The sequence below is a fragment of the Sorex araneus genome, chromosome 9, assembly GCF_027595985.1.
Source record: "Sorex araneus isolate mSorAra2 chromosome 9, mSorAra2.pri, whole genome shotgun sequence".
NCBI classification, from domain to species: Eukaryota; Metazoa; Chordata; class Mammalia; order Eulipotyphla; family Soricidae; genus Sorex; species Sorex araneus.
The window spans coordinates 48960914-49033002 of NC_073310.1; the positions used below are offsets into that span (position 1 = coordinate 48960914).

The 72089-nt window shown below is 39.1% G+C and overlaps 1 non-coding gene across 1 annotated transcript; it reads left to right on the plus strand.

Annotated features, from left to right (window-relative positions):
* The first annotated feature begins 35017 nt into the window (after positions 1-35017).
* Positions 35018-35181, plus strand: LOC129398936 (U1 spliceosomal RNA). The gene has a single exon (XR_008626802.1). It is a non-coding gene; the product is annotated as a U1 spliceosomal RNA (small nuclear RNA).
* The last annotated feature ends 36908 nt before the right edge of the window (positions 35182-72089 follow it).

Below are 72089 nucleotides of genomic sequence, written 5' to 3' on the forward strand. Positions count from 1 at the left end.
AGCTTACCAGGCTCTGCCTTGCAAGCAGGATGCTCTCTGTAGCTTGCCGGGCTCTCCAAGAAGGACAGAGGAATCGAACCCAGGTCAGCCGCATGCAAATGCCCTCCCTGCTGTGCTATCACTCCAGTCCAGCAAAACAAGTTACATACAAAAAATAAAACAGTGGTGCTGGGTAGAAATTAAGGGGTCAAGGCATTTGTCTTGCATGCAGCTGACCCTGTTTCTATCCTCTGCACAGCTTGTGGTACATCACCAGGAGTGAATTTAGACTTCAGAACCATGAACAATCCTTTAGCTCAAACTTCTGCCTCAATAAAGTTAAAATAATAACTAGAAAAGTACAACTAAATATAACTAAAAAGATATCATGTGAAGATAGCATAAAAGATATTTTCTTAGCAATGATTAGATGCTTAATCTTTAAACAAAGAAATACCACTTGCTGTATGTACTTTTGGCTGTGCCCCCCCCCACACACACAGCAAATTCTTTAAAAACTACTTATTATTCACTGAAGAACACCAATTTAGGAAATGTCAGAATAAAAATCACCCAATTTAGTATTTAGGACTAAACAGAGGGATAAAAATACAGGTTGTATAGGAATTAAAAGTAGTTTGGGAATATCAAAATAACATTCAATTACTAAACTTATATGCATTCATGCAAATTCCTAGAAAAGCACTAAACATTACATAATAAAATTCTAAAACTAAATATCTCTTTATTTATTAAATCTCTAGTTTAAAACCTTAACACAGATAACTTTGAATTCAAATTATTTAACTGATAATTTTTCCAAGTGTGGAATGAAGAAACAATGCCAAATTCAAACAAATATCTACAGAGATTAGAAGACTAAATACATTCCAAAATTTTTATTAGCCCAGTGTAACTTTGACATTTCAACCTAACAGGAAAAGAGCTGTATAAAGAAAGTAATCAGTGAATATCCCTCATAAATATAGATGCAAAAAAAACCCCATGCAAATAGAATCAAGCAATTTATAATATATATTATAAGATTTATTTGAAGAATACAGGTTGATTTGCTAATGGAAAATAAAGCACCATTGAATACATTGATAGTATATAGAAAATTTTCTTATCTGATAAAGATTTTATATAAAAGAAACAATTCCTGCAGCTAATGTCATACTTATTGGTGAAGTAATGAATTCATTCTCCCTGACTTAGTGGATCAGATAAGGGTGTCTACTATCATCACTTTAATTCAATACTGTACTGAATGTCCTGGTGAGCACAGCAAGACAAGAAAAAAATAAATAAAACTCCTAAAGATTGTAAAGGAAGGAATAACATTGTTATTCTATAAAACTGACATTTTGTATCTGAAAATTCTGAAACAATTCCAACTGATAACAGCATTTAGCACACCACTAGCTATACTGTCAACATGAAAAATCAATTGTGTTTCTATACACTAGCAATAAACAATTTAAAAACCTGTTCTAAATCTTATAAAAGAGCATATATAAGTCCCATCAAATATCTAGAAATAAATGTGACCAAGTGCTAGATTTCTTACTACAAACGTTGCTGTGAAGAATTAAAAACAAAGTTATATTCAAAGATTTATCATGTTAGTGAATTTGAAGACTATTTATAAGATGTTATTTCTTCTGAAAGGATCTTAAGATTCAGGATTAGAGAAAGATGTAACCCGGTGGCATAGCGGGAGGATATTTCCTAGGGGCCAGCAAGCTGGAGCCTGTTTGGGACACAGAATCTACCAATGGCAGCTACACAGCCTTAATGCCTGGCTACTCCCACAGGTTGGTGTGGTTTTTCAGAGTGGGAAGTCGCCAGTTAATTTTGCCCACCATATCTTATTTCTGGAAAAAAAGAGACCACCACCCACAAAGCTCCCCCAACCCCAAATCCCTCCCAGACAGTGGGTGGGGGGTCACTGATAGTGTATTAGAAAGAACCACCTCCAGAGTACTATAGGCAGCATGGGGAAACCGTGCAGAAACCCACTATGAGGAGTGAATGAAGTTAGGAGCACTGAAGTCTCAACAAAGAGTGTCCACATACATAATCTCTCTGATAAAGAATTTAGAGACAAATAGGATGTTTAATGAGCTCAAAGGAACAGTGGAATGGACAGCCAATAAAATATAGGAGGATATGAAATAAGCAGTGGGACATACAGCTGATAAAATACAGGAGGAAATGAGAGCAGAAATAAGAAAATTACAAACAGAAATGGCACTAATTAAAAATTCAGTAGATGAAATGAAAAACTCAGTGGTTGCCTTTAACAATAGAGTAACAACAGCTGAAGACTGAATCTATGAGCTTGAGGATGAGATGCAGAAAAGCTCCAGGGAACAGCAAAAAGTGGAGAAAGTCCTCAAAATAATTCAAGACCAGAAGGGAGAACTATAGGATGAATTCAAGAGGAATAACATAAGAAGTCTCAGAGGGCCAGGGAGGCAACCCAAATAAGATAGTATCAGTTAAAGATATCATTGCTAAAAAATTCCAGAGCTGGAGAACACAGACATCCTGATCCAAGAAGCCTAAAGGGTACCAGCTAGAAGATACTAATAAAAAGACTTCAAGACATATTCTAATCAGAAAAATGAGCACCATAGATAGAGATACAAGACTGCAAGCTGCAAGATCAAAGGCAGAAATTACACACAAAGAAACATTCCTTAGATTTACAGCTGACCTATTGAATGAAACTCTCCAGGCCTGAGGACAATGGTGGGATATAGTTTAAAAACTTAACGAAATGGAGGCATCACCAAGAATACTCTACCCAGCTATATTCTCATTCAGATTTGAAGGAATGATATGCAAATTTATGGATAAACAACTGCTCAGACACTTCATAGACTCAAAACCAATCTTTAAAGAGAAACTCATGGGGCTATTACTGTGGGGCAAGACATACCCCACAAACACAACAATCCTCTAAAGAAAGATGGCACAAAACCCTATGACAATAATTTCTCTCCGTGTCAGTGGTCTAAATGCATCAATGAAAGGACAAAGGGTGGCAAAATAGATTAAAATATTGAATCCAACATTCTGCTACCTACAAGAAACACATTTGAATAGTCAAGCAAACACAGACTCCACATGAAAGCTTGGAAAATAATTCTTCAAGTAAACAACTCCCTCAAATGAGCCAGGGTGGCCATACTAGTATCCATCCGCATAGATTTTAAGCTGAAAAATAAGTTACAAGAGGCAATGAAGGTCATAATGAAGGGATACATATATCCAGAAGAAATTTCACTCCTAACTGTATACGAACCTAATGATGGACCAGCAAAATACTTAAAACAACTGCTAATGGACTTCAAAGAGTACACTGGTAGGAATACAGTAGTAGTTGGAGACTTCGACACTGTCTTGTCATCTCTTGATAGATCACATAGTCAAAACTCAGCAAGAAAATACTGGCTTTGAAGAATGAAATGGAAGAGAGGTAGCTAGTAGATATATACAGGGCTTTTCATCCCCCCAAAGCTAAATATACGTTTTTCTCCAGTGCACAGGGGACATTCTCCAAGATAGACCACATGCTGGGTCACAAAACATACCTCCATAAAATTAAAAGGATAGAAATTGTATTGACTATCTTTTCAGACTGTGAGGCACTGAAAATAGAAGTTAATCACACACAGAAACAGAGAATCAAATCAAGCACCTGGAAATTGAACAACACACTACTGAACAACCAGTGGGTAGAGAGAAAATCAAAGAGGAAATCAAAAGATTCCTGGAAAAAAATGAGACTGAGGACATGAGCTACCAGAGCATGTGGGACACAGCAAAAGCAGTGCTAAGAGGAAATTTAATAGCATTGCAAGCATACATCAGGAAGGAAGGGCCCACATAAATAACTTGAGTTCACAGCTTAAGATCTTAGAAAATGACCAACCAAAGGAGCCCAAACCAGGCAGAAGGAAGAAAATTAAAAAACTTAGAGCAGAAATTAATGAGCTGGAATCACAAAAAGCAATCCAAATGATCAATGAAACTAAGAGCGATTTCTTTGAAAAAAATAAACAAGATTGATAAATCACTAGCAAGACTCACGAAGAAAGAGAAGAAAGAACCCTAATAAACCGAATCAGAAATGAAAGAGGGGACCGCACAACAGAACTACAGAAATTCAAAGGATCATTAGAGATCATGTTGAGAGCCTTTATACCAGGAAGCAAGAGAACCTCAAAAACATGGATAAATTCCTGGATTTCTATAACCTACCAAGGCTGAACAAAGATTTGAAATAGCTGAACATGGGGGGAGAGGGAGAGAGAAGAGAGAGAGAGAGAGAGAGAGAGAGAGAGAGAGAGAGAGAGAGAGAGAGAGAGAGAGAGAGAGAGAGAAGAAGAAGAAAGAAGAAGAAAGGTATCTGCTGCAAAGGCAGACGGAGTGGGGATAGGAGGGAAATTGGGGACATTGGTGGTGAGAAATATACACTGGTGAAGGGATGGTTGTGTTGGAGAAAATTTATTTATTTATTTATTTATTTATTTATTTATTTATTTGCTTTTTGGGTCACACCCGGCGATGCACAAGGGTCACTTCTGGATCATGCACTCAGGAAACACCCCTGGAGGTGCTCAGGGGACCAAAATGGATGCTGGGATTCCAACCCGGGTCGGCCATGTGAAAGGCAAACAACCTACCCGCTGTGCTATCACTCCAGCCCCCATTTTTTTGTGTGTTGGGAGAAAATTTTTAAAGAAAATAAATAAATCACGATCACAATCACAAAATCCCATTAATCAAAAATTTCTCGAGCGGGCTCAGTAAGCTCTCATTTTGTTCTTTCTCTGAGATCTTAGAAGTCTATCTCAACTCAGCCCTCCCAACAATGTCACATTGGGGGCTCTTTCAGGTACAGGGGAATGAGATCCAGCTTGTTACTGGATTTAGCATATGAATACACCATGCAAAGCTTGCAAGGCTGTCACATGTGGGCAGGAAACTCTCAGAAGCTTGCCAGTTTCTCCCAGAGGAAGAAGTAGGCTGCAAGATATCTGTGGCCGCAGAGCAGCTGCGCGCTTCTGAGAGCTTGCTTTTGTCTCTCTCTGGATGTTGGCTGTTGATGGGATTATACACACCTGGGTTCCTCTGTCTGTACCTTCATGGTACCTTCATGCATGAGGCCCGTCCGGACGTGTGGAGAGGGGCCTCCAGCATGGCTGTAGCTAGGTTCTGGTGGTCCTTGGCCGCTGGGAGCTCTGTTCAGGGTGAGAGGGAAGCTGGAGCCCATCCCCTCTGAGGGGCCCTGGGGAAGACAGCCAGGCGTGCTGGTGAGAGACTCTCTCTCTTATTTATTTATTCTGAAATAAATAAATAAAATGAATTATCTAGCTCACCCCGCAAAACCCCTGCAAACAAACATGTTTTAAGATTCAGTGGTATCCAAATAAAAACCCTTAATGTTAGTAATTGAAAAGATTATTCTAAATTTTATATAAAATGCAAAAACACAACCTTGAAAAGAAAAAGATTTGCACTGCTAAGTTTATTAATCACTATAAAATTACAATAAATAATATATGGCATGGCACAAAGATATATACAAGCAGTAATAGGACAGCATTAGAGTCCAGAAACATACCCATTCCTATACTGTTACCTGATTCATTATCATAGCACCGCTGCAGTTCTGTGAGGAAAAGAAAAATGGTCTTTTTCAATAAGTAAGAATTTTAATCCCTACCCCATACCATACCCAGCCACGGCCATGCTCAGGGCCACTTTCCACATGTTCGACGAGTCTCATGCATGGAGGAGCTGGTGGAGGAACCCAGGTGTGCGAGACCTGGCGCTGAGATCTCCAAGGCTGCTCAGATTGGGACTGGGCCTCTTCCACCCAGATCCCCCATTTTCCAGTAGCTTGACAGTCACACCCAGAGATTGCCCCCGGCACGCTGTGTAATCCCATCAATAGCTAATATCCAGAGACTTAAAACCAAGGTCCCGAAAACCAAGCTCCAAGTATTGCGGCCTTGCAACATCTAATAGCCTAGTTCTCCCTGTTGGAGAACCTGACAAGCTACTAAGAGTCTATTGCCCACTTGGGAGAACCTGGCAAGCTCCCCATGGAGTATTCATATCCAAAATACAGTAACAGATATATACATCTTCTTGGAGAGCCTGGCAAGCTACCCGTGATGTATTCATATGCCAAAAACAGTAACAATAGGTCTTATTCCCCTGACCCTGAAAGAGCCTCCAATCATTGGGAAAGATGAGTAAGGAGAGGCTGCAAAAACCTCAGGGCTGAGTGTAATAGAGACATTACTGGTACCTGCTCGAGTAAATTGACAAACAACAGGATGACAGTGATGCAGTGATAGCCCATACCACACACATATATGAATTAGAGTTGAATTACAGACACATATTGACAATTAAATAATGAGTTGTATAAAAAATGATAGAGTATTACCCTGTTTTAAATGGTCAAAAAATTAAAATAGAAGTCAAAATAAATAAATGGAAATTGGTAACTGTACTTTGTTCAAAAGTAAGAACCACTGTTTACCAAATAATATTAGAGAAGTGAAAAAGCAAACCCCTGAGTAGACTAAGATGCGCAACAAAATAAGTGTGACTATAACATGTAGAGAACTTCTAATTATAAAACAGAGATTGCAACAAAATGTTTAAAATGAGCAAAAGATTGAATAGGTACTGCACAACAGACTATCCAAATGAGAAATAAACATATGTATTTAAAATCAGCAAACATCCGGAAACTGTAAAATTGAACCATACCAAAATAATATCACATCCATGTCAGACTGGCTTAAATTAAAAAACTAACAATGCTGAACATGAAGAGAATGTGAAAATCTCATATATTTGGTTGGTCATAATGTAAGTTGATATGATTACTTTGGAGAAACTGACAGTTCCTAGGAAAAATACAGCTCCCCTTACACACAAAAACACATACACACATACTTTTATTAGAATAGATCTGTAAATATCTTCTCCCTTTATCTACCTATCTACCCAATCTATCCTTTAACCTAATAATCTAGTATCCTCAATTATAATCCTGGACATATATCAAATAGCAATGTATGTCTATATTTATTCAAATACATGCACCACAACCTTTCTAAAAATGCTGTTTTAATACCCAAACAAAGCATCCATCAGTAGAATTAGTAAAGAAATGATAAATTTATCACAGTGTAATATTATGAAGCCTTTCCTTACTAGTCCTTTTCCAATGGTGCCACATAGGAGAGGCTTCTAGAATCTCAGGGCTAGGACAAATGGAGACATTACTGAGACCACTTGAGAAATTCGACGATCAACGGGATGATGATGATGATGATGATGAAAAACAAAGAGAGAAAATTACTTCTAAATAAAATAAGGTGGGTATATCTTCATGATAATATAGAGTGAGGGAATACAAACAAGAGACTAGACACTGTAAGGCTTGCATTTGTATAGTTATAAAATTAAATATAGATAATCTGTGGTAATAGAAATAATAGCAGTATTTTGAGTGTGATAGAACACCAGCTCAGTGCTATGTGATGTTCTGTGTTAGGATATAGATGTATGTAAATGTAAATATTCACCAAGCCATAATCCTAAGAATATGTGTTATACATAATAAATTAAAATGGGTGCTGGAGCGATTGCACAGTGGGGAGGGCATTTGCTTTGCACGCACCCGACCCAGGTTTAATCCACAGCATCCCACATGGTTCCCTGAGCACCACCAGGGGTAATTCCTGAGTGCAGTAACTCCTGAGCTTTGCTGGGCATGACCCCAAAATTAAATAAATAAATAAATAAATAATAAATTAAAATGTTATCAGATGATTGTATGAATTAAATCATTAGCTGTTGTAACTTTTCATATGAAAATGCATAGCCAAGTCTTCATGGATTGACCAGTAAATATTCAGTAAGTGGATTTTTGATTGAGTCAGTTTTTAATACATAAAAGAACAAAGAGCAGTAGAAGGAAACAACTTGATTCACGAAATACCCTCTTGATGAAGAGCCAAATCTAGAACATGGCTAAGTGGGATTCTATTTTGGAGTCAACGTTTTTCAATATTCTTCAATTATTCCAGGAGGACAAGAAAAGAAGCCTCATGCCTCATCAGAATATTGGAGGTAATGAAAAACTGTTTCTTATCAGCCACACGCTGGAATAAAGAAAAGAGACAGAGATGGGATAGAGAGGAGGTAGCCTCAAAGAGCTTCCCACAGGCCTCTATGTTTGGGGAGACTTAATATTCTCAATCATATTAGCTCTGGTTTAAGCCTTTACCTTAAAGGCTTAAACCAGATCTATGAGTTATATGTGATCTATGAGTTATATGTGTGAATTGCCAAGTACCATGTGCAGCCATACTTACAAGATTTAAGATTGTCTATTCAGATTTCTACCTGAAATCTCTATAGGGGACTCTATGGATACCTCAAATTCAACATGTTTGGAACTGTACTAATCACCAAGTACCAAAACTAAACCTCCCCATCATTCCCAACTGTCAAATCTAAAAATTAGGTGTAAAGCTTAATGTAACACCTACGTTTGCTTTCAACCCACTCTTCCTGCAGGTATCTAAAAATGGCCAAGCTCTTTTTCAGTTGTGAAAACCAGTAACACTGGTCACTCTCTTTTATCTCTACATCCCACACAAATAATTAAATCCTTTGGAGTTAGCCTTCTTAAATATCTTGTGTATACATTCAACTATCTTCCTTTTGATTCCCAACAAATTGACTTCCTTTCTACCATGTTCCTTTTCTTCTGAACTTTCTGTATTCTCTCACTTCTAACTGAAAGGAACTTCCCTCGTAATACAACTCCTTCATATTCTATCTCAAGTGACTTATCAAGGAAATCTTCTGTACTTCTCAAATGATGCCAAATTTCTAATTATAGATTCGTGTACGTACTTAGCAATAGTCTCTCATAGAACACATTTTATATCCCCTGTGCTGCATTTGGTGAGACTCAGTTTTAGGAAAGCACAGAATGTGATGTTTTTACCACATCGCTTTCTCAATGCTAAGCATAGTGCTTCGTCTGGAGTTGGTGCTTAACATATAATTGCTGAATGGGTAAATAAATAGTAATTACATTTTTGTGTAATTGGCCATGTAATGTCTGCTTTCTCTCCATAAGGGTAGGAAGCACTGGTCTTTTCTGCAATTGTATTCTTGGAACATAGTGTTAGTCAAACAGCTTTCAATATATATGTATTGAATGAGTGAATGATGAAAGGTGATTGATAATGACCTGAAAACTGCAGAAAAGACAAAAAGCTATTCAAGTAGCATACTTAGGTTAACACATGATTTTGGTATTTAACACCCCAAAAGCAAGAATGCTTTTCTGGCAGTGAGCCCCTCTCAGGTTCCACTTCCACAGGACATCTAATATTTTACTTCAAATCAGGAAAAAACTCATCACTGAAGTACCTATGGCAGACTCAAGAGGAGACACATCGGGGAGTAACAAAGAACTTTTCATTGGCTCCTAGTTGCACGTTTGGAACAGTTTTAGTTGGGCACAGAATCTAATCTGGGAGTAAACAAAAAAGGAGAGACCTTGTGGAAAGATCAAGCAAATAAGTGAGGGATTTTGGGGGGAAGTTGGTTATGTGTAGTTAAACTTGGAGAACAGGGTTTAAGGTCTAAATGTAGATGGATCTTTAATGTTTTTAAATCTGTTTGCTTCTATTGTTGGTGTTTGCTTTTTAGTAACAGATCATTTCTTTGTTACAGACATAAGTAAATGATTTGGAGGAAGAGAACATCATTTTATTTTCACTGCTTTATGATTACACACACCCATTTTCATTAACTTTAACATCATATACTAGCTGTCTAGTTTTGTTGGATTAATTCTCTCAGATGATTCCGACTCTTTGGGTAGCATTTAATGCATTTAGTGTTTTTGTTGTGGTATTTTAGAGCTTCTAGAATTCTTCTCTTTTATTTGAGTGAGCAATAAGCGTCATCTGGCTATACTTAAGGTTTACTCCTAGATCTGTGTTCAAGGAATACTCTTGGCAGGTAATCCATTTGTGGTGCTGTGAATCTAACTTGCATATACCTGACCTCACCTGCTATATTATCTCTCTGATGCCATTGAATTGCGTTCTTTGGTTTGGGGGCCACAAGCAGCTCTACTCAGGAATTACTCCTGGCTTTCAGGTGACCCTATGCAGTGCTGAGGATGGCATTTGGGTTGTTCATGTGCAAGGCAACATAGCTGCCCGCTGTACTATTGTTCAGGCTCTGAATTGTATTATTATATGAAAACTTCTTTTTCATTTTCTCTCCAAAGTATAGTCCAGACTGTTGGTGCTTGAGATCCCATGTTGCCATGAGTGGCAAGACAATGAAGATATCCCTAGTGAAAGGTTAGATTTGGGAGTACAGTAGGACTACTGAAAACCCGTTCCTTCCTGTTTATGACTCTCCTCCCACATGTCCATGCTTTCATATATTTTGAGGTGACTTGCTTTATGAATAACAGCACAGACTTTTTCAAAGGAAATCTTTTTGCTTTTTGCTCACCATCAGGAAAAAAATTCATCAGTACAAAAATAACCTAAACAGTAGCTACGAGGTTCTCCCAGGTACAGGGTTCTTCCGGTCTTTGTCCCTCTAGGTCTTCTCTCATTATTTACTCTGATTTAATTTCTAAAGGTTCTGAATCTTCCTCTCTTTTCAATTTAAAGGATAAAAAAAATTGCAGATTTCTTTTCTCTTTGATCCTTGGAATACCTGTGGGCAATTGTTCTTCCTGTGTGCTAGGACTTGGTTTAATACCTGCAGGGCTGGTCCTTGGTGTGTTTTTTCATATGATTCAGATATTATCATCCATTAACACCTTCATCTAAATGAGTTTGTCAGATTAGCTTTAGTCTCCTGATGAGCTGGAACTCATCAGAACTGGTCAGATTTTTGTAGTCAGAAGTTGAAGGGATGACATTTCTGGAATCAAGGGAATGGCCAGGAGAACAGATGTCTAGCTGAGTGCACAAGTGACTGTGTGTGTAAGAGTACTGAGCCACACAGTTGGAAGATAGTTTTATCCCCAAATCTTTTAAATTAATTAAAGAGGTACTCTCACCTTATCACCTTATCTTTATAACAATGTTAATCTCCCTTCAAAATTTAGAAAGATATTAGGCTCAGGGCAGTCTACAATATTATCAATTTTCTTTTTATTTTTCATACTTAATATCATTAGTGGGCTGGAGTGATAGCGCAGCAGGTAGTGCGTTCACCTTGCATGCACCTGACCTGGGTTCAATTCCTCTGCCCCTCTCAGAGAGCCCAGCAAGCTACCCACAGTATCTCTCCCACATGGCAGAGCCTGGCAAACTACCCATGGCATATTCGATATGCCAAAATAACAACAAGTCTCATAATGGAGACGTTACTGGTGTGCACTCGAGCAAATCGATGAGCAACAGGATGACAGTGACAGTGACAGTGACAATATCATTAGCACAGTTTAGTGGGCAATAGTATTAATTTTATTTTTATTTATATAACCAAAGCTCAATATCTACTTTGTGCGATCCTAAAGAGTTTTCATTTGTCCCTGGAGCTATTGCAGATCAACTGTGGGATTTTAAAGAAAGAAAGAATGTGACCAGATGTGCTGTTGGAAAAAAATCTAGTTGTTTCTCTTTGAATTTTTTATTTGAAAAAAAAAAAACCACCAAAATTCAAGTCTATCCAACTGTTCTAAGATTGGTGAGACCCAAAACAAAGAATAAAAATCTTTTTCATCTAACCTACTTCTACTCTCCATAGAGCACAGTTTGCTTTTCAAGAATATGCCAAGATGAATTTTCCAAATTTAGTTAAAAAAAAATCATAGTTCCTTGAATGCAAGTCCAGCACTGCCTTCTGCCATGCCTCTTCTCCCCTTCTCACCCCCCACACCCCCTCTTCACTGCAAGTTCCTTCTCTTTTGTCTTTGCAGAGCTCAGATTCTTTGTCTCACTAGAGTGCTGGTGTGATCCCTAGGGACAGTGGGACATGTCCAGCTCTCTCTTAGGAGGAAATAGTCTCAAGGTGGTGAACCCTGAAACAACTCAGACATTCTCATTTAAGTTGCTCCTTTCATTACACTCCATATGCATCAAAGATAAACAGACAATTTTTCACCTGTTCTCTGATCTTGGTGGCTTCTTTTTTCTATGGAAGGATTGCTACAGTGTAGCATAAATGGAACCTCACACCTCTTTGTGGTCCCTGTCTTACTTTTTTTTATACCCATCCATTCTGTGTCCATGTTAAATAACACTTGTAAAAAGGCTTATTTCATTTCGCACTGATGATGCAAGTGATTTCTGACAGTGACTTTTTGCCCACCTTTCCAGTAGGATTCAGTGATAATGCTTTGGTTTGGGAGTGCTTTTCTCTCAGCATTTTGAGATTTTATTACAGACCTGGCATCACAGGGTGAATGCTTCTTGTTAATAGTCCCCTTCCTTTCCTTCCTCGGAGAAACCGATTATTACACTACTAAATGCCTTGAGCAAAACTTAATTCATTCCACAGATTCACATCTGTAAAGCAAGCCCTGATGATGTTTGAAATGAAAGAAGAGCTAAAGCTTATACAGTTAAAACAACAACAACGACCAAAAAAAAAAAAAAGAGTTTAAAAAAAAAATGAAATGGGCTGGCAATCCCTCTCTCAGTGTGAAGGGATTAAGGTAGTTTTAATTATCTCACCTGGATTTTGTTATTTCATTTATTCTTGCTCCCTATTGCTTCCTTTATAGAGCTCATTCAATAGCATACGGTCTGGTTTTATCATCCGGATTTCTCCCTTTAGGAAAGTTGAAGAGCCCCAGGTTAAGAAGTAAAAATCACAGTTCAAAACGTTCATAAATGTGTGATGACAGGAGCAGAGGCTTAAGTTCCTATGCTCAGTCATGTACAAATGCCAATAATAACTGAAAACTCAGGACTGAATACCTTACAGAGTTTTTTGAATAAAGTAAATGGCTTTCTAATGTGGCTTAGATGTGAGCAGAGGATGTGCTTGCTGAAGGTTTTGGAGCGCTATCACCAACACCATCTCAGACCTTTCCTCCATTCCTGGCAGCCGTATCGCTTGGAAACAGGGGATTAAGGAGCACGGTGTTTTCTTTTGTTGACTAAAATATATACATGCACCAACAAAGATATGATTTCTGCTTCATGGCCTTTATTCTAAGATGATGGCGGGCATCAGTTTTATATTTGCTGTTTTCTCTTCTCAAGCTTGCTTGACCTGAGTGAGCAAGGGAATAAATAGTTTTCTATAGGTTTTCCCCATCCTACTGCGCTCCACCACACCCCCCCCCCCAACACCACGAACTTGGTTGCCAAACAACTGAAAGTTCTGTATGAAAGACACAGGCAGGAGCCTGGAACTGGGCTATATTATAGGCTACGTTTTAAGAGACTGATGCATATATTACAAAGTGGGGGCAATTCAGGGGACTAGAAAATGATTGTTTTTAATTCTGGGGGCAGAGGAGTAAAGTGACTCAAGAGAAATGTAGACATCTGGCATGTACCTTAGGGCTAGGTCCCTCAGGCAAAAAGAGGAGCCCTTTCCCTGCCAGGAGGGAAGGGAATGGGGTCAACATCGTGCATGCGTGTTGGGACCCAAGAGATAGTACAGTGGGTAAGGCATTTGCCTTGCAGTCGGCTGACCCAGGCAACCCACATGGTCCCCTAAGCCCCTCCTGCAGTGATTTTTGAGTGCAAAGCCAGGAGTAACCTCTGAGCATCGCTGGGTGTGGGCCCCAAACAAATCAAACCCAAACATAGTGCATGCAGACTGGGGGGGTGGAGGAAGTCCAGAGTGGACAGGCTCTGCTATCCGGTTAGGTTTTGGGTCCTGTCCACCAGATGTGGGGTAAACGGTCTCTCTGCTGCTGCATTTGTGCTGAATCTCTGTCAGCACAAAGAGAAAAGGTAATGAGCTGAAAGTGACAGATATATCAGCTTCTGATGGTAGTAGACTGGGAGCTGGTGAGGGCCTATCACCGTGACCCCAGCTCCAGACATCCAAGAGCAGCGGGCAAACAGAATAACTTTCTTGTAGGGTAAGCAGCCTGACTCCTGGACAAACTACTTTTAAAAAGGCCGGAACCTGTGGAGCATCCTGGCAGGCTAGCAAAGCGAGGGGTGGTTGAAAATAGGACACTCCCTACCCCGAATCTCCCAGGACACTCCATGGTGTCAGGGAGCACTCAGAGGGGTGCGGAGAATCTCTCCTCCTTTTGGAAGCTTCAAAGGGAAATCAAAGAATTTACTTTCAGTCTGATCCTTCTAACTGAATGCCCCACCGATCAGGATAAGCGAGGGACAAACACATTAGCGCCCACATAAAATAGCTTTTGGAAAAGTAAGATATGATCCACTGAGCCGAATGATCATTACAAGCTATAATCAGTAAAACCAAATTTCATAGCAAATGGGACATTTGCTCTCTTTGCTAGGCTCAGGGGAACCATGTGTGGACAGGATGTTGGAAGGAAGAAACAAAAAACCCTAGCCTGCAAAAAAATGTTTTGTTGCTTTCTGTGCAGCCTTAAGGATGCTTCAACTTTGTTTTCGAAGGTGTTGTTTGTATCCATAGTCCTGTGTGTCAGGAGAGCCAGTCAAGCTGAATCGTAGACCCTTTCTATAGCTCTTGGCTTCCATTTGAAGTCAGGGGCATGCAGATCTGGCTAGCTGTCGCCAGCAGTGCCTGTTGACAAGGTATACACAGGTAAACACTGTAAATAGATAAAATAAGATCCAGGAGTTGTGAATATCAGATTATCCTCCAGAGTCAATTTATAAAAATGTCAATGGTGAATGTGTAAAGGATTCCATGATGGGCATTTATGTGGAAGAAAGAAATCAGGGTTTCTTAGTCCACTGCTGGAGGCAAGAAAAGAAATGTGTCTTTAGGCGTCTACATGATATCAAAACAGACTTCTTAAAGACAGCATTGTTTCTCTCCAAATGTTTCAGAAAATCACATACATGTAAAGCTGGGGCAAAAGGAATGTCCCAGATTCTCAGTAGAATTATCTTGCCTTTGATTTCTAACTGTTGACATCTGGGTGAGAAATCAACATCCATAATGCAGTGTCCAGCAGCGTAAGCGTACCACATTCTGGGCGCCAGCTGAGTCTTAACAAGAAAGCCAACCTTAATACACATTGTGAATAATAGTATGTCCCACCTCTGAGGGTGCCTTTCAGGGGGGAGCTGCCAGCGCTGTGTTTACAGTGGCCCTCATTTCACCTTTGACAGTTCGAGTCATTAGGAAGGTTTTCCTTCTGTGAAGCCCCCACCAGCTTTACTATGCCTCCCACCTCTTCTCAAAGGAGACATGAATTTTAAAATGTCTTTGCCCTGGAGCAAGAAGCACTCACATATAAATACTGTATTTGCCAAATTCAGATAAAAAAGTTGATGGATATACTTGAGTGGCAGTAGGAACAAAAGTATCCCCCAGATTCGAGCTCATATGAACATGGCTTGAACCAGTTTCAAGCATTATATTATGTTGAACCATAGGAAATTGCTATTTTTTATAGGTCACACGTGATTGACAATTGGCAACTTTACATGATTTCTCCTCTAAAATAATGGTAAAGGATATGGACTTTGCAGTCTGCTCTGCCACTTACTGGCAATGAACTAGGGCGAGTTATTAATTACCCTGTACCTTAATTTCCTCTCTTCAATAGTATTTATCTCATAGTTATAATCTCATTTTCACAGTATTTGTGAAAAACGAGTTTCTATATAAATAAAGCATTTAGGAGAGTTCTTGACACAGAATGATCATTATTCATTTCCTTTTCAGAGGATTTTGCTGGCCCCAATTAAATGTGTAACCCTGGAGGATAGAGTCTGTTTGGGGTGGGGGTGAGATAACTGCAAGAGAGATATTTGCCTAGGGTTTTATGTACAAAAAAGGTTCCAATGTAGATTTCTGCTATTATCTACAAAGGAAGATAAGCTATGTGGTAGTATAGACACACGGACAAAATTTGTAAATTAATGTTTCTAGAATTTCATAGAAAGAGAATTATAAAATCTTGCATTTCGCCGCTTTTTACTTTGCATTTTCCTTTTGATATTTGTCTATATTATTGGATATGTTAGCTGTTCACTCCTCTCTACTGATAAAGAGTTATTCCTTTGTGTGATTATGTAGGTAAGTCAAAATTTAGATTGATTCCAAGTTTATGCTGTTATAAATAAAGCTGTTATAAAGATTAATGTACAAGTCTTTACAAGAAGATATATTTTCTATTATGTTGAGTAAATACATAACATCTATTAAGTGTTTATCCAACTGTATTAAAAACTATCCATTTGTTTTCTATCTTGATATTGCCAGCAATATAAGAGAATTTCAGTAGTTCTACATCTTTAGCAAAACACTGTATTATCATAATTTTAATTTTCATTATTCTAGTTTAGATGTAGTATTGTGCCTTTGGTTTTGTAGTGTATGTATTAATTTCTATTTCCAGTCATTATTGATGCTAGGCATTATTTTCATCTTATTTGTCATCCAAGCATCTTCTTCAGTAACATCTCTGTCCAAACTTTAACCCCAACCCTTTACGCTCTTTAAAATAGAGACTGTTTTACCTTTTAGTATCAAATAGTAAGAGCTCTTTATATTATATATAGACATATACACATAAATATATCTTCTCTAAATATTTGGAAGTATTTTCTCCTATTATTTTTTTTTTGCTTTTTGGGTCACACCTGGCGATGCACAGGGGTTACTCCTGGCTTTGCACTCAGGAATTACCCCTGGCCGTGCTCAGGGGACCATATGGGATGCTGGGATTTGAACCCGGGTCGGCCGCGTGCAAGGCAAACGCCCTACCTGCTGTGCTATCTCTTCAGCCCCAATTTTCTCCTAATTTTTTTTATTGCCTTTTAATTTTCAAAAGAAGTTTTAAAAAAATTTTTGGTCAAGTAAAAGTCTGACTGATGATTTATGGAATATTCCTTTTATAGGTCATGATTGACCGATGTAGTGCACCAGGCGGTCGTTGAGTTCCCACAGCTCCTCCTTCTCCTGCAGCCGCGACAGGCGCGTGGGCGGCAGGTGTAGGAAGCTGCCACGGAGCTGAACAGGACCAGGCAGCTCTCCCCTGGAAACAAGAGAGAGCACAGGCATGCTGACATTGTGAGTGCGACCAGACCGGACCCTTTTGGACTCATCATCAGAACCAGCTCCTATGCCGTATGAGAAGATCGATTGTAATACACAGACTAATATGTAGTATTGGGCCCAGTGATGTGCTCCAAGAGGAGCAGCAGTACATTAATAAAGAGTAAAGGTGAAGATCCAAGATGAAGCCGACACCGCCCGAACTCTCCAGGCTCACCATCTCTCCTTAGACAGCGCGGCTCAACACGCCAGACAGGGAACTCAGACATCACTGGCTGTTTTGTAAGATTCGGATGGAGTGGTGTCAGCGGGGCACAGAGGCACCGCAGCCGGACTGAGTTGCAGCACCGTCAAGCAAGGAGCCGCAGCAGCAGCGGTGCGCACAGTGGCTCATCTACAATAGGGTATTACCCGATGGCAGGTGACCTAGGTCTCAGCGTCTGTGTTCGACTTGGCACAGACCCTCCGAAACGGGTCCTGCTCTGCCAGCTGCTTAACAACCTCAGGGCGCATTCCATCAATTTCAAGGAGATCAACCTGAGGTCGTAGATGTCCCAGGTGCTGCCCAGAGATGCAGGCAGCATGTGGATCGTTGCAACATGCCAGCTGACCAAAAGCTTGCTTTCGGTAGACTGGGAACACCCATAAGGACGATTAGAGGCTGCCCCCAAAGTCTGGGTCCCTCTTGGAGAGCCTGGCAAGCTACTGAGGATATTCCGCCGGAATGGCAGAGGCTGGCAAGCTACCCAGGACATATTTGATATGCCAAAAATAGTTCACAGTAACAGCAATAATGTGCTCTTTGTGTTCTTAGAGCAAGCAGACACCATTGAGTTGCACTGACACATGACAAGGACAAATGAAGACGTTGCTGGTGTCCGTCAAGCAATCAATGAACAACGAGATGATAGTGATAGTGATAGTTTATGATATTTGTATCTAGGAAATCATTATCTAATCCAAGGTTATAAATATGGACTTAAATTCTACTCTGGAAGCTACAGTATTTTTCTTAATTTTATATTTATATCTATGATCCATTTTGAGTTCATCTCAGCATGTGGTTTGAGTTAAGGGTCTAAGTTACTTTTTTTATATTAGCATCATTTTTCCAGTATGACTTATTGAAAGAATTACCTTTTCCCTATTGAGTTATTATTTCACATTTAAAAAATCAATAAACCATATATGTGTGCTTCTCTTTCTGGGTGGTATACTGTTTCACTGATATGTATGTCCATGTAGTTGTTGGTTTATAGTGAATCTTGAAATAATTTCCATGTATGTTTTAGAATCAGCTTATCAATTTATCTACAAATACTTAAAGGGATTTTGATTGCAAAACATTGAATAGATCTGGCAGATGTAAAAGTGTACTTTTATAAACTTACAGCTTTAGAATGGACTGGAGCTATAGCACAACAGGTAGGGCATTTGCCTTGCACACAGCCAACTCAAGTTCGATTCTTCTATCCCTCTCAGAGATCCTGGCAAGCTATTGAGTATCCTGCCCATACAGCAGAGTCTGGCAAGCTACCCGTGACATATTCGATATGCCAAAAACAGTAACAACAAGTCTCACAATGGAGGCATTACTGGTGCCCACTTGAGCAAATCAATGAACAACGGGAAAACAATGCTACAGCTATAAAATATAGTTGACCCAAGTTCCCAGATTTGGTCCTTTGAAGCCCACATTATCATTTAAACCAGATATCCAACTTTCAAGGCTGCTGTCTAGTCCAGGATTGAATAAATTGGGCTATAAAAGGGCACCCATCTCTGAGTTGCAGAGTTACTCACTCTTTGAGCTAACTTGAGCTCACAGAGTCTTCAGCATTTTTGCAGAAACTTCCTTTGACTGCGTGGTAGTTTAGTCTGGTCTAGTAAATATCTCCTGTTTTGCATGTGGGCTCTTAGATTCTCCCAGTCTTTTCTGATTAGTACCTGATCCTTCTCTCAGGCATCATTCTTAATAAAATCATTTCATGTTTAACCTTTCCTTTGGGTCTGCTTTTGTAAGGTTCTGGATTAACACACATGGTATCATATATTTGTCAAAAAATAAACAGTGAGCAGAGACAGGTGCTTAGTTAACTTCTTTCTTGGAAAGTAGGAAATACCCATCTGTGGTACAATCTGCAGTCCAATTGTTAAATATTTTACTGGGTACTGGCACCTGGAAATGTTGCTTCAGAGGCAAATGCTTTGATGAATATGATGATATAGCTGTTGGAAATACAAGGAGACCAGTGCCTCCAAAGACAGCAGAATTGACCAGCTAACACTGGGCATATTGATTCCCTGCTGATGATACTGAGAGACAGCTAACGTGCAACTAATAGGTGAGAGTGAGATCATAGATCCTCCCATGGTAGCGGTGGCAGCAAATAAAGAGATCCTTATTACCTGCTTTTAAAGGGCAGGAACAATCACGAGGTAAGTTTAAGACGTAATTATGTTAATAGCAATATGCCAGAGATAGTCAAATATACCTTCCTGACAGAGAAACCTGGATTTATGTCTTTGGTGATATACTAGTTGCACCCCACCTTCTAAACATGCACAGCCCCCCACCCAATTAAGGTTGGTGCTTTGACAGGTTCAGAGATGCTCAGGATCATCTTTCCACTAGATATGTCATAATTTAGGATTTGTCCCATCTCTTGCACATAGATATTTAAGATTACATTACAGAACAATTTATATGTGGTCATATTTAGCCTGACAAGGCACATACATATGTCATATATATCACTGTATCACTGTCATCCCATTGCTCATTGATTTGCTTGAGCAAGCACCAGTAACGTCTCCATTGTGAGACTTGTTACTGTTTTTGGCATATTGAATACACTATGGGTAGCTTGCCAGGCTCTGCCGTGTGGGCGAGATACTCTAGGGAGCTTGCCGGGTTCTCTGAGAGGGGTGTAGGAATCAAACCTGCCGTGCTATTGCTCCACCCATCATATATGTATTTATATAAATAATTAAAACAATTATATTTCAGTACTTGGAAGAGTCAGAAACAAGGACTCCTGGGATTAGATTTTACAGATATGTGTTTAAGGAAGCTAAAATGGAAACTTGAATAAGTAAGGATGTATTGATTTGGATTTATTCTTACAGAATGTGAGATTTATCACACTTGAAAGGATGAACTCACTACTGGGGTGATTTTTAAAAGCCAGAAAGAAATATTTAACCTTTTCAAAGCAGATATACCTGAGGTCAATGGTAGATGTTTCTGCAAAGAGTAAAATATCTTGCCAGGAAGTGGTTCAATGGAAGAGCATATGTCATACACATGGAGGATGTGGGTTTGATTCCCAGAACTACCAAAAATGATCAAAACCCACTTAATCTATTTACAAGAACAGATGGTAGACAGGAGCAGAGTTGGCTCTACTGCTGTTGTAAGACAGGTACCCATCAAAGTGCTGCACAAATTAATTTAAAAATAAAAAAGAAGGAACAAACGGAATTTTGAGGATAATTATCTTCATTCAAAACTACTCATTTGATTTTCAGTCCTCACATTTAAGTCCTTTTTCAGATCTGGAACCCTTTGACTTAAGGGTGGCTGGACTCTATAAGATTCTGTAACATCCTGAGACGAATATTTTGTGACTGTTCCCCAGCTCTTCCTCAAAATGAACTACATTAATTTATCCAGTTGACTATAGACTGTAGAAAAGGAAAATAGCAGAAATTTTAAAAACTTTGCTCGAGCTGACATGAATACCCAGAAGCTCAAAGAATCATTAGAGTCTTGAAGGAACCAGGACATAACAGACTCCTAGCTAAAGTTCAGCTCAGACCTAGTGAATTTGAAAATATGAACCTGCTTAATGCCATCTTAGTTTTTTTGGCACAACTGGTATGTGTATGTTGGACACTTGGAGTAACCCCACATAGTGTCGCTAATCTGTGGAGTCAGACTTTTTTTTCTAACTTTTATTTTTATAAAGTTGTTCACAATAATTTATTAAATTCAATATTCCAACACTAATCCCACCACTATTATTTTGAAGGATTGGAGTGATAGCACAGCAGGTAGGGCATTTGCCTGGCATATAGCCTACCTGGGTTCAATTCCTCCCTCCCTCCCTCTCAGAGAGCCCAGCAAACTACCGAGAGTATCCCGCCCACACAACAGAGCCTGGCAAGCTACAGTAGCATATTTGATATGCCAAAAACAGTAATAAGAGGTCTCACAATGGAGACATTACTGATGCCTACTCGAGCAAATCAATGAACAATGGGAATGAACAACTACTGTTGTACATTCCTGCCACCCCTGAAGCCTACCCCCAAGACTAGACCTAAATAATTTGTTTTGTATTGCTTGTTGTGAATAATCCACTAAAAATGATCAAAAAATTTTTCTTAGAGGAAAAGTGTATGCAGATTGTTGTATCTCACCCTGGATCTATTAAGCCCTTGTACAAGAGATACTAACATGTTGTTACAGGTTGTCTGTGTGCTAATATGTATTTTTTTAATTGAGATCAATTGCCTTCCATTTTACATGCCATCGAATGCGGTGTGCTATTCTGAGTACATTAGTGGTGTAGAGTATGAGATGCTGTACAGTGGCAAATGTGGCCATGCACTCCAGGAATTCTGAAATTTTAAATAGGGTGATACAGCTGCAGTTAATTCTTTAACTGGATGGTGACTTTGGGATCCGGAGTCATCTCTGCAGCTCTTCTGAAATTTATTTGTGGCTCTCTGGATAATGGCCATTAGTGAGTTTATATGATGCCAGAGACAGTTCATGGGCATGGCTGCCAGGCTTCTGGAAGAAAAGGGAGATGAGGGGAAGGTCGTCCATTCCTGACACCTTGTGATCCTAGAGATTTCCGTCACAAAACCCACATACCTGAGTATTTTTAGAAGATTCACTCATGTATCAGTGAGGCTTGTTTGAGCCTGTGGACATTGGCTGTGAGCATGGCAGTGATTGAGTTCTGAAGGTTTTGGATTGTCGGGCCTCTATTGGGACAGGGGGTGGGATTCATCTGTCCCTCTCTGGGTTGCCCTAGATGAGACAGCCTGGCAGGGGTGTGGACAGTCCTCTGTCAGGACTTTTTTTTAAATGACAAATCCGCAAGAGAATTTTCTAAAACTGTGGGTAGATGATAGAGGTGTCTTAAGGACTGGTCGTCACTATAAGTTTCATTCACCATTCTGGCCACTGTAGAAACCAAGTATGTCCTGGGAAAAGAGTTTGGCTGCCAAAGACTTACCAAGTATCACCTCATGCAGCTGCTATGGCAATTAAAGTGTTAACAATAGAGCAGATTATATACAGACTTGGATATCAGTGCTTTATGTTTATGCTGCTTTAAGTCAGAAAGAATGCAGACTATTGGTCTGCAAGGGAAAAGACCTGAATACCAGAATAAGAAATATTAGGAGGGAGGGTGGGGGTGACATCACAAAGGATGGAATGTAGTTCTATGTAAAAGGATCATGGACAATCTTGAACACCACTGGGAATTACCCCCAAGTAGCAAGCCCAGAGTAGTCCCTGAGCACCACAGTGTATGGCTCACAAATCAGCCGTTCCCCCTACCAAAAAACAAGACTTTCTGAGAGAATGACATGCATATGTACAAATAGAATCAAATAGTAAATATTTTAGTGGACATGAATGTCCACCCAAAAGCATCTGCCAAAAACTGAATAAATGAAGTGACCACAGTGGCAAAAACAGTCTAAAAATGGGAAGTTGCATGAACTCCCACTTCCCAAGGTTTATCTTTCTGTCACTACAGCTGAATTTTAGACCTGTCAGTAATAGAAGCCCACATTGAGCCTTTGGCACGGCCCTTCCCCACTAGGAGGATAGCAGGCCCTATAAGTGAGTCGACTATATTGAGCCCTACCCATTTTAGAAGGAACACAGGTCTGTTTTCATACTTGATCTTGGTATAGACTTGCCTCTCTGGTTTCCAGAGGTTCTGCTGTTGAAATAGGTCTCCAAGGCTCACCAGACTGTTGTGTGGAGAATGAATTATACTGATGAAGGCAAGAAAAGCTATAGCAGTATCCAAGCTAGGAATGGGTCACAAATAATGTTGTGTGGCAACAGAAGTGAAATGATAGGATTTGAGCTCAAATTTAAAAACTAAGTGATATAAAGTGTATTAAGAAATATTTCTAATTTCAATAGCCTATATATTCTCCCTTGATTACCCTCTGACTCAAAAAATCTTTTGATAAAATTATAAACAATGTTTCAGGGTTCCACAGGCACAAAGAAAGCAGGGAAAATATCTAATGGCTATGTGCCCAGAAGGGGTGTTACTTTTGGCAAAATGAGCCAGTGTGATTTCCAAAGTAGTATTTATTCTTTTTTAAATTATGCACACAACAAATGTCTGGCTGATCTGACTTCTCTAACCCATACACTAATGTGTAGGTAGGCTTATAATTTGGAGCACTTACTCAGGAAATCCTGAAATTAAGGTTCTTTTAGGAGTGTTGACTCATCCCCTCAGCACTTTCTGAATATATCCATTTAACACACCAATTAGTAATTCTAAATTGCATTCTAAATTCTGCAGGTGATTTTCTGATGAAATGTTGCTTTGCTAATTCTAGTGGGTGTTGTTCAGAATTTGTTTTTTGCATCAAAAATAGCTTTGATTTTTGCTTTTGATGAAATGAAAACTATTAGAAAAGGTCCAACCAACTGAATATTCACTGGATATACCACTGTGATTTCAACACAGCCAACTAGTCATGAGGTTTACATTCAAATATGGCATTCATGCATGTACGCCTTCCAGGTTTGTAGAAAGTGAGTCCTTGGCACAGGACAGGCATTGCTTTTAACCATCTGTGTATAATTCTCCAGAAACTTGTATATGACATACTATATAATGTACAAGCATATCACACACCATATATGTTTTTATCTCACCATTTAATATTTTCCCAAGACAGGTTAATTTTCTGCCACGAGCTCCTATTCCTTGATGACAAGCACCAATTTCCATTTAAAATAAATTATTTCAAACCTTAAAAAAATCAGATAGCCCACCAACATTTACGTGGTAGATTTTAATTTGCTCTTGACATTGCCTCTACAGAAATATTCCACTCTGAAGCAGAGGTTTCAACTAAGCTGATAAGAGGGAAACAAAGGAAGGTAAAGAAGATTTAGCTTCTCACCTTGTCATTTTTGTGTTGTTGATGTTTGGAAGCTAGAGAGGAATAAACAGTACTTGTAGAAAGTGAGGAGAGAATTAATGAAAGGATAGTATGTGTAAGGAATCTTAAGATCAAGTTAGTAGAGCAGGAGTCTGTGGAATACATTTAGAAAAATGGGGCTAGGAAGATGGTATACTAGGTAGAATGCTTACCTTTGCACACAGCTGATCTGGGTTCAATCCCTGACATCCCCTATGGTCTGCAAAGCCTACCAGGAGTGATACTGAGAGTGAAACCAGGAGTAAGCCAGGTGTGCCCCCCCCAAAAAAAACTAAACTAAGTTAAACAGAGAAAAGATTGATTGTCTTTTGGTGTTCTCCAATTTGGCAAACATTTTTAGTGCTCCCTGTGGGGAAGAAAGGAAACAGAAAAGTCAAAAAAATGTTAGTGAACTTTCAGTTTCCAGAAATTAAATTTAAAACAAAGTATTCATTGTGATAAGACCAAAGAGACTAGGACAAGGAATACAGAATTTCAAATTACAGATTTTGAACTAATTATGTTAAATTGCTAATTGTTATTCACTACCAAAGAAGGAAGAAAGTTTGCTACTGTGTTTTAATGTATGCATTTTAGTTGAAATATAATAATATACTTATGGTAGAAGGCATGAGCAATTTGAGCCTACAGCTTATGGTAGAAGGCATGACCAATTTGAGCCTACAGAAGTTACTCAGAACCCCTGGAAAAAACAGGTATGTGGAACTTTGTGACTGAAAACTTTGGTTTCAACGGGACTGGGAACAGAGATCCTCTGCTCTATTCCCTCTCTCTGGCAACTCAGCAGTCACACCCATAAGCCACCTCTGGCTGGCTTAAAATCTTGTCATGGGCCACCGTCCAGATCACATGTTCCTCTCTTCTGGAAGGGAGCATAACATGACACTCACCATAACCATGTCACTGACCCTTTGCCAGGCTGTTTTACTTGGGGTGCCCCAGAGGGGGGGCAGTGAGACCCCTCCCTACCCCAAGGGACCTAGCCCTGGCAGTCAAAGACCTCCAGAACTCAACCGCTGCCACATTCGCGGTCGCTCTCCACACACTTGGGCTGGGCCTCATCCATGAGTGAACACATTCCTGAACCGCGAGGAACACTTCATAGCGCACATCCTACTCAAACTCCAGGAATACCGCACCACTTTTGATGGGGTTCGAAGTAGGATGCAATCAATCTTAGGGGGAATTTTTTACATATATATATGTATATATGTACATATATATATCACTTGTATCACTTGTCATCCCATTATTCATCGATTTGCTCGAGCGGGCACCATTAACGTCTCCATTAGTCCCTGTTGCGTGCTAGTGTAGCCCAATGGCGTCTGCTCGCTTCAGAAACATGAAGAGCCTCAAACCATTTATTCAGGGTCTTGGTGAAGAAGTCTGACCATCTTGTAAGTGGGAGGCTACTCGGTCTTTTGATGTCCCGTGGAATCCAGTTCGTAATAGCTCTAGTCTAGCGGTAGTCTCTGAATCACATTACGTGTCCGGCCCATCTGATATTCAACACCTTGGTAAATGAGACAGCATCCATGATTCTTGATCGTCTACGGAGGTCAGAACTCTGGATTCCTTATCTCACTTGAATATATGTATATATGTGTTTATATATATGTATAAACGTGTTTATATTTATATGTATATAAGCACACAAGGCTCAACCTTTAACAACATGTTAATGATCTCTTATAGAAGGGCTTAATGGCCCCTAGATCTTCACACTCTTTCTTCTAAGGATACTTTTTTGTAGTATCTTCAGCAGTTTTTCGTAACAAACTATACAAAATATATTATTGCGGTTTTGCTTTATGGCAGGGATTGGGGTTTGGGATGAAAACATCTGATATGGTGGTGGAAAGTTGTAATGGTGTGGAATTGGTTTTGAATATTAAATGTAATCAAATATTGTGAATTACTTTATAAAATAAAAAATTTTTTAAAAAAGAAGTTACTCAGAGTTCACAATCCTTATTACCAGATCAAGAACAATAACCCTTTGTCAGAGCAGCTGATAACTGTGTCTTCATTCTGATCAAATCTCTCCAAAAGTAACTACTTTTCAAATACCCTTACAATGGATTACTATGATTTTTTTAAGTTTTTATAAATAAAATTTCAGAGTTAATTTATTTTTCAGACTCATATATTTGCCCAACATTCCATTGTAATTTTTTTCCATAGTTTAAAGGAAACTGACATCAGTTTAGTGCATCTTACTTTCTCATTATAATAAATTGTATATGCAGATCACAACTCATTATACTTTCTATTGCCTATGGATATTTTGATAATTTTCACTGTTATGGTCATTATAAATAAATCTAATATGAATATTGTTATGCATTTTGTTGGTACACATACAATTTTTAGTAGATATAAATCTTGGAGTGAAAATACCAAATATAGAGTATGTGTAGGTAGTTTTAACAAATAATTTCAGGCCAGAGATATAGTACAGTGGGAAGCCTTGCATTTGACTGAGCCAGGTTTGATCCCAGGCACAACATATGGTCACACAAACTCACCAGCAATGATTCCTGGACACTGCTGGATGTGAACCACAAAAATCAAAACAAAACAAAAGGCATCAAATACTAACTGGATTTTTATTACTGGATTTCAGGTGTTTAAGTGGTTTTATATATTTATACCCACATTAGAATTAGGTGAGTTTTCTAAATGTTCCTTGCCAATATTTGATATAGTCCACCATTTTATCACTATTCTTTGGCTCTATAGAAATATTATATCTTGATTTTGATTTTTATCTGCCCCATAACTAAGAAGCTCATTTTTTCCATATTTATTGACAATTTAGATATTTTCTTTTATAAATATTTTAATTTTTTGTACATTTCTTTATTGTGAACATTGTTTTTGTGACATTATTGATTTGCAACAATGTGGTCAGCAACCTCTAAATACTCCAGTGATCCGTTTTTTCTGTATTTTTGCCCTTGTAAATCTATCTCTTGATTGTGGACTGAACCTAGTGACTCTTTTCTAATGAACAGAATATGGCAAAACTAGTACAATATCACTTCTGACCTTAGGTTACAAAAAAATGGTGACTGTTTTTGATGTTTTGATAGAACTGTTTTGCTGGATCTCTCTCTCTTTTCTCTCTCTCTTTCTTTCTGATTTCTTAGAGGAAGAAAGATGCTACTTTGTGGATTGCCCTATTGAGCACCAACAAAATAAGGAATTGGTAACTTCAGCAGAATCAAGTGCCCATCATGAGTGAGTTTGGAAGCACATTCTTACCTAGTGGAACTTTGAGAGGACCACAACCCCAGGTGACAACTTCAGTGTAATCTCCTGAGTGACATTGAACCAGAGGCTCCCAGCAAAGTGTACCCCAAATCCTGACATACAAAAATATGAGATAACCATTTTTTGTTTGTTTATTTTGTTTGTTTGTTTTGTGACTCTTTTCTAGTGAATAGGATGGCCTTGTTTTGGGGTCGCATCTGGCTATGCTCATAACTTACTACTGGATCTGCACTTAGGAATCACTCCTGGCAGACTCCGGGAACCATGTGGGCTCCCAATGATTGAACCTGGGTTAGCCAAGTGCAAGGGAAACTTCCTATCCCATCATACTATCTCTCTGGCTCCAAGATAACAATTTTTTGGTGTTTTAAATCACAAACACATAATAATTCTTTTGAAGCAATAGATAAATATTATAAAGAGTTCCCCAAACACTCAGAATGAGTGTTTTGTAAATATCTTCTCCGACTCTTGGCTTTCCTTCTCATTATTGGTTCTTCTGAGATGTAAAAATTTTTAGTGCTTTATGTACCTGTCTTTTCTTGTATGATGAGTATTGATATGTTCTAGTGAATTAATAAAACATGCCTTAACGGACAGAAAATTTAAGCAGGAGCCAGCAGTTAAGGTGCTTGTCTTGGATACAGCGGGCTGGTTTAATTAATCTCTAGCACCACAGCACTAGATGTGGCCCTGGAAGCACTTGGGCACTGCTGGAGTGGCCTGAGTGATCCCCAGAACCATGAGGATGTTGCAGCACCACATCAGCAAGCCTGCATGCAGACTGATTGAACTGCAGGGCAATGGGACCAAGAATCTCTTGCAGGGGCCCCTGGCTCTCCTGAGAAGTGCTTGAGATACACACACACCCCACCACCACCACCACCACCACCACCACCACCACCACCACCACCACCACTATCACTACCACCACCATAAAAAAGAATTTAAGGAACCTTAGTTTGCACCAAAGTTATAAATGTTACCTTTAATTGTATTTGTCAAACAAACTTTCTTTGATTGGAAAAGAATATGTTCCCAGATATTTTAATATACAACATCTACTGAATAATTATTAAGGGAAAATCACCATGATTTTTGTTCTAGCTATCTAACATTTCCCCCGTGTGCTTGAACACACACAGGAAATGTGATTAAAATTTAAAACTCTATGAGTCTTTCAAAATCATTATCATATATTTACTTTTTACCTTCTTGACACAGTTATTCTTTATTTTACCTTACTTTTTGGTCACTTGGCATCCTGGCTTATCTCAAGTATCTTCCATTTCAATAAGGCAGGAGTAATAGTTGTGAAATTAATTCAGTGAGTCCTAAAGCACATTGATGTGCTTTTTAGCTTTTGCATAGTGGCTTTCTTTCTGTACAGAATATTCAACACAGCAAGTAATAAAAGTTACATGGAACATGAGATGTCTTGTCTTCTTGCTGTTGGGGAACATTGTGTAATTATGTAAATGTGGATAACTCATTTCTCCTTTTAATGTGTTCAGTGTTTTTCCCTTTCCTAAAAACCCAGAATCTTGCCTCTTCAATGGTGGTCTGATTTGTTGTGAGAAGTTACTGCTTTATCACTGGGCATGGCCCTGGACACAGAGATCAGGGACTCTGCCCCCTCTCTAGGAAGGCAGCTGGAGGCTGGAGACTCCTTCTGTAGCTACTCCACTACTGTAGAGCTATACAGACATGCTCCCACCATTCTGTGAATCAGAAACTCATCCTAATGATGCAATGAAGTGATGCAAAATGGGAAATAAATTTGTTTCAGTTTTCATTCCAGGAAAATTGACTGATACCCAAGCAATTTCTCTGTCCTGTCTCCACCTCTTCCACATACCACATGAGTCTGAATTACATTATGCAGTGAAAGAAACTAGCATGGTGCCTTTCCCTCAGCAATTGCTCAAAAACCGTTAGGCAGCAGAGTGAGACTATTAGGAAATGTACTTTCTATTCTGGTTAATGAGTTGTTTTCTTTCAAAAATACAAATAGAGTATAAAAAATTATGTAGTTTCATTTTTATCTTTGTAATATTTTTACATGGCAAATCAGGTCAGCCAGCTCCCTTTGGGTGTCTGATTCATACTTCTGTTCAAATTCTTTATTATAACTGAAGGTCTTGTTTTGATAAATAACCTAGATGGCCTTGGCTTTGGCTCAGCACTGCTGACTAGGGCTGAGGTCCAAACAACTTGGGTGGTCTTCAGGGTGAGGGTATGAGATCATATGTGGAGCAACTAGACTTCTGGATAAGACTTAGGTGACTAGGAGTTCTCAGAGGAAGGGTTTTACATTTTATATTTTATTTTATTTTATTTATTTATTTGGCGTTTTGGGTCACACCTGGTGATGCACAGTGGTTACTCCTGGCTCTGCACTCAGGAATTACTCCTGGCGGTGCTCAGGAGACCATATGAGATGCTGAGAATCGAACATTGTGTTACATTGTGTGAACACCAAGGTCAAGTTTATGTCCTAACTCCAGACTTGGACTTTGACTCAGATTAAATGAGAATCCATATTTTCTTACAATGAGGCAGTTCAGCTTTCACAGCAAAGAATCCATGTCAGGCATAGTCAAGTTGGAGGGAATCAGGGATGCAAACTGGTCCCAAAGTCTGACTCAGTTTTTCTGATTGTCCACTATTAGTGGCTACTGCTAGTCGCTTGAATGCTGTGGCTCCCTAATTCTGATTTCTGTACTCTAAATCACAAACAAACATCTACAAAGAGAGGGCACAAAACCTCATGATACTCTTCTCTAAACTAGGATATATCTTTTACCTCATTAGGAATAAAAATTCGTGCAATAAAAGATAGGTTGGGAATTTTTCTTGGAAAATGGATAGAGTCTATAAAGCACATTTAAAATCTTTCCCACTGGGGCCAAAGCGATAGTACAGCAGGTAGAATGTTTGCCCTGCATGTGACTGACTGGAGTTTGATCACTGGCATTTCATATTGTGCCCTAAGCCTACTAGGAGTGATCCCTGAACATGGCAAGGTATGACCCCAAAACCAAATGAAGCAAAATAAAGCCTCTCAAAGCAACTGATCACACACATAAATCAAAGTACTTGACCTCAAGTTATTTGCAATGTGATGGCACATTGATTCATCAGGAATATTTCCCACCCACCATTCCCACTGCCTTCTACTTCTCTGGCTTGGACATGCTGAACATAGGGATTGAAAGTCCAAGTCTTACAGAGAGAGAAATTTTTCTGATAGACTTCATATTTTCTCAGAGCTGACTTCCAAATTTCCAGGTTTTCTTTTCTGAGTCTTCATTATGCCATTTAACACTATTCCAATATTGCAAAGACACTGGTTGTAATGAGTTCCACTTCTGTTCCTGCATCCTGCATCAGGACCAGAAAAATGTTTTCCTTGGTGCAAAGTCATCTGTATGAATCTTGAAGTCATCTATAATGTATCATAGACTTCTGAAAAAATAAAAGTACCTAGAATCTCTATGCATGACACAAGTCTTACTGTCTTTAGTCGGTTTTATAAAGCAGAATCTCTTGGGAAAATTGTAAAAAAAACATAGATTATAGGTTTCAGAGACTCTGACTCAGTAAGCCTGAATGGAGAATCTTGAAGGGCATTTCCAGAAAGTTCCTAGGAGATGCTGAAAGTGTTGGCTAGCGATCACACAGCAAAACCTGCTGCTACCAGAGAGCCGGGAACTAGTTAGGAGTTGGTTACAGAATCTGTGCAGAATCTGGGATCTGCCCTGGATTTACAAAAGCAGAATCTGCATTTTATAGAAGGCTTCCAAGGGCTTCACAGGGACGGTGCCGGCTCTAGGCCACAAATGACAATTAGAGAAATTAGTTTTAGACAAAAACAAACACGCACATATTGTGGGCTAGAAAGCACAATTCACAAAGCCCTGCAAAATTCAAACATGAAGGAACTTTGGCTTTGTAACTGTTAATTTCAAACTATACCCCCAAGGAACTCGGGCTTGTACAATTATCACCATCCTCCCTTCTGAGTAATTGCGTTAGAAAGTTTGAAAAAGCCTTACTTCTTTACCTGTTCTGAAAGTTAGCATCTGGGCTTGATTCTATTAATCATGATGTAGTTTTAATAGTGACTGCTCTTTCCCTGAGGGGCAGCATCTGAAATTTTCTTGTCAGAACTAGCAGAAGACTTCTTTTTTGACTTGGAAGTTGGGTAATCTGCCTGGACCGCTCCCTGCTCTCATTTCTAGTTCTCTTGCCAGTTACAGCATCTTCTGTTAGTTCTGAAGTGATCTTTCTCCTCTTTCTTCTCCTTCCCTGTTTCCTCCCCCTCAGAGAATTGACTTATTTCAAAATCCTATTTTATTCACAGTCCCAGTATTAAGCATTTTATGCATGCATTAATAATAATAAGCAACATTATGGGAGATTGTTCTCTGTTCTCCGACCATAACTCTGACATTTTTCCTCAGAGAATTTGGCTGATTCTGCTTTGTTGAACATCTAAAGATTTATGGTAGCTAGAAAAGAGTTCTTCGATATAAAACTAGAAGGGAGTGACTTACGAATTCCTTAGAAGACAATACAAGATGTACAGAAAAACTGTGTTGTTATATATCGAGGACAAGGTAAATTCATAGGAACACATGAAAAGTTGTATTTGAACTTTGCTGGGGAAATCATACTCAATAAAATGCCTTGCCAACAGCCACTGTGGCTTTTGAACTTCTGACTCTGTAAGAAGGAAGAGAGTTGAATGACTCCAATTGTTAGTTTGGAATTCCAGTATAGAGATAAGTCGACAGGCTTTTCAAGGAAATTGTTATTATTATTACTTCTCTTATATATTAAGAATCCTATTTGAACTGTGCTGCAATGCCTTTCTGAACACAGCTGATATTGGCAATGAAATGAGGGGGTCACGGTATGAAAGAATCAGGAGGGACTCTGACTGCGAATGCTGTACATGCTCATTTTATTTGGTTTTGATACAAAGCAGTTCAAGAGGTAAAATCTCTCTGCAGTCACCAAAGAATCAGAGTTGCAGATAAGTAGCAGTGAAAAGAAAATGTGTTATACAGAATGAAGTTTCATAGGATCCTCTGGATTATGGTCTTTTGGGCCCCCCTTAGTAACCCAGACTCCATGAGTGGCACAGTTTAAGTCAAACTGAACAGAAAAGGCTAAAATGTCAGAATTCCTTTTCCTGACTATTAGGTATTTTCCCTCTCTCTGTCTATAGTGTCCTCTAAAGCTGTAAGCCCTTTTATTATGATATATATGTGATATATATTATGATATATATATATGAATTTGATTGAAACTTTATGGTTGTTACATTTTTCAAATAGTTCAAAGCACAAATGCTGGTACTTTATAAAGAATGGAGTGAAATTATATACTCATGAAAATGTCTTTACAGCTGGGGATAAATATGACCATTATCCAGAAAAGAACAATATTTTCTAATCTTTGGCTTTTTTCAGTTTGAGAACAACAATGTCTGACTATATTTCTAGGGCTCGCAAAATATTCAGACCACCATACAATGCTTTCTTTACTTTTTTTTTTTTTTTGCTGCAAATAGCAGGTTTGATACAGACTTCTCCTTTGCATCTTTGCTAGGCAATTTTGAAAATGGCATTACTGGTGCCTCTCCCTCAAGCAGGGTGCAATTCCACAGGAAGAATCAGACCCTGAGTTAATAATAGAAGCAGATAATCTTATATCCTATGGTTGTCAGAAGGCACGCTACAGAAGATGACGGTAAGTTTTGTGGTTATGAATTTTTGTTGTACTCTCAACACCCTCATTAATACATCAAATGTCATAACTATCTGATATCTTGTGCCCATTGTGTAGTAACAAAGAGGCAGAAAAATTCTCTGTAAAGGAAAACTAGTCACTTCGACTAATGAATTAGAGCTCCAAAGAAACAGCATTCTCCTCTCTCTGCTCACACACATTCTTGAGGGGACAAAGTCAGTCCTCTACAGGAGATGAAACATTACAACATTAACCTGAGGACAAAAGTCACCTGAGGTCCCAGAGGTGCAGGTTTGGATGCCAGGGAAACCCCTCTTTGGGGAGAAGATGTTTTACAAAATGCAATCAGAGTGCTCTGTGTATCATCAATTTTTTAAAATAGTGGCATCAGAGTTCTTATGTTTCTTGTGGAAAGTAGAGAGGTCACCCCCAGGGGGTCCTTTGGAGGAAATTGGAGCAATATAAAAATCGGCTGCACTCTGCCTGCTGCTTGGATGTTTTCTGCTGCCTCTCATCTCAGGAAGTCTTGCAATCAAAAGTGCCAAGCATAGACAAAAGGGTGGCCCAACTTCCTGGTCTCTTTCGGATCTTTTTCTTTCCTTGAATAACAAGTCAGATCAGAGACACTTCTTTGTGACTAAGCTTAGGTGAAGAGCACTGATGGATTTCTTTTCCAGTGCCCAGGAAATCATCTCTAGTTCTTGAGTACAGTGATAGCATTAACAATAAAATAAAGTAATAAAATAATAGTAAATGAAATAAACCAGGTTGAATGTATCCTAGAGACACGAACAACAATACTATTTGAGGAAGAAAATAGACGGGAAAAAATGCATTTCATGTGAAATCCAGACCACACTCAACTCCTGTGATCTAATTAAAAACCTTTCAGTCTGACTTGGTTGGTTTGGTTTTTCCATGCTTTCTGTCGAATATTTCCACCAGAATGCTGGAGTTCTGGGAAGCCTGCGGCCATGTCCGATGTGCTGAGTGATATGGAGCTGGCTAATGTGGTTCCTGGAAGAAGCAATGGCTTTCCTCTATGTGCTGCTTCTATTCTGACACACCTCAGACCACTCAACATACTCATTATAGATCTTGGTTAAAAGCCATTTCCCAACCCCTGAAGTGCAGCCATCACTCATGTAACTGTTTATTTTTGAAATTTATGAGACAATGCACAGCTGAATCACTTGATGGGAAACTTGGATTTCATTGGTGGGTAATTTTGCATTATAAATGAGATGTAGCAATGCTTAAAATATTGGAAAATCATCATCATGGCATCCCACCACATCTGTTACCATGTCTCCTTATTATATATGTTTGGGTTTCACATAGTGGTACTTCTAGTACCATAGTTAACTCATATTTTCTGCTTACACATTGATGCATGCTTTTCCTGGCTGTTTAATGAGGTGGCTGCATGCTAATTCAGTGTCTCTCTATCGGCAATATCCAATAATGGAACTTTCAGATTGTGTTCTTCTTCCCTTATGTTGATAATGTGATAAGAAGTAGTCATTTTATTATATTTATTATACTTTTCTGACACGGGAGACCCCAGGATCATGATGGTGGTTTACCCAGGGCGAGGCTGAGCCTTTGCCCTCCAAATGTGCTGACCCCTGCAATTTTCCCAAATGTGGAAAACTCGAATGCATAATTTGTGATAGTGGGGGACTGCATTCACACTCTTTTCTGGTTGGGGGGCCATGGGGAAAGAAATAGTCATTCTTCATAGACTTTTTGCTTTTACTGAATTTTTTTTCTAGGTTAAAATCTTCTCTGGGGGAAGCTTCTCAAGTGGAACTCAGGAGACTTGTGGCTCCCACTTGCAGTTCTTGGCCGATTGACCTACCCATCGGTGTGAAGGCCTCAGATGCAGTGCTGCTTGGGTTTTGAGGTGTCAGATATTTCTCAGGCCACCACAGTGGTGTTTAGGGACCCCCAGGTCCACACCAACTGGTGCATGGGGCCTTCAGAGATGCACCTGGGAACCATTCAGGGGACTGTGTGCTGCCAAAAATCAAACTGTGGTCTGATACATACAAAAAAAGTACTACAGTCTCTCTACTCTTGGTCAAATTCTTAAGAGTGAATTTAAGAACTAACCAAAATCTACTACCGTCTTTATTGCTCTATTTTTGTCAATTGCTTTCCCCAAAAGCTTATATTCACTCACCATACTAACAGTTATATAGTTATGAATAGTTAAATATTTTTAACTCTTTCTGGCGAATTATTTTTTTATTTTCAGTTCACATGGAAGCAGTTCTTAAAACTTGCTTTAATGTACACACCTTTGTCTGTTTGTTTGTTTGCTTTTTGGATCACACCTGGTGATGCACAGGGGTTAACTCCTGACTCTGCACTCAGGAATAACTCCTGGCAGTGCTCAGGGGAACATGTGGGATGCTGGGAATCGAACCCGGATCAGTCGCGTGCAAGGCAAATGCCCTACCCACTAAGCTATCACTCCAACCCCATAATGTACACATCTTTGACTAGGTTGTGAAAATATAAATAATTTCCCTGTGTTAGTTATTTGCATTTCCTCTTGGACCAATTATCAGAATGACGTATTTTATGAATTTTCCTACACACCAAACTCATCATTTTTACAATGGGATTTAGAGACTCTGCCGAGATGGTTAAATCTCCATAATCTTCATGGTTCTTTGTTTCCTAAAAAAATGGTTTTGTAGGAATATTTTTCCACTCAAAATATGACTGAGAAAATATTTCAACAAACTGTTGGTGGGGCTTTGTGTTCCACTCTCACTCTATCTTTCCAGTGTGGTTTCCTTCCTACTGCACAGAGAGTTAAAAGTTAGGAATAGCAGTAGCCTCTGGCCAGTTAATCTAAAGGGAGTAAACACTATTGTACCAGAGAGATAGACCTTTAGAAGCCTTGAGCTATTTATTTCCCATCCTTCCAAGCACAGGTCATAATCTTATTTAAAGATTTTTTTTGTCAGCATGTAGGTCTAGGTAGCCAGTATTTCACCCAACCCAAAAAATTCCTCCAGTTCTCATTACTTTGATAGAATCCTGAGTACCCACCATCGTTACTAGCATGTAACAAGTGTCTAATAACTGTTTGAATAAAGGAATGAGGTTGTAGGATAACAAACTTACTATTTGTGGAGTGTTAATTAAATGAAAATTATTTATCAATCTATAACAGACCTTAACTTTATTATTTGTATGTGTATATTTGGTTTTGTTTAGTTGGGTCCTTCCAGCAGTGCTCAGGGAATGCAGGACCTCTCTTTGTGATACATAAGCCAGATCACGGGTCTGACAGCTTGTGGTGTTGCCTGGACCCCATGGTGCTGGGACCCCATCAGGCAGTGCTCAAAGAGACATTTGGGATTATGTCTGGTAGTATTCTAGAACCATGAAGTACTGGGATTTAGCTCAGGCTAAGTACATGCAAGACATGTATTTCACCAATGGTTTTTAAAATTTAATTTGTTGTGGGGGAGGCTCTCATATAATGTTCAAGAGGTCCAGAGGTTTCTCCTGGCAATTCTCAGTCAACTAGTCTAAGGGTTCAATGAGAAAGTAGAAGGTTATGTTGCTGTTCAGACCTGTGGTTCTGGAAATTACCAGGCTACCCTGAGGGTGCCCAGGGGCCTTTAGGGCTGCTCCCCAACAACGGTCAGGTGGTGACTGACTTAGAGTTGACCAATAGCAAGACAATAGCACCTTAAACCTTGTACTTGCTCTCCAGCCCCTCCGATCATTTGGTTTATCTTCCAGTTCCTGAATTTAACTTTCCCCTAACCAGGGATCACACCTGTGAGGTTGTAGAAAGAAAAATATTAATTGATTTATAATCATGGGTGAAATAAAATAGACATCTTCAGTCACTTTGTAGAATTACTGAGTCTTTTACTCGAGCGGGCACCAGTAACATCTCCACAACGGGACGACAGTGTGACAGTACGACAGTCTTTTAAATTGTTTCTTTTTCTCCTGGATCATCATTGAGATGTATTCAGTGCAGAAGACGAGGCTAGCTTTACTGTGCTCCTGAGAAAATGAGGCCTGAGACCTGGAACTGACTCTGTTCTGGATGGCAAGGCTGATGTATGTTTGAGCAGGACGCTTGTCACTATGATTGATGAACTCCTGACCCATTCCTGTTTGGCTTGGTTAGGACCCTGGAAATTTGGTCTCTTCACAGCAATTGAAGGTATTACATATGCTGTTGAGTGTCTGACAAGTCTTCCATATATCTCTTGGCCCAGCGTGTAAGTCTCTCAGGCACTTCAGCAGGCTTTCAACTCTGTAGGCAGCCAGGAGACTTAGAGTACCATCTGGGCACATCTGCTTAACCACCGTGATTCCTTTCTTCACCTGAGTCTAGGTTTATAATGTTGGAGGAATGTGCAGAAAAGCAAAAAAGAAAAGTAAGCTAGCATTTCCCAAAATAGTACCTTTGCCACATGAAAGAATGAGTATAGGGAGATATTAGTAAAGAAGCATATCTCATTACCTTCTGCTTGGGGACACTTACATGCACATCATGCAGGTACCTTGGAAGAATGCATTGAAATCTTAATCCAGTGTCTCATGCTATCTGTAAAACATTTGGATTCAAACATTCTTTTCTGGTTCTTGGTAAGTCACTGCTTGTTTCTATGAAAGAATGGGAGAAGTATGGAAAAAGAGGCCAAGAATCTGGTGTTGAAGACGTCTCTTTCTTTAGAGGATTTGGGAGTGATCAAAAACAGGAGTTGTATTTTCAGACTGAAGTGCTAGACATTGCTTGTCTCATAGCAGGTTGAGCAAAAAATGACAGGGAGGAAAAAGTAGAGTTATGCACTTCTAGAGCTTGGCCTTTGTATCTTTCTTACCATTTGGCTTACTTTAGTCCATCCCCCTATACAAAAAAGACAAGGAAACTTTTAAAAATAACATATCCAGGCCTAGGGAAGCTTAGAAAATGAGCTTTATACGCACCGGACCCTGATTTTAACCCCTAGCATCATATGCACCATCTCCTCAGCACTGCCAAGTTTATTCTTCCTGGACCCTGGCACTGCTGAGTCTAAGAGACATCTCATTAGTATTTCTAGGAGTGGGCCCAGGAATCTCAAGCACTTATGGGAAGATACCTCCTCAAATCAGCAAAAACTGTCTAATTCTTTCCATTCTACTATTACTCTTTGATAGCTAAGAAGTAGGCAATGCCCCTCATCTAACCAGGGGTCATCAATAACACACATACCTTAAAAACAAGCACAGCATTTACTTTCATAAGATATTTGACTTTAAGAGGCCTGTCTGGCTAAAGAAACTCTGGTACATCTACACAATGGAATACTATACAGCTGTTAGAAAAGATGAAGTCATGAAATTTGCATATAGATGGATCTACATGGAAAGTATCATATTAAGTGAAATGTGTCAGAAAGAGAGGAACTGACATAGAAAAATTGCACTCATTTGTGGAATATAAAGTAACAGAATGGGGAACTAACATCCAAGATTATTAAAGATAAGTACTGGGAGGTATGCTTCACAGCTTAGAAGCTGGCCTCACATACTGGGGGAAAAGGCAGTTCAGTAAGAGAAGGAATCACCAAGTAAATGGTGCTAAGAGGATCCACTTGGGATGGGAGACTCACCCTGAAAATAGACAATAGACCAAACATAATGGCCACTTAATACCTCTACTGCAAACCACAATACCCAGGAGGAGAGAGAGAGCAAAAAGGAATGCCCTGCCACAGAGGCGGGATTGGGAGAGGGGGAATGAGGTGAGGATAGTGGGAGGGATGCTGGGATCATTGGTGATGGAGGATGGGCACTGGTGGAGGGATGGATACTTGACCGTTGTATGACTGAAATACAAGCACGAAGTTTGTAAGTGTAACCTGACCTCACAGTGATTCACTAATATTTTTTTAAAGAGGCTTGTTATATATCTTTCCTTGTCATTTTATGATTTTTTTTAGCACACAGACAAAAAGATTCCACAATTATCTCCCTTGCAATTGGACTTCAGCAGGCCAAATATTACAGTGAGTCGGGCATTTGCCTTGCACACAACCAATCTTGGTTCAACCTCCTGGATATCCCATATAGTCCCCCAAGAACCACCTGGATCAATTCCTGATTGAAAAGCCAGGAGTAACCCTTGAGCATAGCCAAATGCAGCCACAAAACAAGACAAACAAATAAAACTCAGGTTTCAATACTTAGAATTTGTGCTAGCAGGGCAGTGCGGAGTACTCGTAGTAAGTCAAGAGGCAGAATGTGAAGTTGTCTAAAAGCTCCCATCCTTGGGGACAAATCCTGCCTTGACAGTCAGTAATGGCATTTTTCACTGGGAGCTATGAAAGAGACAACCTAAGTTTCTGTCTAACTTTTCCAGTTATCTACTTTAAGACCTTAAATAGCCTCTGGACCAAAAATGAACCTCTGTTGAGGAAAATTGTCATCAATAAACTGCCAACAAGTAAATGAGAGCCATTACACTGAGGGAAGTGTAAATTGATATGGTTTCTGAGGAATTACAATTTCAAATTATGGTGGCCAGGTAAAGACAATTGGTCAGCCCAGTCAAACTTAGGAAAATGGCAGCTGGTCCCTGGAGTCTGAGGTGAGAGGGTACAGAATGCAGATGCTTCCATTTCACTTCCTGTGTATAATTCTCCTTACTACTATAATTTCCTCCTGTGCCACTACAATAGGCAAACTTGTGCTCCAGAGGATCTCCTTAGCCAAAATATAATTTTCTGTACCCCATTATTAGAAAAGACTTATTCACAGGAAGAGTCAACGATTGGCCTTGATTACTCAACAATAGGAGGTCAGGGATAGGTTACTGGGATTCTAATCTTACCTTCTTCCTCTTCTCCCAACAAATGATAATCACCATGATTCTCAAATTCAAAAATCACTTATGGCTGATTTGACTCAGTCACCACTTATCCAGCTAATTTAGCAGCAAGGCACTCATGGGACCTAATTTCTGTTTGAATTGTGTTCATCTACACCTTCAAAGTGATGAAGGCGTATCTTATGGGAACTTGGCTGTTTATTGTGTGGACTGGTTAAGTCTCCGGTGACTGATGGGTGTGGGTGTGGCAGATATGGATACTAGAGCATGGTGGTATCCAAGACCCTTCTTCAAGCTCTTTGCTCTGAAGTGCCTGCCAGATCTTCTGGCTCATCCCTGAATACGGTTGACAGAAGAGTGACAAACACTGTGGCAAATGCTCCATTTTTGCACATGAGAGAGGAAGTTGGCACTCAGGGAGCTGATTGTCTTTTATAGACCCAGAGGACGAGTGACTCAATGGTCACATGAAGGAAGTTCTATATTCTGAATCCTTCTGGGACATGTATGACAGATTGTCCATTCAAGGACTAATAACCCAGACCCTACATCAGGATTTCATGAATTAATTTAAGACCTCCTTTACCTCCCCTTCTAAGCCTCACTCTTCTTTGGCATGTTTTCAACCTTAATTATTTGATAGAGCGTTATCCACCAACTCCCCAAATTATTTATGAATGTTTACTGAAAGAAATTTAGCCAACAAAATAATTATAAATAATTTTTCCTGGATAAATTTGTCTTTCCTGTGTTTACATGCCTTGACTTCAAGTGTCTCAATGGATATTACTGTCCATTGATTGACCATTATCAGACACATTGAATTTCTCTTTCTTAATTCTTTCCTGAATTCTGCTTCTTATACCAAAACTTACCATCCCCATATCTACCCCTTCAATTTCAAAACAAACTGACTATATGTTTCAATGCAGTGAAACAAAATAGACAATAACCAACAGCACATAGCTATCTTCTTTTGCAATGTGACGCCTTTGTCCAAAGTTTCAAGAGTTTTAAACTCTCAGAGAGGTCAGTGGCTGGATGTGGCTGAATATGTCTGTCTTTTCAGAGTGTTCAACTCCTGAAATGCTTCCTACACTGATGACACTTAGGGTAGCTCAGTCATCTTTCAAATATGCTTTTGTCCCAGATCTGTATGTTGGACAAATCTTTAGAGTGGCCATTTTTTTCATAACTTAAGATTTATGGTATAAATAAGGGAAGGGGCTTTATAATTGTGACCTTTTTGATAGTACAAAAGCAAATCTATAGGGGCCGGAGCAATAGCACAGCGGGTAGGGTGTTTGCCTTGCACATGGTTGACCCGAGTTCGATCCCCGGCATCCCATATGGTCCTTCAAGCACTGCCAGGAGTAATTCCTGAGTGCAAAGCCAGGAGTAACCCATGAGCATCATTGGGTGTGACCCAAATAAAAAGCAAATCTATAAGCATTTTGAGGCATCAATAAATAATTCTTTAAAAGTATGTTGGGGCTATACCCACCAGTGCTGAGAGCTTACTCCTAGCTCTGTGCTTAGGGTGTTATTCAGGGGCTATATGCCATGCTTGAAATTGAACCAACATTAGTCAGACATGAACAAAACAACTGCCTTAACCCCTGAACTGTCATTATGACCTCAAATAATAATAAAAATATATACATAAATATAATTATTATTATAATTTAAAGCAAAATATTTGACAAGAAACTGGAAGGTGTTTTGTATGTGGAAACTGTATGGCAATATGACCACCAAGTAGGTTTCAATGCTTCAATGCAATAGGAGATTGAGAGTCTTAAGTCTAAGATCTTATTTTCATTCCTACAATGTCTTTCACATGATATGTGACTTATAAGTATGAATGGGTCCTTTAACTTATGTGGTATTGTTACAACTTACCCTGTAAGGGAGAAATAAAATGTCATTTAATAATCTATGGTGCTTTCTCTAATATCAGACATACTTGAGTTTGTCCCTGGATCTGTTATATATTAGAGTTGTGTGAATACTTCAACATTCAGTAAAAAGCAGTAATAATTATAGAATCTGTGACATAGCATACTTAATTCATTTGATTTAAAATACCTTTGCATTTCAAGCTATTTAGTTTTCCTTTTTTCCTTATTTAACATTTTGTTAGTTATTTCTAGAGTCATGAGGGCCATACCTGGAGGTGCTTCAGAATTGACTCCTGTACTTATCTAGGGTCAGAGCAATACCAAGGCCTCATATGCGCTGCCATTTTGAACTATATTTCTAGTATAGAGGAAAACTATTTGTTGAGAGAATGTAGAAGAACTAAAAAGGATGAATGTTGAGGTTATGCCCACATCCTTATTTCCTCCCTCTGTTTTCTTTAAGTAATCTAGGAGCTGCCAGACACAGTTTATGAACTGGTTGATTCAGCCTGCCTCCTTCCCACCCTGTATCCCAGCAAGAACTTTTGTAGGGAAGAGAGAAACTGCATATATAAGTCTAAGTCTTCTTTTCCCAAATGAGTTGTCAAGATCCAGAATCCACTTCTCAAATAATGACCTTCCCCAGTGAAAATTAAAGACTCATTAATCTACAGATGCCAAATGTGACGTGGTTCATGTAGAATACCAACAGCTAAATCATCATCTTTCAACTTTGTGGCAAATAGGAAGCTTTTAACTTCAGAACACTTAAGAATTTGGGTTTTAGGAAGCCATCTCGTGAAAGTAATCTATGCTTCTGTTACTAAGAAACTTCCTGCCATGCTCTTTTGCTGTGGTTTTCTTCTCACCCACCTAAGCCTCATGAAAGCAAAACTATGATCAATCATGCAAAGTGCACCTTGTCTAAAATAACTGGAGTGCGATAGAAGATGAGTGCAAGGAATACATAGCAGCAGACTCTGGCCATCAAGTCAGGCGATTACTCATTAATCCTTGGCACGGTTGATAGAGGGTCATGCCCAGGGTCTCTGCACTGTGTCCTGACAGCCTTGTGTCCACTTATGCCCTTCAGCAACCACATCCACTTGAATAGTCTGATTATCCATGTGAGGGAGAAACCAGCCGTAAAATCACAAGGGCCCAGAGGAATCAGAATAGCTATCATTTAAAAGCTAGTCCATTTTTTTTTCTGTGACCATTTTAAGCTTTTTTCTTAAATAAAGATTTTATTAAAAGTTCACATCGAGTCTCCCCATCTCCTTTTAAAGTAGTTTTTGAAATTGGTTGCTTGAGTGCTTATGCTTAAGTACTGTGAAGATAGGGTGAAACAGGGACAATCTTGGGAGTAAGAGATTACGTCTGACCATTTTGGAGCTGGCAAATAAAGTAATCTGAGAGGCGCTGATGACTCATGGCCATGGAGTTCTGGGAGAGCCAGGAATGTGTACGGTTGTACTTGCTTTAGACTGCTTTGATTCATTCATTAAGTAACCAATTTATTATATAAATATTTGCTAGCTGTGTGCTAGATATCTGAAAGAGATAGAAAGCTCATAGTTCTTACTTGCAAGAAACAGTTTTCTGGAGAGAATAAAAAGGAAAAGAGCACTGTCACTGTCGTAATATTCATCGATTTGCTCAGGCAAGCACCAGTAACATCTCCATTGTGAGACTTGTTGTTACTATTTTTGGCATATCTAATACACACGGAGAGCTTGCCAGGCTCTGTCGTGGGGGTGGGATACTCTTGGTAGCTTGCCAGACTCTTCGAGAGGGACAGAAGAATTGAACCTTGGTCAACCGTGTGCAAGGCAAACGCCGTACCTGCTGTGCTATCTTTCCAGTCTAAAAGGAAAAGAAAAGTTTTTATATTACTGGAGAGGTGTGATCTCAAGGTTTTGTGTGGCCTTAGGAAGGACACCTAACATGGAAATCACCAAAAAATTCTGTAAGAAGTGACATCAAAGATCAACAGGAATTGGGACCCCCACAGTGTCGGAATTGGCATTCAAGAAGTAGAAATAGATTGGCTAATCCAAGGCTCAAGTCATTGTTGGGCAAATCCATTTACTTTCAGAAGTTTAACCTCTGACGTTCATCTGGACAGAAGGGGCATTGTTCATTTCCCCTGACTAAGCCTTGAGTCAGCACTGGGTCTACCAGAGGCCACATTCCTACTGACTTCCCAGCTTCCACCCTCTCCCTGGGACTGTGGGCACACATGACAATGAAGCACTCAGTGGCGAGCCGGAGGGCAGGCATAAGGCCGTGTTAGAGCTCGAGATGAAAACATAGAGATGTTCCCAGACTATGGAGGAGACTTAGGAACTGTGCTTTCTAGGAATTGTAGTTGTGAGCAAGTAGAGCAACTGCCCCAGCAATCCCATCAAACTCTCCTCAAGTTCACCCATTTGCTTTGGGGGATGCTCTGAGTAACTCAGGAAGAGGGTTTCATTAGCTGACAGGTGGTCCCTGCCATTTCTTGTTCCCTCTGAAAAATCTGTGGACATATCATGTTGTCCTCATTGTTTTCATAACAGTTATGCCCTTTTGTACAGTTTGAGCCTCTCAATCCACATTAATGTGCAGTGACTCATCTTAACCACTGCACTGGGTCATTGTGGGAAGCAAATGAAAGGCCTTCTTTATAAACTGTGAAGCACCATATAAACAGAGATCATTTGTGTTTTTCTATGATCATCAATCCTTAAAAAGAATCTCATGAGGCAGATGAGGCTGGCATTATCCATGCTCATGTTTGGGTTGAAGCAACATACATGATAGGAAAGAAAATGTCATGTCTGGCTAAGAAAAGTGAATGGTTGATTATCTTTCTGAAAGAAAAGAAATACAACCATAGATTCTACAGATGTTAATTCAGCAAATCTCACTATTAAATAATATGGGTCAATTTACTTTTACTTTTCCTAAGTATTTAGACATTTGAGTGAATAATGAAAAAGAACTGTTGTTGTTTTTTTTTTTCATTTTCTGTTTCTTTCTTTTCTTTTCACTCCTCACCTTATAGACAGCAAATTTGGTATGGTAATCACTGAGAACAAAGAAGACCTAAATCAAATTGAAATTATGGGTGTTTCTTTTTTAATCACTGCAAAGATCAATTTCAAAAAATTTAATGGTGTCTGTAAATTCAGGAGGGGTAGCCAAGCAGGTGTGGGAATGTGGGCAAGTGAAATACTTGCTCACCTTTCTCCGGAGGGCAGAGGCATCTCTAAACACCAGAGCATCTTTGTTCCTGCCTGCTCTCAAGTGGTTCTGCTCTAATCCAACATCTATCCCTCTGTGAAGTGGCCTTGTCATTTGCAACTTGAAGTGCTGCTGCTGCAGCTGCAGGCTGGTGAAGAGGGGCTGGTGTGCTTGGGGGCCGGGCGCGCTAGTCTGACTAGGATCCTCCCAGAGCGAAGTTCCTTACTAGAACAAAAGGAGCCAGTGACTAGACTCAAAGGCAGTTTCACCCTTCGTGTCAGCTCTGGGACACTAGCTCGAAGAGCTGCTGACCTGTTAGGTAGCTGGAGCCCCTGGGGTTTGTCAGTGGGAGCCGAAGGAGAAAGATGGCTTGGATGGGCTCTATTCAAGCCTGGGGAATTGGGGAAGAAAGGAAGCATTTGCTGATACCAGCTCTCTTCAAATTTTCATTTCCAAAAGTTTCAGGCAAGACCTTTGCTGAAGGAAGATGTGAATGCTTTATGTGTGGCACCTTCCACTTCCTGCCACTGTCCAGGTATGATTGGGAAGAACGCCCCCTTTTCCTCCCCATCTTCACTCTAATATCAGGTCTGATGCTGCCTAAGACGTTGCAAAGTCCAACACAGGACACAGATTGTTTAATAAGCTGAGCTGCTCATGGTCCGTATTCACTGAGCATGACTTGTGTGCCCAGCCTAATTCTAAATGCTTTGAATTTTACTTTAATCTTTGAAGCTGCTCTCTGAGAAAGGTCTCTTCCTCCCCATTATCCAGGACATGGACTAGTTCCATCATGTGCCTTCCCCCATCAAATGGCCAAGCAAGAGAACACAAACTTCCTTTCACCTCTGCAAGTTCTTGGCAACTTGCACTTGTGTTTTTGACATTTTAAAATACAGGATACCCACAATGGAACTCAAGGGAGCGGAAGATTAGGACTACTTCTTACTGTGTTCCAGCAGTCTGCACTTCGGGATGACCAGGGCTATTATAATACTAGGACTAAATTTAGGGCCTTATTTTCATTCATTCATTCATTCATTCATTCATTCATTCATTCATTCATTCATTTGTTTAATCCCATCAATGGCCAAGATCCACGGACTATAAAACAACGCTTCTGGAAAAGAGCGATGCAGAGTCCCTTGCCCTGCACCTGGCTGTCTTCACCTGGGCCCCTCGGAGCTTGGCAGGTTGAGTTTTCCCTCCGCGCCCCGAGCAGATCCCAGGCAACTGAAGACCTCCGAAACTCAGCCACAGCCATGCTCAAGGCCCCTATTCACATGTTGGGATGAGCCTGACGCATGAGGAAATTGGCAGAGAAACCCAGATGTGCAGGACCCGGGGCTGAAATCTCCAAGCCTGCTTAGCTAGAGACTGGGCCTCCTCCACCCAGACTCCCCATTTCCCAGTAGCTTGGCAGCCACACGCGCGAACTGCCCCTGGTGCTGTGTAATCCCATCAACAGCCAACATCCAGAGACTATAAAACCAAGATCCTGGAAGCTCCCTATGTCTTATAGCCTAGTTCTCCCTCTCAGAGAACTTGGCAATGTACCGAGAGCATCCTGCCTGCACGGCAGAGCCTGACAAGCTCCCAGTGGTGTATTCGATATGCCAAATACAGTAACAATAGTGGGTCTCATTCCCCTTACCCTGATAGAGCCTCCAATGTGGCACTGCTGGGAAGAAGGAGTAAAGAGAGGTTGCTAAAATCTCAGGGTTAGGACAAATGGAGATGTTACTAGTGCCCACTCGAGCAAATCGATGATCAACGGGATGACAGTGAAACAGTGATATTTTTTAATGAATCATTGTGAGATACAGTTACAGACTTACAAACCTTCGTGCTTACGTTTCAGTCATACAATGATCAAGTACCCATCCCTCCACCAGTGCCCATTCTCTACCACCAATGTTCCCAGTATCCCTACCCCCTATGCCCCCAGCCTATGTGACAGGCAGATTCCCTTTCACTCTTTCTCTCCTTTACAGTGTTGTGCTCTGAAGTGCAGGTATTAAGTGGCCATCATGTTTGATCTATAGTTTACTTTCAGCACACATCTCCCATCCTGAGCAGGTCCTCCAAGCATCCTTTACTTGGTGGTCCCTTCTCTATCTTAGCTGCCTTTCCCCCCAGCATGTGAGGCAGGCTTCCAAGCCGTGGAACAATACTCCTGGTTCAGGCCCTTATTTAAGCTAGGCTTATGCTCTATCACGTTCTCTCCCTGATTCTGCATTTGGAATTTTTTTTTTTTAGGAAAAGCCTTCCCAAGCAGTGATCAGGATGCCTGGGGCCACTTCTGGATACTCCATCTACCTAGCCAAAAAAGACCAATACTAGGGCCTGACAGGCATCAGGGACCACCAGGGTCACTTTAATGATGCTCAGAACTTGGAACTTTTCATATTTGGAATTCATTGAATCACCATGAGATCCAGAGTAGTTCATGATTGAGTTTCAGTCATACAATGTTCAAGCACCTGTCCTTCACCGGTGTTCACCGATGTTCTCACTTTCCCACCTACACCCAGAGCCTGCTTCTATGGCACTTTTCTTTTTCCTTTTTGCCTTTTAGGCACTATGGTTTACAATATGAAAGGGTATGCTGCATACCACTTTCCCTTCTCTTAGCTCCCAGTTCTTGTCTACTGATCACTTCCCACCATTGTGGTCATAGAGGTCCTTCCTCTGATCTAACCTCCCTTCCCCAGTTTTGGCAAGATTTCTACTACGGACCAGTCTACCTGACCTTCATTTCCATTGTCTTTAAATGAATTTTATGAACTTGGAATTTTTAAACATGAGTCTGCACCTATCACCTTCCAATTTCAGGAAGGATACATGCCCCTCTTGAAATTTAGATGCCAGAGCATTTAAAGGAGTGAGATTAAGTGATAAATGCATGGCTTTCACCATAGCTCGTCTGCCACTTGCAATTATGCTGAAGTCTTCCCAGTTTATCTATAGCAGGTAACTGATCATTCTCAAGGCCTCCAAAGTGGAGCCCAACTTCCAGCAGCATTTAGAGCAAATTCAGAAAAGTTAAGCTGAAACTACATTTTTGGAGAAAATACTGTAGTCTCAAAAATGGTGGTATATAGTCAAGGAGAGCTTGGGAGTCCTGTTCCTTCTCCTTTGGGTGGTGCAGTTGGAAGGGTCAATAGAGGGTATTCCATGAAATAAATAAACCCAAACCACTGCATTGGATTTCTGATTACTGTTGTTTAAGGAATGAGGTATATCCACTCACCACAAAATACAAAGGTGCTGTTGTTCTTTTAAACAATGTCAAAGGACATTTCAATACTAAACATTTGTCTAAGAATACAATTATGGACATCAATAAAACACCAATTTGATGTTACAAATGGTTATAATTATAATATTGTTTCCTTGACCAGAAGAAAAGGACAACAACCCCCTTCTCTTGGTGTTAAGGTGGTGGACTGACTTCCTCTTGATGCTGGAAAAATTCATCTAAGACTCATTTAACCTATGTCTGTGGTCTGATTTTTCACCTATTTCTTTCCAAACTACCTACTTTGGAAGAATTGACCCTACTTCTTTAATTATTTCTTGTTTTTCTTGCCACTCGCAATATAGATGGTATTTAAGATCTCCTAATGTTTTAATTTTCTTTTTCTTTCTCAGATTGAATTTGTTGTTATTGTTTGTTTGTTTCTGGGGGGAGAGGGAGTTGGACCCCACCCAGTGGTTCTCAGGAGACTCTCCTGGTGATGCTATGGCGACCACATGAAGTGCTAGGCATTAAACCAGGGTAAGCCCATGCAATGCAAGCACCACTGTACTATCTCAGGACCTCAGATTGAACTTATGTTCCTCCCCATTCTCCTCTCCCTGACAAGTCAAATACATCTTGTAGCCCTCATAGGCATTTTATGAGTTTCTGACACAGGTGACTTTTGGGGGGATACCTTAATTGTGGGACAAGTATATTAAATTGAATGAGAGAGGTAAACTATTTATTCTTTTTTTTGTATTTTATCAAGGTGCTAAAACTGATGCCTTGCCCAGTCTTTGCTTTATGTCAAGACTATGACATTTAGAGGACTATCTTAAACAACAATAAAATCTCCACCTACATTAGCAATTTACATGAACTCCCTTCTACAATCATTCCATTTTCCCTCCTGCTGTTTTAGGAAAATCTGAATTAAAAAGCCTGGTGCTGCTCAAGGGCAATTAATAGCACTGAGATGACAAAAGATCTTAGAGCTGCTGACAAAGTGGCCCTGGGAGGGAACTGGGCCCTGGCTCAAAGTCACAATGGGAAGCATGTGCCCCGTGCAGCATGAGCTTTATGCATGAAGAATGAAAAGATTTTCATCACCCCGAATAATGCAATTAAAAAGTCCACCACCAGAACCCACCCTATGACAACTTGTTCAAAACTGGGCCTCAGACCCAGAGGCAGAAATGAAATTTGAAGCTAAAATGTTTCCATCAGCAGGGAAGAAGGGAATGGGGGGTGGGAGAGTGTAAGGGGTGTCTGTTTCCTGATGCAGACAGGTGCCTGTTAGCAGAGAGGAGGGACATATGTTCATTGCCCGTGGTAAGAAATGATTAGAGGACCTAGGATGGTGGATGGAGGGGGAGACAGGACTAATGTCAGAGGAAACGCTAATTAAAAGCAGGATCTCGGGTATCTTTTTTTCCTTTCCACTCCGTGTTTCTTTCCCGTGTTGTACACACACAATTTAACATGCATGGAGACAGGAGAGTAACCATCTCTAATTGCCTGCAAATGGCAGTGTTTGTTGTCCTGAACGCTGCTTTGCCCAGGTGGAAATTGTTTTGATGATTAGCGTGCTCACACAAAACTCTGCTGTGGTCCACTCAATAGTTGAGAATCTTTTTTTCCCCTCTCTTCCTGAGATGCGCACAAATCAGGCTGCTGATTACAGAAACAACAGTCATCGTTCGAAACAATTGCTTTGACCCTGGATTGGCACAAGCATGAAGAGAGGAAAAGACCCTCATAAGTGATCAGACAAGGCAGTTAAGACGTGGATAGGTGGATAGAGCCACTTCCTGCTGCATGGTCAGAGTGCCCCACTGAGCAACCTTGATGCTAGCATGATATCGTGTAGGATGTGCACCCAGCAACATTTGCACCACTTCCTCTGACTCCTGATAATTACTCCTATACAACACACATTCCACTAGCAAGTTAGACTCACTGCATTGGGCTTAGCTCAGCAGGAATTGTACTGCAGCTACTCTGAAGGGTTCCCATTGACTTGTTCCCATGCAGGCTTCAAGACAAATTTGCCAGCCTTCTTCTATCTGTCCCAAATTTTCTCTACAAAATATGGAATGGTAAAAATAGATCAAGAAGCTGGAGAAATACACTCACAATTACAATGACAAAGGCCGCCAAAAAAATGTTGTCTACCATGTTAATAACAGCTAAAATCTGGGCTAGGTCCTGTGGTGAGACTTCACATTTGTGTTCCTTTTTAATGTTTACAATCAGCCTCATTAATGAGTAATTTTCGTGTGTCTATTTACAGATAAGAAAGCATGAGTCTAAGGAGGGAAGGAGGAAGAGTAGGAAGAGGAGAAGAATGAGGTGGAAGAAGAGGAGGAAGGGAAATTAGAGGGGGAAAAGTAAAAGGAAGTGGATAGGAGGAAGTAACAGATAGAAAGAACCTAACTAGAAAGTGGCAGGGCAGAATCGAAATCAGTAGGTCTGTCTTTGGATTTGACCCAAACTCTAAGACCCAACCCCAGTCAAGTCCAATGTGCAACGAGAGATAATATTTTTTATTTGGTTTTTGGTCTATACCTGGCAGTGCTCAGGACTTACTCCTGGTTCTCTGGACAAGGATCACCCTGGAAGTGCTAGGAAGGTCATATGGGATGCCTAGGATCGAACCACAAACCTGGGTCAGTTGCGTGCAAGGCAAGTGCCCTATACATTATACTATCTCTCTGGCCTTCAAAGAGATTCTTAATGATAGATCCATATACAATTAAAAAAAGAGAAATGGGAACGTTCTCAATTTGGAAAGAAAATCAGCTGTATTGCCAAACCAAGTAATGAGCATCACTAACTAGTAATCATTATGTCCATACTCATCTTTGTGATTATCTCACCAGAACAGCAGCTTTGAGATCTCTGGACTGATAGTATTTTTTATCCAAACATGCTCTTTGTAAAGATGCAGAATAATTGCCTGACACCTAGAACACAGTGAAGTAATTGATTCAAGATGCACAATTCCAAGTATTCTCGAGAAAGTGGAGAGGGCAGGAAGGAGATTGAAGAAGGAGGGTGGGGAAGTGTTTCCTAAAAGGTGAAATTCCTTTGGGAAGAGTTTGTGAATCTGAATGGAGATATCAATGATAGTTGGGGTAGCAAGAAGGACTACTCTAAAAGCTAAAACCACACTCTCTGCAAAATGAATTGTCTTGTTTATACTCTATTGGCAATTAATGATATACCATCACATAACATACTTTTCCATTGCTGTTTGGTGTTACTGTTTTCAGCCATTATTGTTAAATTCCTTATGTATTATTAACCTGTATTTCTAATTATATGCTGAGTTTTTTGAGAGGGGGAAACAAAGATGTAAAATTATATTAAACCTCTATGGTGTCTTACAAAGCATAGAGTCTATGCTTGCCAGTTGGTAAAATATATTGTCCTCATTTTTCTCTTCTAGCTTGATGTAACAAAAGGAAATTAATCTAAGACATACTAGAGGCAGAGGATAAAAGTTGAAAGAGTATTTTTATTATATTTCTATTTTATTCATACTTAAATACATTTATGTTTTATTTACTCATTGTTCCTAGGCTTACATCCACCAAAAAAGGGTACAATGAAGAATAAGTGGAGAATAAAATATAGTCAAGACACTTGCCTTGCATGCAGTCCACCAGCATTCTCTGGAGCCACTAAAAGCGAGTCTTGAGTGCAGAGCCTGGAGTAAAGCATGAGCACAACAGAACATAACCCAGAACTGCCGCTCTGAAGAAAAGGAAGAGGAAGAAGTATATGATCCTATTTAGAATCTCACAGTGCCATCTGAAGGAATGGGGCATCCTACTAATATTTGGATGGAAAATGGAAATGTTGAGGGTTTCAGGATGCTGAAAATAAGGCCTCACTTTTATCTTTGAACTCATTTATTGGTCCTTTAAATATATTATTGAATATTTATTGACACTAAAATGATTTTGTGAGTTGTATATAGACCTTAATCCCATGAAACTCAATCTAGTACAGAAGACAGCACTGTAACACTGTAGCACTGTTGTCCTGTTGTTTATCAATTTGCTCAAGCGGGCACCAGTAATGTCTCCATTGTGAGAATTGTTGTTACTGTTTGTGGCATATCAAATATTCCATGGATAGCTTGCCAGACTCTGCCATGCGGGCGGGATACTCTCAGTAGTTTGCCAGGCTCTCCAAGAGGGATGGAGGTATCAAACCTCGGTCAGCCGCGTGCAAGGCAAATGCCCTACCTGCTGTGCTCTCGCTCCACTCCACAGAAGACAGACATTTTCAAAATAATAACCATCATCATTTAATTATAATTACTATAAAATAAGCATCAATTTATATGGAAACATGTAATATGGGAGCCTAACTCAGATCTGGACTGGAGTTATAATGACCATGAAATTATTTCCCATTGAAGTTCCACTGAAGCTGAGACTTAAGTGCTGTGGCATATTTAAGCAAAGGAGTTAGGAGAAAATGGTGCAGAGTTCCAAGTATAGTACTTAGGTAGCATAAAGTGGAAAAAAAGGTTTCACACATAATAAATGAAGTAATGCACGTGAGCAACTCATGATTGGATGGTGTGGGGGGGAGGGTTTTACCAGAAGATGCTAGTGAAAATAGAAATAGATCATAAAAGAGTTCATGACCATGAGTTTGAAGTTTTTTGTTGTGGTTTATCTTGGGGGGCAATCAAGCTGTGTTCCGGGCTCTCTCCTAGTTATTTGCTATGAGATCACTCCTACTGGTGCTCTGGCAACAATATGGAGTGCTGGGGATCAAAACTTGGTTGGCCTCATTGGCAAGGAAAACTTCCTACCCACTGCACTGGTTCTTGAGTTGTTTTTAATTTTTCTTGTATGTAGCATACAACTTCTCTTCCTATTGAAACATCACCTTCTCTGTTTGACAACAACAATTCACAACCAAATTCACATCTGGACTCTCATGATGCAACAGAGGAAGAAGGAAGATCTTCCTTTTGCCATTCTTAGGGTATTATATCATGAGATCTTTGTTAATTTGGGACAAGATATAATAAAGTCAAATCTAAGTTTAGAATGCATTCATGTCAGTGTCATCTTATGTTATCATGTAGTGGATGTAACTCTAGATTTCGAAAGGTAACTTTGACAACTTTGCTCTTAATTTTTCCTTCCACCTGGTCTCCGGAGATGCCAATTATATTCAAAGATGCAAGTTATTTTGTGAACTTTGCATAACCTTTCAGAGATATTCTTCTAAGCACTTCAGAAATAGTCCTAGTTGCTTGCAGCCCAGAACTTGACAGTGGTAAGGACAACAGAAGCTATGAAGGGATATATCCAAGGAGTAATGATAATGAACTTAACAACAGAAGCTATAAAGGGTTGTATCCAAAGAATAACAATAATGAACAAATGTCACTAAGAGTTCTTTATAGTTTTCAAACTACTTTCACATGACTCATTGGCTTTTATAGCCACCAGAGAAGTGAAAACTATCACTTGTCCTTGCACTGAAAGGAGAATGGACATGGGAAAAGACAAGAGATTTTTTCCAATATGAGACAGTTAATGACTGAACAAGTAGGAGAGATCAGGTCTTATGAATTCTCGTATATTGTTCCCTCTATTAATTAACTCTTGCTGGGATATGAGAAGTAGAGTACAGAATATAAGACCTGTATGGCAGAGGCTGTAGCAAATTGCCTAAGCTTTATTTATATGTGAACTTATTTATAGAAATTCATGTAAACCTTGTGCAACCTTAGATAGTGGATCCACATGAAAAAGATGGTGGAAATTCCAGACCACGGTGTATCAGGAATTTTTTTTTAAATACCTAGACTTAGATCATCATGGTTTATTTTCTAAAGAATAAGCCTAAAGCTAGGAATTTATAGGTCCACAAATTATGCAGTGGCAGAGACATGTACTCTCCTTAAAGAAAAGTCTGAAATTTGAAATTGTAAGGTGCTAAATAATAATAAACATATATTTTTGTAAAATAATCATGTATGGTGTTATATAGTCTGCTTGGAAGGAACAGAAATCTAGAATCATATAATAAGCTTTGACTTGGAACCTAGAGACCACACTCACTAGTAAAAGTCACTATCACTGTCACTGTCATCCCATTGCTCATCGATTTGCTAGAGCAGGCACCAACAACGTCTCCATTATGAGACTTGTTTGTTACTGTTTTTGGTATGTTGAATATGCCATGGGTAGCTTGCCAGGTTTTGCCGTGCAGGCAAGATACTCTCAGTAGCTTGCTGGTCTCTCCAAGAGGGGCGGAGGAATTGAACCTGGGTCGGCTGCATGCAAAGCGAATACCCTACCACTATGCTATCGCTCCAGCCCAGTAAAATTATAACGATTAAAAAAGCAGCCTATGGAAAAATATTATTACACAGCCCAATACAGACCCGATGTTTCTGATTTGCTTCCTTTTATGCCTGGAGTTGTTAGAGGGCCACGAAGGATTTGTTCCTTAGTTTGATTAGATGGGTCAGAGACGATCTTTAATATAAAGGACATGGTTAAAATAAAAATCAGTCAGATAGAGGTTATGGAGAATGGAGACAGAATCCAGGGTGACAAGGAGACACATCATTCACTCTCTGCCTTTTTTTTTTATACCAACCATATTGTAATAATTTTCTTTCTAACGATTTATTTGGAACTGAGATGACCTATTCAGCCTTCAAGGGTGTTAGAAGAAATTGGTGTGTCACTTGAGTTAAAACACAGAGATAAAAACAGTATTATCCTAGTTTCTTTTATTTTTTTTCTAAAACCTAATTGAAAACCAAATGAAAGCTTTTTTTTCTTGTTGAGGAAAGAAACAAAAATAATTTTTGATAAGTAGAGCATTTTATCTTTTATGAAAACCAAATATTTTTCTAAAAGAAAATTTTATTTTCCTAAATATTTGACAGGAGCAAGCTGTAAAATTCTGAAGGAGTTTAGTCAGCTGTGCAGATTGACTTTTGAAGTGTAAAATAAACCTTTACTTAACAGATGTCAGGACTGTGACTTTGAGAGATAATGACAGTTTTTATAGTAGGTTGGTGACAGAATTTCTAAAGAAGATGAAAAAAGTTTTGGTGCCAAATCTGGAAAAATGACAACACAATTATTAACAATGAAGTGAATTGAGGAAAGTAAAACTATGTTTTAATTAATTTATTTGATTAGATGGCATAAATTGATCCATAAATATCAATATAAGGTACTTCCAAAAAGGATAGGATATATTTTGAGGTAAGAGTTAAAGTACCTCAAAGGGGATGAATGAAGTGTTTTAAGATAATTCTCAAAGCTTCACACAAAGGGTCAAGTCACAGAAAACTTTTAGCAGTCACAGAAAATAATAATAAGCAGACTCTGCAAGCAACACATAAAGAAGATCTGTAATGTTGACAAATACATTCCAGTTGGAGAGTGTAGGTAGGGTCAGCAACCACTAAAATATTGAGTGGAATTGAAATATTTGGTAAAAACAAATGCCACTTGGTCATTGCAGTGTGCCATCATTTTCTCTTCAGTCCACCAGTCCACTTCTTGGGATCAGCTTAAGTCCTACTCTTGAACAAAACTTTCTCAGACACCTTTGACAAGTCCAGGCAGTTCTATGTTTTCTGCATGCAGAAGGCCTATGTGTAATCTCATTAGGATTTTCTGTTGACCAGTGGCATTCTTTATGAGTCGCAGTCTCCAAAACCTCTCCTGTACTCTATGCAATTTCCCCTACATTTAGAGGAGTCTCCCCGAGGAGAATATAGAAAGGAGTCTGGTGAACAGAGAGATCCTATTCTTAGCCAAAGATGTGAGCTTGGGAAGTACAATAGAGCAGACCAGAAAATTTTATCTGAAGGTTGGGAAAAATCAGGATGAAATGGGCAGTTACTTTTCCTCACTACCTTTTTTCAAAGCTTACTTGTTCCTGGGGCTGGAGTGATAGTACAATAGGTAGGGCATTTGCCTTGCACGCAGTCATTTGCCATGCACCCAGGTTTGGTTCCCAGTACCCCATGTGTTCCCCCAGCACTACAATGAGTAATTCCTGAGTGTGGAGACAGGAGTAAGCCCTGAGTATCTCCAGGTGTTGCCCCGAAATGAACAAACAAAGAATAGAATAAAAGTTTACTTCTCCTTGTTTGAACTTCATAACATGCAACTGGGGTGCAAAAGAAATGACCATTAAAGGAGAGATTTTTAATGAACTGTCTCCTCCTGCACCATTTGTCTCCAGGACTAAGCAAAACTGGAGTTCAGGGAGAAGGAGAAAGTTCACTTTGGTTAACTAGTCTACAGATGTGTTGTGTCTTAGCTTGTCTGTTGGAGATGGAACTCAATCTATACTTCCCTCTTAAATTATGAAAATATTTGAGAGTTTATCTATCTCAAATATATTTTGGAATAATTATATTGTAAATTAGCAGTAAATTGTGCTTCATATATAATAAATTGATGAAACAAATTCTTGGACTTGTTTTGGTAATCCTAGTGACATAGTTACTGTTAGTCTTAATAGTAAAAGTTAAAGAAATCATAAATATAAAAGCAATAATAAATCCCTATGTAAATCAGTCTTTATAAAACTCCAAGTATATTTTTATCTCCGGATCAGTCGGACTTACTATATATTACAATAATACATCAGTTAAAATATGGTCTATTATTTATTTTTATGTTTTATGGAAGAGTTGATCTTTGTATCCTAGGAGTATGGTTAAATTACTTGGAAAAGAGCACTGTGGCAAAGGTCCATTACACTGGCAAGTCAATTTTGGATGTAACAGAATTATAGAATGCTGCCAGCAGAGGTATTGAAAATTATGCATATCACAGGCTTTGTTCCTGCAGTATGTTAGTTTTCTATTCAAAGTTATAAAGATACAATTTGTATACATAGTATGCACACATCATATGTTTAGAACAAGTTTGAGGGTGGAAGAGATAATATTGGGGTTAAGGATCTTGCTTTGCAAGATCTAGTTCAATCTCTGGCACCAAATATAGTCTCTGAGTACCACCAAGAGTGATCCTTGAGCACACAGACAGAAATAAACTCTCAGCACTGCACACACACACACACACACACACACACACACACACACATACACACACACACACACACACATTTCCCAACTCTGTCTCTGTCTCTTTCTCTCTCTCTCCATATCATCACGTATAAGTTAAGGCTTCAGTGGTCCACAGGTACAATAAAGGAGATGAATATAACCATTTCAGCAGTTTTCTCAATCAGTACAATGAGAAAATTTTCAGTCTTCCCTGTCATTCCTTGAGTTTCCGTAGGAGTCCATTCAAGAAGGACTGTAAGAAGGTGACCGAAGTCTATGACGTGGACATTTCATATTCTCACAGGACCTTCATTTAAGCATTTTAAGCTATTTTTTTAACCAATTTGCATGGCACACTGTAGATATGCCTTAGTAAGAAAGATATTGAAGTTTCATTTCAGAAATATTCTCTCCCATATTTGAATTCAAGGAGGGTCAAAAAAAAATTTTCCAGAATGGGGGCTGGAGCGATAGCACAGCAAGTAGGGCGGTTGCCTTGCACACACGGCAGACCTGGGTTCAAACCCTGGCATCCCATATGGCCCCCTGAGCATGGCCAAGAGTAACTCCTATGCATCACTAGGTGTGATCCAAAAAGCAAAAAAATAAATAAAATAAATAAAAATTTCCAGCAAAAAACATTTGTTTAATTTTTTTCATACTGAAAGGTGGAATCAGTACCCTCCCCAATTCTCTACATTTATTAGCTGAAATCACAAACCATTTCTTAGCCCATTTATTAATTTTAATACTGAAGCAAGCTTTCTTTTTTAATTTTTGGAGTATACCCAGTTGTTCTCAGGAGTTGTGCTCAGTGTTCACTGCTAGTGGTGCTCACAGAACTGTGAGTAGAGCTGGGAATCAAATCCAGGTTGCCTGCATGCAAGGCAAGTGCCTTACCCACTATATTCTCTCTAGTCCCTGAACCAAGTTTTTATACTAAAAATAATTCCATTTGAGCACAATAGTCATTCTTTTCATTCATTATTGCACAATCTTTGCCAATATTTTGCAATCCAGTTTTTTTACATTTATATACATAATAGATTTTTCTTGAACTTTATTTTCAACAATTTATTTTTAAGCTAATTCTGTCCACATCATTCTACCATTTTAGTTATCTCAATTAAAAAACTGAATGAGTTGAAAGTTGCTTCTTCCTCTTTTAGTATCTTACAGCTTGTACAAGTTTTGCATGATTCTTCAAAGAAATCAACGATAAACCATCCAAGCTTTAGTAGAGTTGTTTTAAATAAATTAAATTTAATTTAAATGAATTAATTTTTAAATGAATTAATTTTAAAAAGTAAGTTTGCACACCAAAAACTAAACTTTAGCACTGTTGCAAGCCATGATACCTCAATAATAAAATTAATTAAAATTTTATTCTGGCATATACAGAACAAAATAGATGTCCTATGCCCCTTTGAATCTGTTTTGAGTGTTTTTTTAAGAAATAGTAATTTTGCTCTTTCTAAATGACATTTATTTATAAAATTATCACCGTCACTGTATCACTGTCATCCCATTGCTCATCGATTTGCTTGAGTGGGCACCAGTAATGTCTCCACTGTGAGACTTGTTGTTACTGTTTTTGGCAAATCGACATGCCACGGCTAGCTTGCCAAGCTTTGGTGTTCATAAAACCATATGTTATTTAATTTCCTTTATAATGGTAGGACTTTCTTTTTTTAATCTCACTGTTGGAAATGTCTACTTTTCTCTTGATTTCCTGATTATATGTATTTATTTATATATCTGTATGTATATATACATATATATCATATATATCTGCCCCCCTCAAAAAAATAAAAACCTTGTAATCCCATCAATGGCCAACATCCAAAGACTATAAAACCAAGATCCCAGAAGAGAGTGACACAGAGTCTCTTGCTCCCATGCCTGGCTATCTTCACCTGGGCCCCTCAGAGGGTGTGGGTTGAATTTCCCTCCCCGCCCCCGAACAGAGCCCAGGCAGTTGAAAATCTCCAGAATTCAGCCACAGCCATGTTCAAGGCCACTCTCCACAACAGCAGAGAAACCCAGGTGTGCAGGACCTGGAGGTCGAGATTTCCAAGGTTGCTCAGACGGGACTGGGCTCCTTCCACCCAGATTCCCCATTTTCCAGTAGCTAGGCAGTCACACCCAGAAACTGCCCCCAGTGCAATATAATCCCATCAATGGCCAACATCCAGAGACTATAAAACCAAGCTCAGAGTGATAGCACAGCAGTTCGGCATTCGCCTTTCACACGGCAGATCTGAGTTCAATTCCTCCGCCTCTCCAGCTCTTGGAGAACCCAACAAGCTACTGAGAGTATTGAGCCCATGTGGCAGAGCCTGGCAAGCTACCCATGCTTATTGGATATGCCAAAAACAGTAACAATAAGTCTCTCAATGAGAGACGTTACTGGTGCCCGCTCGAACAAATCGATGAGTAACGGGATGACGGTGACAGTGACAGTATCACTGTATCACTGTCATCCCGTTATTCATTGATTTACTCGAGCAGGCACCAGTAATGTCTCCATTCATCCCAACTCTGAGATTTTAGCAGCCTCTTTTTACTTGTTTTTCCAAAGGATTGGAGACTCTTTTCAGGGTCAGGGAAATGAGACCTGTTACTGTATTTGGCGTATTAGTTATTGTACGGTATTTGGCATATCAAATATGCCAGGGGGAGCTTGCCAGATTCTTCCTTGTGGGCGGGATATTCTCGCTAGCTTGCCGGGCTCTCTGAGAGGCATATATATTTCCCTTTATGATGATGTATTTCGGCTTTGCAGCTGCGTGGTCCAGGAATATGTTCACTCATGCGTGAGGCTCGGCCTGAGTGTGTGGAAAGCGGCCTGGAGTGTGGCAGCAGTGGGGTAGTGGAGGTCAGCTGCTGGGACTGGGTCCCTGGGATGAGAAGGGCTCTCACCCAGACCCCTCTGGGGCACCCCTAGTACGGAGTCTAATGGCATGGTTATGGGGGCCTCATTTTATCTATATATCTATATATTTATATCTATAGATATTACATGTATATATCATACATGTTATATTTTTATAGCATTTTTTAATCCATGAAATGATTTATGTTTTAAATAATATGCCTGGTTTTACAAAAAAAATCCAAAATTTTAACTAGGTATTTGACTTATAGCCTCCAAGAACTTGTAGATACCTGACATGTACCCTCAAAGTTTAGTTCTTCCTCATAGGATACTTCTTATAAATTTTTTTCTTAACAGTCAGAAAAATAATGAATAGAAATAATATAAGCTACAGTGAAATTTTTTCATAAAACATTTGACCCACCCAGATTTTCTGATTCCAAGTTCAGTGGTTTTATCTTATCCCAAGGTAAGTCATCCTTACTCCCACACATTTTCCAAAATCTGTTAACATTCCTTTCAGCTTTAAATTTCTATGATTACTGGGTGGTGGAAATCAAAAGTGCAGTTTTCTAAAAGTCAGGTGCATCATTACTTTCTGTCCCTTCAAAAATGTTCACTAATCTACTAATCCTTACTAATATTGAGACAATTTATGATGCACACACCAAAACAAGCAAAGGATGGATGAATTATCTCTTTTAACCGTTTCCTCCACTCTGATGAACAAGAGGTCGTGCTGAGTGGGCACATGTGCCATGTAGGGCAGTATTTCCATCTGTCTCCCCATACGTGACACATGAGAAAAGAAACAGGCTCACATTGGCATTTGAGAATGAGTTCATGACTACATTGGAATGTAAGGAAAAGAGAAGTCCAATCTCATAGTCCTGTAGTTAATAAATTTATGCTCAGATGAGAGAGAAGGCCAAGCTAAAGGCCAACCAAAAGCTGTTTCTGGTTGTTGCCAGTCTAAGCCCTTCTCAATTTCACAGTCAAGGAGGGTTTTCTAATTACTCTCTCCATAGTGTTATTTTCTATGAGTGCATTATGGAAAGAGGAGCAAGAATTTGCTTAAGGTCCACGTGAGGTAATCTGGTCTCTACTAACTTTGGTGCAAAGACTTTGAGACTGTTTAAATAACAGCAACTATTTGAATGATGATAGTTATTTTTTCAAGCTTTATCGTACTAAATATTATTTTGTTTTCTGGGTGTTTTTGTTTGGGGGACACCAGCAATGCTGAGAACTTACTCCTGGCTCTAGACTTAAGGATCACTCCTTGCAGTGCTTGAGAGTTATACAGGGTGCCGGGGATAGAATCCAGATTGGCTTTGTACAAGGCAAGCACCTTACCCATTGCACTGTCTCTTCAATTAAAGTTTTTTTTTTTTGGCTTTTTGGGTCACACCTGGCGATGCACAGGGGTTACTCCTGGCTCTGCACTCAGGAATTACCCCTGGCCGTGCTCAGGGGACCATATGGGATGCTGGAATTTGAACCCGGGACGGCCGCGTGCAAGTCAAACGCCTTACCCGCTGTGCTATCTCTCCAGCCCCCTCTTCAATTAAAGATTATTAAAGTGGATTTAGAATTCAGGTTATGGGTGATTATATGGGGCCTATCGTTGATGAAATAAACTATTTGAGGCCAGACATGAACAGTTTTTTAATCAATGATACTGAAACTATTATTTGTAATATTTCTTAGTCAACAGTATTGCCAATACCTAATGGCTTAGGAGTAAAGAGATTATTAAAGCAAGGGAAAGAATTTATTTCTGAAGTACTAGATGTCATACTGCATAAAATTAATGTTGTTAAAAATGTGACTTTTTCTGGACACTGGTTTTACATATACAAAATTTTAAAAAACCCAATATAAATGTTTAAATTTAATCAGAGTTGGTAATTGATGTCACATAAATGATGAAAGGGAAAAGGTGAGCTAGTTCAAATCATAAATAATAAAAGAAAAATATCAGCTGACTTAAATTATTTTTCTTAATTTGTGTAATTAGAAACAGACATTGTCCTTTCTCTCACTCTATAACAACTTTTCAGTAGTGTGAGTGTTGCATCTTCAGTAGTTTCTTTTTGGGAAGTTAAAAGTCCATGCAATTTCTACTGCTTGTCAGCCTAAGAAAAACTAGAAAACTCATCCAAAATAAATGTAGAAATTCATTAAAATATGAAATTAAGAATTTATTTTTTATTTAATAATCACAAATAAGCTCCTTTGTTGATAATTTTTTCCATCCATATTATGGAAATATACCACAAAATCCTGGGAAGGATATATTTAGTATGCTAATTACATGGTTATTTCCACAGCATCCTAGTTTTTTTAATAGAAGTATGAAAGATCAAATTATAGGTATCAGCTTATGTGAGAGTCAGGTAAACCAAAATTGAAATAAAACACAGACACCAAAACAAAAGCAAAAATTTTTTTTTAAAAAAAGAAAATTCTTTAACTCTAAAAAGACATAAGGTTGATTACGGGAAGGAAAAAGAACTAAAACTATAATAGTCTAGTGCTGTTTTTATGATTGATGGCAACGATATGGAAGGTTTTTGGGATGCTAATTTTGCAAAGCTGGAGGTTAAATTTTACTCAGAAAAAAAACATAAAATGACAGTGTTTTCAGAAAGTGCCATTCAGTTTCATTCTGGTGCTCTAATCTCAGAAAGAAATGTTAAATTAGCAATGCTCACCACTGTTCCTAGCACTGCAAACAGTTAAAAACGTTGCTGAAGGAAAACCACTCAGTGAGACCAACAGGGTCACCAGCCCGGCGGCACTGTGCTCCCGCTGCTAGTCCTGGCCTATGCCTTTCAGTAGCATTTTCACCCCCGCAAATGAGCACCACCGTGCTCCAACCCCCAGTACATCTGTTGTACAAGCTTCAGATCAGAGTGAGGAAACAGGGACAAATGCCACCCACTCCCGTGCACTTGCTGCTCCACCAACTGTTAGCAATTGCGAGGCATGTTTGAGACTTCCCCAATCCTCTGCGCATGTGTCTCTGGGAGGTAGGTGACAGGTAAAGAGTATCATTTTCCTGCCAAAATCCCCCCCACAGTGCAAGAAGTTATTTGTTACTCTCCAGAAAATAAAGAGCACATAAAGAAAAATAGAAAGATAGGAAAAAATCTATCAAAGCACTCAAGGCCTGAAAAAAAAAATGGAGAAGCCATTTCATCCATTCACACATAGGATGTCTGTCATTCAATCATGACCTAGTCAGGAGATACTAACTTACTAACTGGACTGTGCATATAACCGATCTCCACATGAGGAAGGATTAACAAAATAAGTGATAATATTAAAGTATAATTCAATAGTGATTTGTTCCATCATATTAGATTATTATAATGAATGATCTAAATCTCATGTTTAAGGGGTGAAGGTCTTTTCAAACTGTGATCAAGAGAACTGGGAGTCCCTCCCCACAAAATTCTCAGTCAACCAGGTTGAGAGGTTCAAGAAAGGGCTGAAGAATGTTCTGCCCGCAGCCAAGGATTATTTAGGAAACTTTGTTAGGGTGCGGGGGCCTTCAGGGCCACATTTCCCAGTATTCAGAGGACTCCAGGGTTGCACCTCATAATTGCTAAAAGACAATTTGATACAAGGAATAGAATCAGGGTCGATGACATACAAGGCATGAGCCTTAACCCCTAGCCCCAATTCATAACTCTCAGGCACAAAGGAGGCATGATGGTAAGAATCAAAGTCACTCTTTTAGACCACAATAGGAATAGAGAGATCTAGGTCTTAGGAATTTTCTGGAGAGCACTAGATGCTTCTGTATCTCATTTGAGGATTGATCAATGATACTTCAAGACTTCTTAGCTCCCCGTTTTTTGGGTCACATCTGGCAATGCTCAGGGGTTACTCCTGGTATTCCTCAAGTATCCCCCTCGAGGGATCATATGGGATGCTGGGAATCAAACCCAGGTCAGCCGCATGCAAGGCAAATGCCCTACCCAGCCCATCATTTTTTTTAAATTTGGCTTTTTGGGTCACAACCAGCGATGCTTAGGGGTTACTTTTGGCTCTGCATTAAGGAATTACTCCTGACAGTGGTTCGGGACCATGTGGGACATTGAGGATCTAACCCAGGCTGGCCAAGTACAAGGTAAACAAACATCCTATTCACTGTATTACCACTCCGACCACAACCCCTTAGCTCTTGACACTCATTTAATAGCAGTCCAGAGACAAATTTTTGGCTGAACTGCAAAAAGAATCTTGGAAACAGAAAGGATCTCAGACCTCTCAGGTACAAAACCTGTTTATTTAGCATATGAATTTCACACACACACAAAATAGAATAATCCACCCATGGTTTCACAGAAGGTCAGAAACAATGGGTGTGGATAATACAGATATATAATAGCATATATATTACCTGAGTTTGGCCATTTTGCTTATGGGATCCTCCTGAAAAAGCAAGCTACATCTTCCTTCAATTTAGGATAAAAGTATGTTGTCTAAGAATAATTTTCTTGAAATTCCAATTATTTGTACACCATTTTTTGTTTTGTTTTGTTTTGTTTTACTGTGATAATAAGTGAAATTTGAACTTACTATTTCTTTTTTGTTTCTTTTTAAATTTTTATTGAATCACCATGTGGAAAGTTACAAAGTTCTCAGGTTTATGTCTCAGTTATACAATATTCAAACACCCATTCCTTCACCAGTGCCCATATTCCACCACCAAAAACCCCAGTATACCCCCCGCCCCCCCAAACTGTATAACTGATGAATTTCACTTCATTTTCTCTTTACCTTGATTACGTTCCATATTTCAACACAAAACTCGCTATTGTTGCTGGAGTTTCCCCGCAATAAAGACAGCCCTACTACCAAGGAAGCATTTGATAATTAGTTTTTCATTGCTGAGAATGAAGAGATATGTAGCCCCACTGCTCCTAGTACATAACTCTTTTTCTTTTTTCCATTTTCCTTTTCTTTATTTTTTCCTCCTCATCCTCCTTCCCATGCCTCATAGTATGGTGGATGCCATGCCACGTTTCTCCCTGAAAATGGGAAACAACCAGGAAAGAGGGATATTTCCTCTCCTCAGCCGGCGTGGGGCTGTTGCTTAGTTCACAGTCCAGAGAAATGGCTGCTACTTTAATAACCTTCAATATTTCAACAAAAACTCACTGTTATTATTTGGAGTTCCCCCCCCCAAGTCAGACCTGTTAAAAAGGAACCGTTTCACATTGCTGACAATTATAGATGTTAAGTCTATATATATTAAGTCTGGATTTTTGTACAACATACAGGGAAAATTCTGCCAGAAATTGCATAGCCCAGCTCACAGTCCCAGTGCATTGCTGCAAGAAGTCTCTGGAATCAAAGTCTTTAGGCGCAGAGGGTTCGTTTCACTCTCAGCAGCTCTGAATTTATCTGGGCCAAGGGCGTGCTGGTTACACCCACTTCCCATGATTCCCTAGGAGCCCCAAGTATAAAAATCGTATACCTCTGGGTTAGGAGTCTTAGAAGATGGCTCCTGCCATGTGGATGTTGCTGCCGCCTCCATTTTCCATGCAGGAAGACAGGGTGGGGAGGAAAGATCCACCCCCGGTCAGCACGGAGTTGTAGCCCAGCTCATAGTCCCAGTGCATTGCTATAAGAAGCTGCGCTGGATGCCCAAATGTGTTAGGTCTCTGGAATCAAAGTCTTTAGGCGCAGAGGGTCCCTTGTACACCATTCTTTTCCTTAATTTTTAGCTTAGGTCATATTCTGTACTATGCTTAGAGCAATTGTTGGATTTCCAGCAATTGTGCAAGTCAGATGACATCACACTGATAATAGAGATTGATAATGGCCAACTATGAGGACAGGGTATGTACCACAAAAACGAGTGCTGGAAAACTAGTTGTTAAACATTTACTAGTATTCCACAAATTAGATAAGTTTCTGATTTAAAATTGGACAAGATATCTATTGCATCAATTTTGAGTATTTATTGAATGGGTCCATTCTTTTCCTGCAATAGGACGATCAGACTATAATAGCCACACTTAATAAATATTAAATAATATAAGCAGTGGTATTTTTTCTCTCCTGAAGTTAGTTCAAACATCTTGTGAACTGTCCACTTCAATAAAAATGTTAAAAACTACAAGTCATCATTATCCTGAAGTCTTGGTCTTTGAAAAGTTAAGTGCATATTCAATATTTGATACCATGAACAGCTAGAATTAGAATGTTTAGAATCATTAATGTTTGTCTCATTGCTAGTCCCTTACCTTCCAACAAATATGAATTTACAGACTATTACAGGATTAAAAGGAGTTCTTTCTTGGAGAGGGTTCCACACCCTCAGTGCTCTGAGCTAACTTCTACTCCATGCTTAGGGATCACAGTTGTCGGTACTCAATGGAACATATGGAGTGACAGGGATCAAACTCATGTCAACCATATGCGTCGCAAATACGTTACCCACTTGTACTATCTCTTCAGCTCATAAAAATAATTATTTTAGTGAAGAAACAACTATGAGCTTCTTCCTATACTTGCCTCAATATAGTAAAATAAATCACTCATAGTCTGGGGATAGCTCAGTAGCAAAGTGCTTTGGCAGCAGAAAATTGTGAATTTCAACTCTGCACCACACCACACACACCAAGAGACATAGTGAAAATGCTGTTTGGGATTCCAATACCACAATAAAGTGTGCAATCTTTGGTGCAGCACAACTGAGTGTATGTGAGTACCACAAGAAAAGTGTGCCAGCCCCTGAAAGCAATGCAACTAAAGAGCAAATACCAGAGTCAGGGGTGTCATAAAGGACCTTGCAAAAAAATCAATACTTTAAAAGGCCCAAACTCTTATTCACAAGTTTTGTGAGCTTATCTGTTTTTCTTAAAATTGCTTTTTAACGTAATTTTGGGTTTATAATATAAATGCTAATTGATCTCAGATTATTGCATCTGCTATAATGATATCTAGTCATTTTTTTCACAGAGGAAACAAAATCATTTGAATCCACCATGAATTTGAAGCCTTACAGGCAAGTCGTAGGTATAGTGGATGGCTTTTTTTAAGTCTAGATGTTTTTTTCTATTTGATTTACTTAATTGAACTAATGGGCTCTATGATCGGCTGAATAGTCCAGTAGCTAAAGTCATCATTAGCTATTTTCTTGGCTAACACAATAATGACCCTCAAATTGTCTCCAGTATTTCCAATTATCTTTGAAAACATGTGGAATGTCAAAAGCCCTAATAGGAAACATATATGATACTATGGTTATGGGAAATCTTTTTTTATACTAGTAGTTTTCACAAAATCTTTTTATGGGTCAAGAGAAAATTGATCATATAAATTGCCAAGAAAAAAACAGTGAAGGATATGAAAAAAATGAGTTTTTCTATAGAAATGCTGGAATCAATGGATAACAGAATGATTTAGAAATTCTCTTCCCAATCATTTCATTTTATGGTTGAGGAGACTAAAGCCTGAATATAATTACCTTATAAAGACAACATAGCTAACGAGTGGCTGCCAAAATTAGAATCCTATTTTTCCATAGAAAAGTGCATTCCTTGTACTTAGTCTATTAAAAATATGCTTTACTTAAGAGGTACTTAGAAGGCTACGTTTTAAGCCACTTTCTCCTTCTCTCCTTCCCACTCATTCCTCTTTCTCAGAAACCTATATGTTTTTTATTTTAATATATATTTTTAAAAATATTGAGTTGATTTCTGAGGTTAGGAGAAAATGATACAACAGAAAGAATGGATGAAACTCAGCTTCCAACCTCAGTTTTCAGCCTGATTTGGATGGTGATCTGTAATTAATAAAAAGTAGGGAAAAGGGAGAAATTTGAGTTGGAGGAAAATATCTGAGTGTTAGTTGAGCATAAAGGTAACAATCTTTGAGATTCTTAGGTGAGTCACTAACATTATAGATAAATATAGATAAATATAGATAAATATATCTTATATAGATAAATATAAGATATAGATATAGATATATCTATATATGCTAAAATTCCATTTATGGACAATTCCTCGTTGGTATAATAAATTTGGGGCCAAATCCTGGGATACAATATTTTTTCTCAGTGTCTTAAAACTTAATGATTTTTACTTGGCAAATTCACCAGTGACTTTCTTCACCTAACCTTGTTTTAGCACAGTGCGGAAATCATTGCCACAGTGTAGAATATCTTCTAGATGGGCATCAAATTCTATGCCCTGAAGTAAAATCTATAAGCTTCCCAAAATAAGGAGCATGTATTATTTATCTTTGTATGCCCAGCATCTACTGAAATGTTTGTCACAATGAAGGTGCTCAAGAAATGTGTAGTGAATTAATGAACATAGGAACAAAATGCCAGGAGCCTGCTTGTGAATTGTGAACCCAGCAAACAGAATTGGACAATTTCTTTTCTAAAAAGTATTAACTGAAAACTGTAAATATATGGTAAGGTAATGGCAAATCTTCATTATAGTCTTATATCCAATTAACTCCAACCAAAGACAATATCAAGTCGCTGATTTCAACGGGTGAGGATCACGCTCAGCACCATGTCTAATGAGGTATTAATTAAAATAATACTATCTTGTGAAATAACATGGAAGCTTGGAAGTTTGTCATTCTTAACAATACCCTTTCCCACAATCTATGTTCTGTACGAATGAGCATTCAGCTCCATCAGACTACCTATTTGTGCTGAACAGAATAGCTTCCTCTTTAGACAGTTGTTGGGATGGCAGTTTCCAGAAGTTACTGGGCAGTCAAGGCAGATATTGGATTTAAAAATAACTGAATATTTATTGATGCTTGTCTCCAATCTACATAAAACAATATGACAAAAATATCATATCTGCTGAATCTCAGTAGTTCTTCTGCATTTTCTTTTTACCATTTGAAAGGCACTTTTACTCAAATTAATTATGATTAATTTTTCCCTTTTAATTTCATCTTTATCGTGACTTTTTGTCTGCACAAGTTTATGAGCTTGCACACATGTGAATAGAATTTTGTAAACTTCAATACGATTAGATATGAAGTAATCACATTATATCTTCCAAATCCCTAATCTTATAGTTTTATAGTCAGACTCTACATATCCATCAATTCCTGGTGACCACTGACATATTCTCACTCATGAGTTTTTCTTTTCAAGTGTTCTATAAAAATAAAAGAATACCATGAATAACCTTACACATGAGTTTCTTTCTTTCAACATAATGTCTTTGACAGTCATAAACTACTGAAAGTTTCCGTTACTTCTTCCTCTTCCTCTTCTTTCTCCTCTTCCTCTTCTTTCTCTTCTTCCTCTTCTTTTTCTTCTTCCTCTTCTTCCTCTTCTTCTTCTTCTTCTTCTTCTTCTTCTTCTTCTTCTTCTTCTTCTTCTTCTTCTTCTTCTTCTTCTTCTTCTTCTTCTTCTTCTTCTTCTTCTTCTTCTTCTTCTTCTTCCTTCTTCCACTTCTCCATTTCCTCCCCCTCCTCCTTCCTCTTCCTTCCTCCTCCCCCTCCTCCTTCCTCCTTCCTCCTCCTTTCTCCTTCCTCCTCCTTTCTCCTTCCTCCTCCTTTCTCCTTCCTCCTCCTTCCTCCTTCCTCCTCCTTCCTCCTTCCTCCTTCCTCCTTCCTCCTCCTCCTCCTCCTCCTCCTCCTCCTCTTCTTCTTCTTCTTCTTCTTCTTCTTCTTCTTCTTCTTCTTCTTCTTCTTCTTCTTCTTCTTCTTCTTCTTCTTCTTCTCCTGCTCCTCTTCCTACTTCTCCCTTTTGTTCTTCTGCTTCTTCTCTTTCTCCTTCATCCCCTCTTCTTTCTCCTCCTCCTCCTCCTTCAGCTCCTCCCAACACCCCCCTTGCTCCTTCACCTCCTTCCCTGGCCTCCATGATTTCTAATGATAAATATATAGTATATTTGCAATGTTGTTCTTTAAAAGTAATTTGTTATTCTCTTCTTAGTTATTTATTATTATTTAACTTGACTCTTTGTTCATAGAAGTTTAGTACTATATATCTACATGTGGAATTCTGTTCTTATTCTTTGTATGGGTTTCCAAAAAATTGAGCTTCTTGAGAGCTTATTGGTATTTATTCCACAAACATTTGGAAATTTTTATCCATTATTTATTTATATAGTTCTTTCTTTCCTTTTTCTTCTTATAAAATTCTGATGCCATGTATCTTAAGTCTTTGGCATTATTCCATGATGCATGAATCATCTTTCACAACTTTTTTTACATGAACCTTCTATATCTTTTTTAAATATCTATTTTTCAGATTGTATAATATATATTATTCTATCACCAAGTTTACTGGATTATTCTCATATGCATTCTGTGTAGCCCATTTTTTATTATGGTATTTGGCAGTTCTAAATTTTCAATGTGACATTTTATGTCTTCTCTTCCTTTGATGATGTTTTGATTTTATTCCAAGAATACTTGTGTTTTCTTGTTAAACGACACTTATAGTAGCTTTGTGATCTCATTTTGCTCTATTGATTGCTCCTTTTCATGTGAACTGATTTCTTTGGTTCTTTATGTGAAACATCATTTTCCATTATTCTTTTGGGTAACATCCAGCTGTGCTCAGGCTTACTTATGGTTCTGTGCTCAAGGGTCACTTCTGGCAGTGCTCAGGGGACCAGATGTGATGCTCATCATAGAGCCAAGGTCAACTGTGTGCAAGAAAAAAGCCCTAAACCCTACCCTATCTCTCTGACCTGCAATTTCTTTATGAATATTTAAAATAACCTATTTTGAGATCTTAGGTCCTTATTAAATTCTATGTAATTTTTTTATTTTGTTGTTTTAGTAAATAATATAATTTGGTTCAGTTATGATTCCTTCCTTTTTTGTGTTATCTCTCCAGTATCAATTTTGTTTTCACAATCTCTCAGTGATATACAGACCTGTCCACTTGTATTATTACTTACAAGCCAGTTTAGATAATGCTCTTTTTATTTAGTTCAATTTAGGGTTTCCCTTTTGAAGCTATTTAGATAAAGATCCAGACATGAATAGTTCGAGGTAGAATCTAGGGACTCACAACTTGTATCAAAAATTTCTTTTCTGTGATTCTGAACATCCCAGTAATTTCCAGTTCCCTGAAACTTCCCTTGTTAGCCCTTAAGTCAGAAAGGAGAACATTTTTATCACGTACTTGATGTGATTATGCCGGTATACCAGACACTATCATGGGAGAGCAAAGAGATTTCTTAAAGTGAAAACAAATGTAATCAGAATTGCTCCTGACTTCGTGGGATAAAAATCCAAAATTCCTTCCCTCCCCTCCAAGTTTTAGATTCTTGCCACAGCCACCAAGACAAAGCTAGGATGACTTTAGAGTTAAGGGAGAGGAAAATGAACAATTCAATAAATAAAAAGTGAAAAAAGAATAATGACATTGCCCCCACTCTTCCTGAGAGTTCAGTTTT